The 72,089-nt window shown below is 40.4% G+C and overlaps 6 protein-coding genes and 1 pseudogene across 7 annotated transcripts; 1 reads left to right on the forward strand and 6 right to left on the reverse strand.

Annotated features, from left to right (window-relative positions):
• Positions 1–4,427: 4,427 nt before the first annotated feature.
• On the reverse strand, positions 4,428–9,053 carry LOC132025023 (olfactory receptor 1J4-like). Of its 2 annotated transcripts, none has more exons than XM_059412206.1 (2): positions 8,429–9,053; positions 4,428–4,765 (listed from the first exon to the last, which is right to left on the reverse strand). In XM_059412206.1, the coding sequence occupies exons 1-2, from the start codon at positions 9,051–9,053 to the stop codon at positions 4,428–4,430; spliced, it is 963 nt and encodes a 320-aa protein (XP_059268189.1). The 2 variants fall into 2 exon arrangements, with proteins under 2 accessions (XP_059268189.1, XP_059268190.1); XM_059412207.1 differs by having other exon boundaries at positions 4,428–4,688; positions 8,373–9,053.
• Positions 9,054–15,151: 6,098 nt separating this feature from the next.
• Positions 15,152–16,091, reverse strand: LOC132024969 (olfactory receptor 1G1-like; annotated as a pseudogene).
• Positions 16,092–29,872: 13,781 nt separating this feature from the next.
• Positions 29,873–30,868, reverse strand: LOC132024970 (olfactory receptor 1N2). The gene has a single exon (XM_059412158.1). The coding sequence runs from the start codon at positions 30,824–30,826 to the stop codon at positions 29,873–29,875; it is 954 nt and encodes a 317-aa protein (XP_059268141.1). The 5' UTR covers positions 30,827–30,868.
• Positions 30,869–36,292: 5,424 nt separating this feature from the next.
• On the reverse strand, positions 36,293–37,234 carry LOC132025024 (olfactory receptor 1J4). The gene has a single exon (XM_059412208.1). It carries the CDS (start codon positions 37,232–37,234, stop codon positions 36,293–36,295), a length of 942 nt encoding a protein of 313 aa, XP_059268191.1.
• Positions 37,235–42,588: 5,354 nt separating this feature from the next.
• LOC132025025 (olfactory receptor 1J2) lies at positions 42,589–43,530 on the reverse strand. Its single transcript, XM_059412209.1, has one exon. It carries the CDS (start codon positions 43,528–43,530, stop codon positions 42,589–42,591), a length of 942 nt encoding a protein of 313 aa, XP_059268192.1.
• A 10,953-nt stretch (positions 43,531–54,483) lies between these two features.
• Positions 54,484–55,425, forward strand: LOC132024972 (olfactory receptor 1J1-like). The gene has a single exon (XM_059412159.1). It carries the CDS (start codon positions 54,484–54,486, stop codon positions 55,423–55,425), a length of 942 nt encoding a protein of 313 aa, XP_059268142.1.
• A 6,583-nt stretch (positions 55,426–62,008) lies between these two features.
• Positions 62,009–62,944, reverse strand: LOC132024977 (olfactory receptor 1J21-like). Its single transcript, XM_059412164.1, has one exon. It carries the CDS (start codon positions 62,942–62,944, stop codon positions 62,009–62,011), a length of 936 nt encoding a protein of 311 aa, XP_059268147.1.
• Positions 62,945–72,089: the final 9,145 nt, after the last annotated feature.

Below are 72,089 nucleotides of genomic sequence, written 5' to 3' on the forward strand. Positions count from 1 at the left end.
GGGGTTGTGGGGTTGGCTCCCAAGATTCTCCCTCTCCCTTTACCCCTCCTCCCCACTCTAAAAAAAAAAAAAACAGAACAACAACTGCTATTTCTCTCATTATGCTATTTCTCTCATAATCCTTCAATAACCAGCTACAGAACTGCCTACACTGTAAAGCTTTTGGTGATATCCAGTCAGCATTAACAATATCCTCCCTGTGTTACTGCCATTTATTACATTTAGGTCATTTTCTCTAAGCCCATTTCCCTCAATTGGAAAATGCAGATAATAATGCACATGCTTCATAGGATTATTATGAGCGTTAAAAGAGGTAACGTTTTTTATAATGCCCAGCACAGTAATCATGAACAATAAGCACAATTATTAGTAGTAGTATTATATTAAAGCACTTTTTAATACTCCTGTATATTTTTAGTTTACCTATCTCGATGCTATTAAAAAGTTCCCTTCTTTCATATGGAGACTGTGTCTTTATCCACCTCTATATGACCAGGTCTAGACACAAAACTGACTTAGAAAAGGTAACTTTCTAAATAGCTAATGAATGACAGAATCTATGTGATAAGGAAAGTCTCACTATTTTTCTACTTTTTACTCTAATTATTCTTAATGACAAAGAAATTAAAATTCATATATATCTGAGTCCCCTCCTGATTTCATTTATAACTTCTTTCTCAAAGAAACTTTCTTGGATTCAAAGACAATAATCAATGCAGCTCTTGTGTTTTTTTCCTTTGAAAGCTAAGTGATTCTAAGTCTTTTATAAAATTTTTATTTTTTTATTTGACAGACTGAGAACATAACCAGGGGAGGTGGGAGAGGGAGAAGCAAGCTCCCTGCTAAAGGCAGACACTTAACCAACTGAATCACACAGGCACCCCTGTTCTAGTTCTGTAGTAGATCTTCTCATACAATTTCCATCTATAACAAAATACATGTAAGTCATATATGTATAATGTACACATAAAAATAAATTATATACATACAATTTCAACTCAGATATGTAAATTTTAAGAGGAAAATCCTATTTTGACATATATATGATATCAATATATATGATACCCACATCATATATATCAATGTATTTGTATATTATATATAGCATATATATCGATATATATATGTGTGTGTGTGTATATAAAATACGTGTGTGTGTGTGTGATGATGAACATGGAGAAGGGAAGGAAAAAATAAAATAAGATGAAAACAGAGATGGAGGCAAACCATAAGAGACTCTTAACTATAGGGAACAAACAGGGTTGTCGCTGGAGGGGAGGTGGGTGGAGGGATGGGGTAATCAGGTGATAGGCATTAAGGAGGGCATTTGGTATGAGGAGCACCAGGTGTCATATGCAACTGATGAATCACTGAACTTTACCTCTGAAGCTAAGAATATACTACATGTTAATTACATTTCAATTTAAAAAAGAATTAATGGTAACTTTAAGTTTTGAGAAGGACATAAATCAGCCAATTGAAATGTCAATAATTACTAACTTCTAGAAGTATTTGTAAACCTGTGATTACTTCACACACTCACATTTAAAAAAAAAATGTAGCAAACCTTTGCTCTAAACTTTGTTCTAAACCTAAGGGGATGCTTTATTGGGGAAAATCATGAGACAGCCCAGATATGGCTGAGGGGAAAGGACATACCTCAAAAGTGATTTCCAGGAGTTCTGTATACATAACCAAATCAATATGGCACATACCAGTTTGCTTTGGGCTGTCCACAACCAAGGAAAACCAATCTAGCAGGACAGGTATTGCTAGAACACTTCCCAGCAGGCAAGTGGACTTGACATTTCTTGAGAAAAGTCTGTTTAGAGCAATGTCACCAGCCATGGCTAAAAATATGAACGATAGCATTACTTTTTGGAAGATGGGCCTGACAGGGCAAGGCAGATGGTCAGAGATCCAAACAAAGAACTGCAGTGTAAACAGAAAAACTGAATCAAGTAATCAAGGGTGTGTCTTGGCCAAGCAAGGCAAACTTTCTCTAGACCAGCAAGAATAGTTCTTCTTCAGGTTTTGTTTTGGCCCTGCTTGAGTCTGAGTCTGCAGACAGGGTGACTCCATGGCTGTAGTTCAATCAGGCAGGGTGGGGCACTCCCTGTCCTTCTACAAGGAAAGCTGGGATGTTAAACAGCAGCTTCATCATCTCCCAGGTCAAGGGCCACTCTTGAAGTGAATATTGAATAAGTAGAAAGTAAGATAACTCTGCTGATCTGTCTTTCTTCATCTACCCACCCACAAACTCACCCATTGCTCCTTAGTCATTTGATTCTAGCCCAAGCCACAGATGTGCTGCTGCATCCTAGGACAGCTCACTGCCTTTGAATAGGGGATATAATCTATATGCTGTACTCTCATAATCACCATAATTCAGGAGTATCTGTGCAAGTTCTGCTCCAAAACTCATCTCTGATGCACAAGTAGGGAAAACTAATATTCATCATTTTTTATTGGCTAAGCCAGATTTCTAGTTTCATTTATTTCAAATAAAAAATGTTAGGTGTTAGAAAGCTGTAGTAATCAGTTTTGTTTTTTTATTCTTAATTTTCTTATTATGTTATACAACACAGAACCATTCTTGTCTTTATGGGATAAATCTCCCTCAGTCATGGGTATATGATACTTTTATGGATTGTTGAATTTGGTTTGCTAATACTTGGAGGATTTTTGCATTTGTGTTCATCGGTATATTGGTGTGTAATTTTCTCCTAAAGTCCTTGTTTCGTTTTGATATGAAGGTAATGCTGGCCTTATAAAATAAGATTGGAGATATTCTCTCCTGTTTTTTTAGAGTTTGAGAAGGATGGGCATTAATCTTTTAAGTATTTAATAAAATAATCCAGTGAAGCCAAAAAAAAAATGTTAGGTGTTTTACAATTTTTACATTTACACAGAAGAAGAAATTGAGGTTCAGAGGAAATAAGTCAATTGCCTGAGGCCACACACTTTGGTAGCTACAACTGAGTTCTGTCTTTCCCAAATACTCTTCTCTTTTAATTGCATGGTGCTGAATCTCACAAGAATTTGTAATCCTGTTTATCCTTAACTAAGTATAGACTGAAGAAAGAGAACCCTGTGGTTCTTCACTGTATGCTGAAGAAATTTGATCACTTGGGCTCATAATACAAACCTGGAGTCACTGAACTGAGTAGAAATGACTTCCAGGGAGATAAATAAGAACTTGAATGAGAAAGTCACAAAATTCAGTGGGGGCAACAGAAGGCTCTGGGCTATGGATGCCTTCTTGTCTACTCATTCTCCATCTGGATTGAGGTTGTCTGTTGATTGAAAATCACACATGCATTCAGAAAGCTTCATAGATAACTGGTCTGAGAGTGAACTGCTGACTGAAGGTCACTGTAGTCTGTTAAGAGGGAGCACTGGGTATAGTGAATAAAAAGTGAACTTTGAAACACCGAAAAAAAGTTAAATTAAATTAAAAAAAAAGAGTGATCAGTATTCTTAAAATCCAGAAGCCTCAAGTTCCTAAGTGGAGCACCTGAACTGATAACAATGGATAGTTTCCTGGAATTATATAGGGCAGCATACACTTTCTTCTTCTAGTCCACCAGCAGCACCACCACCAACAACAAATAGAAGAGCACAGAATAGGAGGTGAGGAAAGGAAAAGAGATACTTTTCACATTCCCAATTCTGCACACTTTCTTGCCAAAAGAGCCCTGTATCTTCTAAGGTTCTTAAAAACTGATAACTTCCCAATATCACCTCATTTCACCCTCCCCCTAGCTCCTGGCAGCCACCATCCTATTATCTACTTCTATGAATTTGACTATTTTTATGTTCAACATAGAAGTGAGATCATGCAGGATTTGTCTTTCTGAATCTGGCTTATTTCACCTAGCATATTGTATTGAGTTTTAGCTACTCAAGACGAACAAGTTTTTGAGATCTAATGTATACCAAGATGACTATAGATAACAATACTATGTTGTGTATTGGGTCTTATATCTCCTCACCACACACACAATGATAAAATGATATGATAGCTATGTAGAGGTGTTAGATATATTAATTAGCTTGATTGTGGTGATCATTTCACAACATGTACATATCAAAACATCAAGTTGTATACTTTAAATACATATAACATTTATATGTCAATTATACTTCAGTAAAGCCATTTAAGAAAAGAACTAATAAATTCCAAGGAAATAAGAGGAGAGACATAAGTTCTATTAACTATGTGATATCACAATCTAATAGAAAAGAGAATAATCAGTACTTTCAACTCAGAATTCACAGTTTGGAAAAGAGACAATAGCTGTAACAGTATGTAATTGAAGTTACCAAATATTTACTGAGCACTTATTCCATACTAGCCTCAAGATTAGGGGTCTAACATCTGAAGATACATGAATACATACGTCTGTTATAAAGATGAGCAGCTATCACTGACATAAGACTGTTGCCCTGTTGAAGAGTTTCTCCAGGGCCCCCTTCATGTCTCTGTTCCTTAGGCTATAAATGAAAGGGTTAAGCAATGGAGTGACCACTGTGTACATCACAGAGGCAATTATGTTCTTTTCACTGGAACTGCTGGATGAGGGGAAAAAATAAAGCCCAATAATTGTCCCATAATACAAAGATACCACAGAGAGGTGGGAGCCACATGTGGACATGGCTTTGAAGATCCCTCTGGCAGATGGAACCTTCAGAATGGTGGCTCCAATGTGTCCAAAGGAGATCAAAATGCATATTAGTGGGAGGGTAATGATTTCCACTCCTGCTGTGAAGGAGAGAGGGGTGGGGGGATGGGTTGGCCCAGTGATGGGTATTAAGGAGGGCATGTATCGCATGGAGCACTGGGTGTTATACGTAAACAATGAATCTTGAAATACTACATCTAAAACTAATGATGTACTGTATAGTGACTAACATAACAACAAGAAAAGAAACAATTCTACTTACAATAGGATAAAAAAGAATAGCATATTTAAGAATAAATTCATCAAAATAAGTGGAAAGTGCATGATCTAAATACAACAAAATATATTGTTGAAAGAAATTAAACATGTAAATGAATGGAAATACATCCCATGTTCATGGCTTGGGACACTTCATATTGTCAAGATGATAATATTTTCCAAAATGATCTATATAGTCAACATAATTACCAAAATCTCAGTTGTCTTCTTTATAGAAATTGACAAGCTGATTTTAAACTATATATGGAAATTAAAGGGATCCCAACTAACAAAAACAATCTCAGAGAAATAGAACAAAGTGTCAGGATCCATATGTCCTGATTTCAAATCTTAATACAAAAGTAGAGTAATCAGGATAGTATGATATAGGCATTAAAATAGATTTAGACCAATGGAACAGAGTTGAAAATCCAGAAGTAATCCCTCATATTTATATCCAGCAGGAATTTTAAAAGGTGCCACGACAAATCAGTAGGGGAAAGAAATATTTTTTTAAATAAATGGCCCTGGGAACACTGAATACCTACATGCCAAGAATGAAGTTGAATCTTTTTTTGTGTGTTCAAAATTAACTCTATATAGACCATAAAAAGCAAGCTACATAATAAAAAATCCTCAATACATATATTTAGCAAAGGACTCCTATCTACAATATATAAATAATTTTTACAAATTAATGTTTAAAAAGCAGAATACCTAATTAAACAGTAGCAAAAGAATGGGAACAGGTTTGTTACAAGAGAAAATAGGCAAAACCAATAAGCACAGGCACAAGAGATAAACTACATGTAGAGTTCTCAGACAAATGCACATAAAAACCACAACACATGATTTCTACAAACCCAGAAGAATGTGTCCACTGGAGATGGACACTGTAAGTGTGGCTGAGGAAGTGGACCACACTTTAAAAAAAATACTAGGATCTCTTCTCTAGAGAGTTCTAAAGCTCCAGAAAACACTAATCTAAAGCTAGAATTCAAAAGCACTGACAATGACAGATAGCTACAAGGAACAGAATTGGCCAACAGAACTGGGAACGAAAACCTGAGACCTGTATTTAGAGAGACCACTACAAAACACTTCCAAGGTTGGGCTGACATGGCTCCAACAACCCGCATGCCCCCCACTGTAAACAGCCTGTCACTGTGGAATCCTCACTTTTCTTTCCTCACAAGTTCCAGTGAGCTGACAAAATGTCACATCATGGGTAAAACTATGCCTGACCATGGTTACACAGGTTCCTTTTTGTCATGACAACTATCACCATCTGACTTGACTGGTCACCATCTGATTAAATTGGACACATGTCTGTCTCTACCATGTATAGGTATCAACAATATCTCATTCATTTTTTAAATTTATTTTTAATTTATTTTCAGCATAACAGTATTCATTATTTTTTCACCACACCCAGTGCTCCATGCAATCTGTGCCCTCTATAATACCCACCACGGGTACCCCGACCTCCCACCCTCCGCCCCTTCAAAACCCTCAGATTGTTTTTCAGAGTCAGTAGTATCTCACGGTTTACCTCCCCTTCCAATTTCCCCCAACTCCCTTCTCCTCTCTATCTCCCCATGTCCTCCATGCTATTTGTTATGCTCCACAAATAAGTGAAACCGTATGATAATTGACTCTCTCTGCTTGACTTATTTCACTCAGCATAATCTCTTCCAGTCCCATCCATGTTGCTACAAAAGTTGGGTATTCATCCTTTCGGATGGAGGCATAATACTCCATAGTGTATATGGACCACATCTTCCTTATCCATTCGTCTGTTGGTTCTTTACACAGTTTGACAACCGTGGCCATTGCTGCTATAAACATTGGGGTACAGATGGCCCTTCTTTTCACTCTATCTGTATCTTTGGGGTAAATACCCAGGAGTGCAATGGCAAGGTCATAGGGAAGTTCTATTTTTAATTTCTTGAGGAATCTCCACACTGTTCTCCAAGGAGGCTGCACCAACATGCATTCCCACCAACAGTGTAAGAGGGTTCCCCTTTCTCCACATCCTCTCCAACACATGTTGTTTCCTTCTAGCTAATTTTGGCCATTCTAACTGGTGTAAGGTGATATCTCAATGTAGTTTTAATTTGAATCTCCCTGATGGCTAGCGATGGTGAACATTTTTTCATGTGTCTGATAGCCATTTGTATGTCCTCATTGGAGAAGTGCCATTTTTACATTTTTTTAAAAGATTTTATTTATTTATTTGACAGGCAGAGATTACAAGTAAGCAGAGAGGCAGGCAGAGAGAGAGAGGAGAAAGAAGGCTTCCCGCTGAGCAGAGAGCCTGATGTAGGGCTTGATCCCAGGACTCTGGGACCATGACCTGAGCCGAAGGCAGAGGCTTTAACCCACTGAGCCACCCAGGTGCCCCATTTTTACATTTTACCAATAATGCATAGCACAGTGTCTGATATATGGTCGGCGTCAGTGTACATACTAGCTTAAAATGAATATGTCTCTTTCCACAAACATTAGCACCAAGAAGCAGGACAGTAAAGCAGAAGTTTGAATACCAGAGTCAGACTAAGACTAAATTTAATACTTCTTTCCCCACTTATTAGCTTTGGTATCCATCTGTAAAATATAATAATCATAGCATTTAACCCAAGATCATTATAATTGGAAAAATAAATGGCATAATACATGTAGAGAGTTAAGAATATGGAATAAAAGTGATAATAAGCTTTATGGAGAAGTCATGATTATTGGACTCGTATTTAGTTAATTGAATGTATGTGCAGCTGCATGCCATTTTTAATTCTATCAGGGAATTCCATAAAGGCATGGAATCAGTGCCTCCTCCACCAGATATAGTATCTGGAGACTAATTAGTTCTGGTTGAATCATAGATTAAAAAATATACATGCATTAGGATAACAGCAAACAGAAGTTCTAATTGACCTTAGCCCCATGTAGCTTAGATCACCCTACACAACACCAGGGAAATAACACATTTATAACAAGGCACAAGTCCTTTATGAAATACACCCACCATACACTGCTAGGTTTGAAGTTTAAAAGAAGATTCTGCATCACTTCTTTTGAAACCTAAGCAAATGTGATAGGTGATGGTGATGCTTCACAAACACATGGGTTCTCCGGAGCACAATGTCAAAATACACATGTAGGATCAAAGTTCCTGAGAAGACAATGTATGAATTCCAAAAAGGTTTCTCAGTGCAGCCTTCATATCGCTGTTCCTGAGGCTATAAATGAAGGGGTTCAGCATAGGAGTCACGACGGTGTAAAATACAGCTGCAACCCTGTCCTTACCCCAGAGTGAGATGAAGGGGGAAACAGATAGACACCAATTGCTGTCCCATAAAACAGGAAGACAACAGTGAGGTGGGACCCACAGGTAGAGAAGGCCTTCTGCCTCCCAGAGGCAGATGGGACCCTGAGGATGGTGGAGATGATGTGTGCATATGACAAAATGATCAGAGAGAGAGGACCAGTGAGGATCATGCAGCTCACAGTGAATAGGGCTACCTGGTTGGTGCTGGTGTCTGAGCAAGACAGTTGCAGCAGAGGGACCACATCACAGAAGAAGTGATGGATGCTGTTGCCTGCACAGAAAGAAAGCCTAGCCATAAGCAGAGTGTGCAGGAGAGCAGCAAGGTTGGTGAGAAGCCAGCATGCCACCAGAAGGAGCATGCACACCAGGGGCCTCATGAGCGTGGAGTAGTGAAGAGGCCTGCAGATGGCCATATAGCGGTCATAGGCCATCACCCCCAAGAGGAAGTCATCCAACGCTCCAAATGTCATGAAGAAGTACATCTGGGCCAAACACCCTCCGTATGGGATGGTCTGACTTTGTCTCTGGATGTTCACCAGCATCTTGGGGACAGTGGTGGAAGAAAAGCAGGCATCAGCAAAAGAGAGGTTGGCCAGGAAGAAGTACATGGGCGTGTGGAGGTGTGGGTCAAAGCCAATGGCCAGGATGATGAGCAGGTTCCCCATGACAGTGACCAGGTACATGCCCACAAAGATAGCAAATAGGAGAGGCTGCTGCTCTGGCCTCTCAGAAAGACCCAAGAGGAGGAATTCAGTGACACTGGACTGGTTGATTCTGTCCATGCCACTACTCCTTCTGGAAGGAGAGAAAAAACAAGTTAAATAGTGTAAAAAAAAAAAAGTTGGTACTTCTAGCCTTCTCTAAAAGAAACATCCCCCACCCAATTCACATATGTCTCTATTCCAAGTTCCTGGACCTTTCCTCCAAGGTCTGCATTGCTCCCTACTTTTCATCCACCCAAGAAAGGAGATCAAGCTGGCTGAGAGGTTAAAATGCAGAATTAGGGGGGCCTGGGTGGTTCAGTTGGTTAAGCACCTGCCATCTGCTCAAGTCATGATCTCAAGGTCCTTGGATGGAGTCCCACATGGAGTTCTGGGCTCAGTAGAGTCTGCTTCTCCCCCTCCCTCTGCCTCTCTCCCCTGTTCATGCTCTCTCTCTCTCTCTCTGTCTCAAATGAAAACAAAACAAAACAAAAAACTCTAAAATGTGAAAGCAAGGTGATAGGTAGCTGTTGGAGAAGTAAGTCAGGACACCTCCGTCACTTCTATATGTTCACTGAGATCCACATCCCTGACTTCCAGGTCATAAGCCCATCTAAAGTGCGAACAGCAAGAGCCAACACTGAGTTCTAAGCACTACCCAGTGCAGCATCTAATTGAAAACCTACACATTTTATTACATACACTTCACTAATGGGTTACTGAAATTCAGTGAAATTAAGTCATTTGCATAGTATTACAAAGAAGACGTGAATATAGCATGGGGGGGTCTGAAGTCATTTCTCATGCCCCTCAACACCCTGAATCAAGGCCAACTACACTTAACCCCATCCTCTGCCGGGGCAGATGTAGGTGACTTTCTCTCTAAGGAAGTAGTTTTCACTGCCCATCCCAGGATGGGCTGAGAGACAGGAGGCAGAGACTCTGACTGGGATCTTTTGTGGGTATCAGAGGGAACACCCAACCCTGTCTTTTTCTTGGAGCACTCACCATGGGTGTCTGGCCCAGGCAGCATCCACCATCAAAGTCAAACCCCTGCACCTGTTCTCGGTTTGGTCTCACAGGACCTTGCTTTGGGCCTGCAGGTTCTTCTTAGCCTACAGCAAATGAGAGAGCAGAGGCCCCAGGACCATGGGCTACACCAGGCCAGCCAGGGAGCAGCAGCCCAGACTACAGAGGAGGAGGTTGGATGTGCTTCCCACATTGTCACAGAAGTATTTCTAGGTTCTGTGCCCCAGGAGTGTGATTCCCCAAGCTGGTCCTCAGAGACAAATCTGAAGTAATTGCTGCAGCTTCAAGGTTTGGCTTCCTAGGCCAGCACTCACCGAGGAGCATGTGTGGAGGGAACACATGGCACATCGCTGGGTTTCATTTGATAAATTTTGTCCCCGGGGATCTGTGTGCATCTCCATTCTTAGCGTGGTGGCTGCTCTGAGAAATCTGCTGGGAAAGCTGGTAACTGGGGCAGAAGGGGCTCCAAACAGGAGGTGGAAAACAACAAACTTTGATTCCAACCTGGACAGAAGGTGTCCTGGCCTTGCTATCCTGGGGTGGGTTGTTTGAATTCTATGAGCCTTCGGGTTTCAAGTTCCTGCTAAGAGGGTAATTAACTTATTAGACTGCCAGCTCCACCCACCAAAATAATCCTAGACAAACTGAGGTGAGCAAAAAATCCAGACAATCACAAGAATATTAAAAAGTGAGAGTCCCGTGGGACTAAGGAAGATGGCTCTGAGCCGAATGTGGTGTGGGGACAGAAGTCTGGGTAGAGACTCGCCATGGGGAAGAGATCTATCCCTTCCCTGTGAGAGGAAACTGGGAAAAAGTGAATCAAGCCTGCTCTCGCCTGTCTCCGCCCCTACCGGGAGTATTTAGATGACAGAGGTTTGGACTTCTCCACAGAAGACCTTCTGGATATATTTTCTTTTGTTTCCCTTGCCTTTGGAGATGTGTCTTGAGAGAAGTTGCTGTGGCCGATGTTGAAGAGGTTACTGCCAACATGGATGGAACTGGAGATAATGCTGAGTGAAGTAAGTCAAGCAGAGAAAGTCAGTTAACAGATGGTTTCACTTATTTGTGCAACGTAAGGAAGAGCATGGAGGACTTCAGGAGAAGGAAGGGGGAAATGAGAAATCAGAGTGGGAGACAAAGCATGAGAGGCTGTGGACACCGGGAAACAAACTGAGGGTTTTAGAGGTGGGGTGGAGGGATGGGTGAGCCTGGTGGTGGGTATTAGGAGGGCCCAGATTGCATGGAGCCCTGGGTGTTATTTGCAAACAATGAATCATGGAATACTACATCAAAAACTAATGATGTACTGTATGGGGACTAAGAAAAAAAAGTCCCAGGGTGCCTGGGTGGCTCAGTGGGTTAAAACCTCTGCCTTGGCCTCAGGTCATGATCCCAGGGTCCTGGGATCAAGCCCCCACGTCGGGCTCTCTGCTCAGCGGGGAGCCTGCTTCCCCCCTCTCTCTGCCTGCCTCTCTGCCTACTTGTGATCTCTGTCAAATAAATAAATAATTTTTTTAAAAAAAGTTTTCCTGGATAGTGAGTTGAGGAAAGTGGACACTTAGTGACTAGTCTATGAAATTCACTCTCATTTCTTCACACTAAGTACTTGGTGTTGAGGTATTACCATAGGAAGACCGCTTTCTTTTCATTTCTGTTTGATCCTAGCAGTTTGAAGATACAGATGAGACAAAAAACGCTGGGAAATGGAATGCCGAAAGGCAGGAGGAAATGACTGTGGTTGATGATAAGCGCAGGTTTCCTACTTAGTGCTCGTCTTGCCATCTCCTTCAGCTCTCAGGACAGACGGCTTTTTGGCCATGCTGACTGCACAGTTCCTGGAAGATATCCAGTCCCACATGGGGAACATGGATCTACAGGGAGCCCCTGGTTGATGAGGGAGCAGAAGGCTCGCTGAGGACAAGGCAGAAGCTGACCCACTGTAACCTCTCCATACCCCCCAACTCCAGGGTAGGGCATGGGTGACATTCTTCCTGTCTTAATGTTAGTACCTTGCTAGAGGGGAAAAACAGCTTTAACCTGACCATGGCAAGGCCTCAGGTATCTCCTAGGTCCTCTTTAGCATATGAAAAATTCTTTTGAAACCTCCCTTTTCTTTACATTTCCCAATTCGCCATCCCTCACAACCCCAGGGGCAGCAACTCTTTCTGCCCGTGGGTTCTGTCCCGGTGATTTAATAGAACCACCTTTTTCACCAGGGAGGTCTTAAGAATTCTTTCTTGGCCATCCGCTCTGGCCCTCACTTATATTCTAAAACTTTATCATAGTCAACTTCTCAGTGATTCTGTATTTCTCCTCACTAATGTATTCCTTATTGCTTTAGGGAAAGTATCTCAGATGATTTCCGGTCTCGGATGATGAATCCATTCCAACATGGCCCCAGAATCCCTGAGATTCTCACTTCTTCCTCTATACTTTGCAAGGGGTTGCAGCATCTGCATTCTACTGACTGTGAGTGCCATCATGTCCGAGCCCAGCAACAGTCCCAGCGGTGCAGGAGCCCTTGTTCCGGGTGTTCCTGTCTCCTGACTCACAGGAGAGTCCTCCCATGTCAACCAGTTTTACCCTGTCTAGCCTAATATTTCATGATTTCTTTCTCCAGCCATTTACATTCCTTCATTGACTAGTGAAATGTATTAGCTAAGTGCTGCTCCCCTTTGGATGAATCAGGTAAATATTCCTGTTATTTCAGGCCGGGGCTGCGCTGACATCTGTTGCAAGTTACTAGTCTAGAGAAAACGGGTGACGCAGGCATTTTGAGGAAGGCACTGCTGTCTCCAGCTCTCAGAGAAGATCTTATCAATTGTCTAGTGCTGCATAACAAACCACCCCCAAACTTAGAGTTTAGACAACAACCATCACCTTTTACTTAGTTTACATTTCTTTGGGTTAACATTTCAGATTTGGGTCAGCTGGCTCCCGGGTTTTGGGTAGGCTCACTCCTGCTCTGTGGTCTGCGGCCTATCAACTGGGCGAGGCAACAACTTCAGGAAATGGGTGGCTTGTTCTAGTGAATGAATCTCTGATACCAGAACTTTAGCCTCCAGCTTTCAAATGATATCGGGGGTGTGTCTCAGCACTCAGTGGCTCTGGACCACCTCCTCCTTGAATGGTGCCTGCATCTGCAATTCTCTGCTCCTGCCCGTGCTTTCTGGTGATGCCAACCTGGGTTACAACAGCGTTAACAAATCCCTGACTTTTCTTGCTGCCTGAAGTCTAGCCAGATGCTGATTTCATCACCCTTCTTGCTTTCTAGTGTTTGAAGATCAGGTGAATCATAAGCATGCACTGATCAGTGAGTTAATGGCCAGGGACCATTTTAGATGGCAGTACCCAGTCTGTGCACATTGTAAAAACTGACTACATCAGGAAATGATTGGACACTCCAAGATCAGGAACATTACATCCCCATGTCAACACACCTACAGACCAGTAACTTCTCATTTCCTGTCTTGACATAAATTTGTGCTTTTCTGTATTCTTTTCCTCCTGCCTTGAAAAACTTCTCTTTTCTGTTTTGCAATAACATACCCATACTTCAAAACCCATCACAAATGTTACCTCCTTGGTGAAGTCCTCCTGGATAGATGAATCCAGGAGGACAAGAGAAAATTACATGTGATTTGTATTTTAAGCAGAACTTGAAGATTGCAGCATATGTGTTAAAGACAGACTAAGCCCTTTAGATGTGTTATCTTTTTGATTTCTCACAACAGCCTTAGATGGTAGTTACTGTAGTTACTAATACTATTCACTTGTTTATATTTGGAAAAGGGGCATTGGTGCCCATTGGTGCTAGAAGTCATTCAGGAAGTGAATAATGAAACTGATACATAAACTGGGTATTTGTGATTCCAGTGTAAGCCTTAGTTTCCCTTAAAAAATTATTGAAAAAATCTGAGTTGGTCAGTGAGTGAGATTTCAGTGTCATAATTATGCAGGGAAGAAATTGATGGAGCGTAGTGAAGTTTCCAAAGTTTCTCCTGTGGGTTATTGAAAAATCCTCTGCAGGTTGTTAGGTTAGACCCCTCAGGGGGGGATGCAGTAATGAAATCGATGTATTTAAAAATGTATCTGAACATTGGTTGTTGGCATTGTACTCACTGAAGAATGATGGCCTCATTAAAGAGACATGGTGAGAATCCAGGTCATGTGGCTTGATTCAAAAGTCATTTCAGAAAAGCTAGCTACAGATTTATGCTCAAGCAGAGGGCCTGTTCTCTTGGGGAAGTATGAGGATCTGAGGCTGTTTACACTTTTGTCCTAGCTTCTGATTTCCCTTGCCCCATCCTTAAGTCATGTGGTAGTATTGAGAGAGAAGTTGATGATTGGAAATGTGTATGTGAACAATGTGACAAAAGCAAGAAAAGAAAACAAACTAGTAACTGAGAGAAATTTGTGAGGTTCCTGGGAGGCTCAGTCATTAAGCACCTGCCTTTGGCTTGGGTCATGATCCCAGAGTCCTGGGATCGAGCCCCACATCAGGCTCCCTGCTCAGTGGAGAGTCGGCTTCTCCCTCTCCCACTCCCCCTGCTTGTGCTCTATTTCTCTCTCGCTGTCTCTCTCTCTCCCTCTCTCCCTGTCAAATAAATAAATAAAATCTTTTAAAAATTGAGAGAAATTTGTGATTTCATATCCATTTAGGCATAGTGTAACCATTACAGGTGTGCATTTTGGAACCAGATACCTGGGTTCAAATTCTGGCTCTGCCACTTAATAACTGTGTTACTTCCTATAAGTAATTTAACCTTTTTTGAGTCATTGTTTTCTCTTCTGTACAATGCAAATATTTGCCTCAAAGAAATATGTTGAACATTGCTCAAGAGAATGAAGATCTAAGCATAATGCCCAGAAGGAGAAAATTTGAACGTTTTTTCTCCTGATTCTTTCAGAAACACTGCATGATAGAGAATACATTTTTAAATTTTTTAATTTTAATATAGTTGACAGGATAGAGAGTATTTTATTACCTCCTTTTATGAGTAGGGAAATTGTGGCTCACTGAGGTTATTTAATTTAGTGTAGGTTGGAAAGCTGGTAAGAAGCAGATGCAGATTTAGATAGGCACCAAGATAACTCTATTAGTTGATATCCCCTGAATTCTCAGAATGATGTCGTTGGCCTCATGGAGATCACAGTGCCCTTCCACTCAAGAGTCTCCCCAAGGCATTCTTCATGTCTTTGTTTCTCAGGCTATAGATGAACGGATTCAGCATGGGAGTCACCACGCATACATCACTGCTACAATCCTGTCCTTGCTGGCTGAATCAGCAGAGGAGGGAATGAAGTAGACCCCAATAGCAGACACGTAGAACAAGCAAACAGCTGAGAGGTGGGAGCTGCATGTGGAGAAGGCCTTCCACTTCCCACTCGTTGATGGGACTCTCACAATGGCAGCCATGATGCGGACATAGGAAATGATAATTAGCAAGGGGATCAAGATGATTAAGGCCTCTCCCCAGTATATTAACACACACTGGTTGACATAAGTATTGGAACAAGAGAGCTTCAACAGGGGGAAAAGTTCACAAGAGAAGTGGGGGATAATGTTGTCAGTGCAGAAGGATAACTGAGCCAGGAGAATGGTGTGGGTCAGAGAATATGACTCAGTGAGTATTAGGGACATGACCAACAGCAGAGTACAGCTTCTGGGAGTTAAGACCAAGGCATAGTGAAGGGGATGGCAGATAGCCACAAGCCAGTCATATGCCATCACTGCCAGGAGGAAGACATCTAGACCAATGAACCATAGGAAGAAGTAGATCTGAGACAGGCATCCACTGTAAGTGATGGTTTTCCTATCAGCCTGGATGTTCGCCAGCATCCCGGGAACTGTGGTAGATGCGAAACACAAATAAGTGAGGGAGAAGTTTGCCAGGAAGAAGAACATGGGGGGGGGGGGGTGGAGGTGTGAATCAGAGACAATGGCCAGGATGATGACAATGATCCCTAGCACATGATCAGGTACATGCTCAGGAAGATGCTGAATAGGAGGGGTTGCTGTTCCTGCTGCTCAGACAGGCCCAGGTGGAAGAATTCAGAGACATTCATTGTGTGGTTTCCTGGTTTCATGTCGCGGGTGTAACTAAGGAACAAAATGGAGGATGACACTTCAAAAATGTTTCCAGCCCTGGTATTGCCTAGATGGAAACGAATACATAAAATAAAGATGGATTGTCTCCTTGGCATCTATCTGAAAGAACGCTATGAGGTAGTCTTTGCTATGCTGATATTATTGATGAAAGAACTGAGTCACCTAGAAAGTGGTGGAGGTAAAGTTTACATCTGGCAATTCTGACTTTAGAGTCTGTGATCATAACCTCTTTATCGATCTGCCTCTGATCAGGCACCCAGAACTAATTCATTTATTCATTCCACATTCAACCAGTACTTTCTGTGTGTCAGTCTCTGCTCTCAAGGACCAGAGAGACAATGGTAACAAATACAGCAGGGCCCCTGCCCTCATGTAGATAGTATTCTAGCTGGAGGAGCAAACAAACACTTAAATAAACAATAATGGGTTGCTCAACTGAAAACAAAATGTAGCAGTGACTAGCAGATTAGTCTAAATGTTGTGGTCAGCAAAGGACTATGGAGGAATGGGTAGGATGGGGCCAGCCAAGTAAAGAATTTCATAGAAGAATTTTAGTTGCAAGAAACCATAAGTGCAAACATAGGAAGGAGCACATACATTTGGAGAAGCAAGAAGAAGGGAAGTGGGGTCAAGTGTGGTGGGTATAGGCCAGGAGCAGCAGACGTGTGGGTGAGGAGGCGGGCAGGTTAGAGAATGGCATGGAGTGCAGATTCTCAGAACCATCAGAGAGGCCTGGCCGTGGGGGCTGTTTAAGCGGCAGACAGCCATGATCTGACCTCAGGTATGGAAAGAGCATCCTGCTGCTGTGAAGAGAAGTGCTGTAGGGACGAGAAAGCAGACAGGATAATAAGAAAGAACATGTGGGCCCCAGCAACGCCGCTGGGGAGATAGAGTGAAATGGATGGATTTGGGCTTGGTTTCAGAGAGTTTAGGGGCCTTACCCAAGGAAACACAAGTGGTGGATCTGGGCCCTAGTAAATGGCCTTTGACTTCCCCAGCTGTACCTGCACCTTTGAGGTACAAATAGTAAAGCTGTGTGAAGTGAACAGGAAAGAATTAAGGTGATTTCTTTTATCCACAGGGGTTGTTTAAAAACTGTACAGCTACAAGAAGCACAGAAATGATCTCTAGATTATTTCTTAATTGGCAGAAGCCGTGGAATGTCCTGGAAATGTAAAAAGACCAGGAGGAGAAGTGCCAGAGACATGAATAACTCTTGTTATCCCCAGCAGGGGAGAGAATGTAGGGGAAAAGGTGTTTAGGGCCCATTTGCTAAAAGGTATAAATAAAAGCCATTTATGATGTGTCTACAGTATTCCAATGACTAGTGTCATTTAATCCACACCACCCCTGTGCTAAGTATTTCCCTCACACTTTTCAGATCAAGAAACAGGGCTCAGAGAGGCTAACCGACCAGCCTGAGATCACACAGCTAATAAGATCTCTTTTCTGCCAAACCGGGAAGTCAGTCTACTATGCAATTCTACTTCCTAAGACAGGCAGATCTTTGTTTTCTCATGGATACTATAGATACTTGTCAACTTTGGGCATACTTCTGGTATTTCTCAATACTTTGGGAATGTAACCATGTGGAGTTGATCCATTCTTTAGAATGCCTCTACAGTGTCTACAGGGTCTAGGGAGCTGTGTTTGCAATTTTTCATCTATGCCAATATCTGCTGCTCGCCTACCTTATGGCAGAAATGCCTGTGCGCACTGGATATTTAAGACTAATCAGAACAGGCACAGTCCCTGGGCTTTCAGGCTAATTGAAGGGACTGACAATGAACAACTTAACAAGTGAACATATAGTCAGAAACTCTGATTAGTACCGAAAAGCAGAGGTATGGTAGTATCACCAAGAAAGTATAATTGGAGGACCTAATTTAGATCAGAGGCCAGGGGACAATTCTTTGAGAAACTTAGATCAAACTGAGGGTCTGAGGTACTAATTAGCTCTGACAGTAGGATGGTAAACTACCCAGCACCTGCGACAGTCGTCAGGTGGTAAAGGGCCTGGCAGGCAGGGGAGGACCATGGGCCCAGAGAACAGTGAGCAAGAAGAGTTGCATAATTTAGGAGCTAGGATCTCTGGCCACAGGTGACTGAACCATGGGGTCTACTGAATCAACCTGAGTCAGTGGGGTTGTCTTTTCGAAACTTGGAGTTAGTGATACAGAGAGCTTAGTCAGTTAGTTTTGGGACCTGAAGACCTAAGTACAGTAGAAATTGAAGTTCCTGTAGAATAAAGAAAAGTAGCAGCATCCCAGCCCACCAGGCCTCATGTGAACCTTTGTTACAGATGGACAGAAACTGAGATGCATCTACAGTGGGGACATTGAAAGAGACTCGGAGAAAAGAGCAGTTGGGGGCATGGCATTGCAGAAAGATGCAGAGTAGCTGCCTCCTGATTTTCCAGCATAATCTCATTTTCTAGTCTGTTCCCCCCAGAACAGGGGACAGGAATGACTTAGTCCTCAGCAGTACGGACGTGGGTGTTGAAGGCCAGCTATTAGCTGTGGGTTTATTACGAAATGACTCAGTGATCACAACATGGAGTGTGAATGAGTATTGACTGTTACCTGCCAGGTGCACTGTGCTGCAATGGCTTTACTTACCTGGTTGTATTTTCACTGTCTTATTAGGTGAACTCTCTGTTTTTCAGATAAGGAAAATGAGGTGAAGGAATTTGTCCCAAATGAAGCAGCTGGTAAGTAGTGAAGTCCAGACTTGAACTCTGATGTGAACTCTGATTCAGCACTGTCTCAACCGTTCTCAACCAATCTCACATGTTTTTGAGCAGTGGGCTTCTGTGGCCCAAACACTTTGTCCTTGGACAATGCAAATTCCCATCACAGCTCCATCTGGAGGCTCAGGCTGTGCCCCTTATGTGATGGAAATGAAATCGAGTGTGGTAGGCAACTGTGGGGTGGATTTTTGGAGTCATAGTAAATGGAACTGAGAGGGCCTATGGGGACCCACGCTGGGAATACTTACCAGAAAGCTGCAGTGTTCTCCTTAGTGGGAACAGAGAACTAATTGTCTCTGAATCCCTAAGGAGAGGAGGGCACCACTGTTTTCCAGTGTGGCCCTGTTCTACATGCACACTCCAGAGAGTGTTCCCTTTGTCCTTCACCTTGGGGGTTACTTCTCTGTGAAGGAGCAGGAGGCTGACTGAGGACAAAGCAAAGGCTGGCGCCTCGCACCCCCCCCCTTCACCCACTCCCCTCCATATGTGTGGCATTCCTCAGGCACCCCTGACTGCCATAAAATGATAAATGGTTAACTTGCTGAGATCACAATCCTGCAAGACAGGAGTCTCCCTTGGTTTGCAAATGTCCTTGAGATTTACAAACAAAGAAGTTACCTTATCAATAGCCCAATTTCCAGGGACACAGAACTCAGTTCCTCAAGCCCTAATGTCACCCTCCCCTCCATGAAAAACGGAAGGAGGCGGAGGTAGAAGGAAAAGTAAATAAAGTTAAATTTCTTTTAAACCTAAATCTCATTAACAAGGATGCTTGATAGCAGGAGTGTAACATTCCACCAGGAGACTCCCAATTGTCTTTACTTGATAGTAACCAGGCCTTCAATATCCTGATAGTGCTTTTTTCAGCATGCGTGGGCTAACCGGCCAGTTCTGCTTCTGTAAGATTGCTTTGTCTGCTTTTGCGCGGGGTCCCCTGACCCAATTCACTGACGCCAAGTATGCCTGTTCAAACTGTCAATCAATCAGCTCAGCCCCACCCGAAACTTGTTTGTACCTGTCTATAAAAACCCTGCACCAACCCAGCTCTGGACCTCTCGGCGTTATCGGCAACGAGCGGCGCAGAGGTCCAGGTTCGAACCTGCAATAAACGACCCTTGCTGATTGGCTTTGACTCACGTCTCTGGTGGTCTTTTAAGGTGGGGGGTAATATTCAATTGGCATTTCATCTGGCCTTGATACTGTCACTCTAGTCACGGCAGTCAGTAACTCAGAAGGAAGTTAAATATAACTTCCTGGGTAAAATGTCCAGGCATCTGTTTTTTCATCTGAACTTGAGATTGTCTTGGCCCAAGTATGTTGTCCCATATTCTAACCCTTCTGTGTGTTATGGTCCTCATAATGTTAGGGTCCTCCTGTTCATCCCTGTCGTAGATGGGATAGCAGAAAAGGAATTTGTCCCAAATGAAGCAGCTGGTAAACACCTTTTCTGCTATTCCCACTAACTCAGTCAGATTCTTCCCTTCAAATCCTTCAATTTTCTGAACTTTCCTCCTTATATCTGGGGCTGACTGACTGGCAAAAGCAAGATTCACTGCCCTCTGATTTTTGGGTGCCTCAGGGTTGATCAGGCTATACATTTTATAGGTTTCAATAGGCCTTTCTAGGAAAGCTCCTGGAGATTCATTCTTACCTTGAGTCACCGTCCTAATTCTGGTTTAGTCTGAGTGCAGCTTTTACTTCTGGAAATTCTTACCCATTTCAGTTCCAGGATTTCAACATATCAAAGACCTGTATTTGTTCTGAAAGTCTCCCATATGTATTTCCTTTAAGGCGGAATTCTTCTTACAAGAGAATTAAAACAATTACAAATGACAAAAACTCAGAATAGATATGGTTAAATATCAAGTGATGACCCCTATCAAAACATTAAAACTTTAGGAAATGTATAGAACCTCTGGAGTAGTTACAGCATTTACCCAAATGTAACCCAAATCATTGATTTAGCAGTACTTCCTGAGTAACTTAGCATATCAAGGAAAAGTCTTATGAGTCAAAGAGATCTCATTTACAATTCTAGGCAGGCAAAGAGAAAACCATTTACATTTTCTTAGAAACATCTCAATCTCTAGTGAAGACTAAATATTAACCAATTGTGAACTGTTGCAATAGCAATTAAGCACAAAACATGTTTATCAACAGATTTCAAAAGCACAAACCCAGTTCCAGCAACCAGCGCCCTAGCATTTTATCCCATTTGTCATTCAAGCAAAACTTCAAAGCTTCAGGTTACCAAAGACTCTGAAAGCCACTTTAACAATTACCCACTAAATCCCTGAGACAGACAATCAACCATCAGTTCAGTCATCTCTTTGCTAAAAGATTTCACGTTCCACCTGGGCCCACTCCACTTCAGATACCATGCTTTCCCACCAGCAAGGGGGAGGGGTTAGGCAGTCCACATCATGCCACAGAAGGCAAGGAATTCCCCGAAACAAAGGGAGTTTCAGCAGCTGCTTGGGAATATTCCTTAAAGTCTCTGTCTCAAGTTAGACTAACCCCAGTTGGCTCCAGTTATAGCCCTTAACACAGGAAATGAGTGAGGGAGAAGCTCCACATATATTATGAGGAGCAGAGAGATGAAAGTCAGAGTCCCCTTACTCTCTGCTTGCCCCTTTCCTTCAAACACAACAAACAACACAACAGACAACAAAAAGACAACACAAAGACAACCACAGACCTAGCAGTCCTTACCCAGAACCTGCCACCATTGGGGACTTTCTGGTGACCGCCTAGGGGGACTCAAACCTCCCGACTGCCTAGGGGGACTCGAACCCCTGGAGACCTAGACTGAGTCCCTAGGGGACTCAAATGCCCCCACCACCCAGGGGGACTCAAACCCCTGGAGACTGCCCAGGGGGACTCGAACCCCCAGAGACCACTAGGGGGACTCAAACCCCCAGAGACTGCCTAGGGGGACTCGAACCCCCTGGCAGGCCCCTGACTGCCCAGGGGGACTCAAACCCCCTGGTAGGCCCCTGACTGCCCAGGGGGACCCCAACCCCCTGGCAATCCTCTGGCTGCCTAGGGGGACTCGAACCCCCCAGCAGGTCCCTGACTGCCCAGGGGGATTCGAACCCCCAGTGACCACCTAGGGGGACTCAAACCCCCTGACCATCAAGGGGGATTCGAAACCCCTGTTGATCTACCAGTAGAGGGAAGGGGCATCCCTGCATCCACTCCAGCTGGGGAACATGGCTGCGTCCAGCTTCTCCCCAGTGGGACATACCCTGGAGCTCCGTAACCAGACAGATAGGATCCCGTGATCTTACCTCCAGAGGCTTTTCCCTAGAAATTCTGATGCTAGCTCAGTTCTTGTTGTTTGATCCCGGATGAGCCCCCATTGTTAGGGTCCCTCAATAATGGGTCCGTGAACAAAGGAACTAGGCTGATACAAAGCGAAGGTCAAGCAAAGCTTTATTTCATGCCAAGCATCAAGAATCAAACCGACCGGCTGGGGCCACCTCTTACAAAGAGGCAATGACCCTTCCCAGCATCACAGACTAATTATAGAGGTGGTTGAGCTTGGCTATACACAGGTGGTCAATGAAATTGCAATACACAGGGAAAACTGCACAGTCATGCTAGGTCGGCAATACGGGTGGCCAATTGAATTTCAATTTACCATAGTAAATATATGCGTGCCCTACTGATTGGATGTCTCCACCCAGCCTGGCCCACCCTTGTATCAGGTCTTTGCAAGTAAGTTCCTCTGGGAGGGGCAGGGTCAATCCAAGTTCACTACAAATGGCTCCCTCTGGCTAATCAGGCCCTTACAATAAAATGTAATGAGCGAGGGGCACCTGGGTGGCTCAGTGGGTTAAGCCTCTGCCTTCAGTCTAGGTCATGATCTCAGGGTCCTGGGATTGAGCTCCACATTGGGCTCTCTGCTTGGCAGGGAGCCTGCTTCTCTCTCTCTCTCCCTGCTTCTCTGCCTACTTGTGATCTCTCTCTCTCTCTCTGTGTCAAATAAAATAAATAAAATCTTAAAAAAAATGTAACGAGAGTCTTATCAAACAGAAATTCTGAATTTTAATGTAAACCAATTTATCAGTTTTGGGTGATTTATTTGTGACATTCACCAAACATTTAATATATATTTGGTTTATTTTATTTTGGTTCTGTTTAGAATTCCATTATGTGATTATACCTCGATTTCTAGCCCATTATAATGGGGGTGAGCATTTAGGTTTTTTCCAATTTGGGACTATTATGAATAAGGCTGATGTGCATATTCTTGTAAATATCTTTTGAGAGGCATATATATGTAGTTCTCTTGATTACATGACAAGGAATGCAAATGCTGTGGCATGGGGAGTATATTTGAGGGTACTGCCCAGTGGCACTCCAGAGGGTTTATAGCAATGCATACCCCCATTTGTAGCCTAAGGAGGTTTTAGTTCTACATCTTCTGTAAGACTCAGATTGTTAATCTTTTAAATGTTCACAATGCTGGTGGGTGTGTAATAGTATCTTATTGTGGTTTTCAATTTGGGTTTCTTTTATATCATCTGAATTTGAACACCATTTAATATGTACATTTTTCATTTGGAAATCTTCTTGTGTGAAGTAGCTATTCAAATCACGTGCTTATTTTTCTATTGCATTTTCTTTCTTTTCTCTTGTTGATTTGAAGGATCTTTCCTGTATTCTGAATTTGATTTATTTGTTAAAGATAGATGGATAGATAAGGAGAGAGGAAAAGCAAAAAGGAGGGAGTGAGAGAGAGAATCTTCTACTCTGTGTGTTGCCCTTCCACTGTCTAAATGGAATAAATGATATATTTTGATGAATAACAAATCATAAATGTAATATACTTTAGCTATCTGTTTGTTCCTTGATGATGAGTAATCTTTGTATTTTGTGTTAATCTGGCCAAATATATAAAAATATTCTATGTTATTTCCAAAATGCTCTTGTCTTTTACCTTATATATAGTTAGATCTATTATTATCCCTCTGGAAGTAATTTTTTTAATACTGAGAGTTATAATTCATCTTTCTTCCATAAAGACACACAGTTCCTTTAGTGTCATTTGTTGGAAAGGCCATCCTTTCTTCACTGCATATCACTTTCACTCACTGTAAGGTCACCTTTGCTCCCTCTGTGTGTGTATATGAATAGCCACACATACAAGTCTTTGTGTGACATTTTTGTTTGTCTTGGCTAAGTACTTAGGAGTGGAATTGTTGGGTCAAGTGTATCTTTAACTTTATGATAAACTGCCAAACTGTTGCCCAGAATGGCTCAACAGTTGCATTACTACCAGCATGTATGAGAATTCCACTCTCCAACGTCCTCACCAGCTGTTGTTGGAACTTAAGGCATTCTAGTGGGTTCATCACCATATGTTCTAGTGGCTTTCATTTCCATTTGTCTAATGACCAATGATGTGGAGTGTCTTTACACATGCTGATTTGCTATGTATCTTCTTTCATGAAATACCTGTTTAATTCTTTTACATGTACTTTTATAAATAATTAGGTTGCTTGTCCTCTGTATATATTCTGGATTCTAGTCTTTATAAGAAATACAAATTCTATAAAGAACTTATCAAACTCAACACGCAAAGAACAAATAATCCAATCAAGCATTCAGCAGAAGACATGAACAGATATTTCTGCAAAGAAGATATCTAGATGCCCAACAGACACATGAAAAAGTGCTCAGCATCACTTGGCATCAGGGAAATACAAATCAAAACCACAATAGGATACCATCTCACACCAATCAGAATGGCTGAAAATTGGCTAAAATGAGTCAAGAAATGACAGATGTTGGTGAGGATGCAGAGAAAGGGGAACCCTCTTACACTGTTGATGGAAATGCAGACTTAGAGCATGATCTTTAGTTTGACTATCGAAATATTTACCCTTTTCCTGGGAATTCCTTTTCCATATTTTTTGTGAGTGCTCTTGGCATGTTATGGTCTTTAGCACCAATCCATATGCCCTGAAAACTCTAATATCTAAATATTAAATATCTCAGTACTAAATATCAGTACTCAGTACTAAATATCTCAGAACTTTGTTCCTCTGCCTTGACAATAGAAGAATGTAAATTACTGCAGATCAGACATATCAATTTAGGGGAAGAGAAAAGTTGTTCTTCAATATTTTAATTTTTTTCTTTTCTTTTTAAATTTATTTTTTATTTATTTTCAGCATAACAGTATTCATTATTTTTGCACCACACCCAGTGCTCCATGCAATCTGTGCCCTCTCTAATACCCACCACCTGGTTCCCCCAACCTCCCACCCCCCTGCCACTTCAAACCCCTCAGATTGTTTTTCAGAGTCCATTTTTTTATTAATAAATATTTGAGAAATAATCAGCTGGCACTCTCCATCCAATCTGACCTTGTTCTGCTCTACCTTCCTATATTTCAAAAGCTGGAAAGAAGAAAGGAATACTTTTCCCAGACTCCTTTGCAGGTCAGGTCCTAGATATGAATTTAGTTCTATTGAATAGATGCACTTATGTGAAATTTGGAATATTGAAATGAGATGAAGGGCATTTGTTTGTTGTTGTTGTTTGTTTTTGTTTTTGCCTTTTCTACTGACAGATGCATTAATGGAGCATTTTTTCAATAGCAGAATTTCAGTGTCCAATCAGTAGTTACATAATGCTGAGAGGCAGTTACATTGAGAATAGTAACTGGATCCCACTTTTCTGGGTCCAGCCATCAAGTTAGTTGATATCAAGAGGTAGTTTTGATGTTGATTCCCATTATTTGGGTCACAGCTGCACTGATATTCTCTTGAATTCAATAGTTCCAGTGGCAACCTTCTGATTCCCCACCTTCTTGATTACATAAGAGATGGTAGTACTTCACATTGGTCACATTATTAGTTCTTTTTTTTTTTAAGATTTTATTTATTTATTTGATGGACAGAGATCACAAGTAGGCAGAGAGGCAGGTAGAGAGGGAAGGGGAAGCAGACTCCCTGCTGAGCAGAGAGCACGATGTGGGGCTCAATCCCAGGACCACGGGGTCATGACCTGATCCAAAGGCAGAAGCTTTAACCCACTGAGCCGCCCAGGCGCCCCTAATTACTGTTCTTAAGATTATTCCTGAAGACATCCTAGAGACATTCTATAAAACTGAATGACTTTGTAAGGACCCAATTTCCTAAATTAACTTAATTTCTGCTTAAAATACCAAAGTGGTTTCTTATTGCTACCCTGAACCTTGATTAATAAAATAGATAATGAAATGTAGACTTAATGCTGGAATAATTATGATGTCAGGCCCCTTATGCTTGTGTAGTTAGACAGGAAACTTTTCAGTGCCAAATGAAAACATCACAACTGATTTCTAATACAGATGGAATAATTACTTTTATTTTTTTAAGTACTTCATTTTCTTTAAAAAGCACCCTACTTTCCCTTGTAGCAGAATACAGATGGTTGGTGGTTCAACTTCATGATTTTTTCACAGTACATGGTGCAAAAGTGATATGCATTCAGTACAAACAGTACTTTGAATTTTGATCTTTTCCTGGGCTAGCAATATGTGGCACATATCATGATGCTCTCTTGGGATGCCAGCAGCAGCATCTCCCAGTCAGCCATGTGATCAACAGGGGAAACAGCCCATACACTTGGAACCATTCCATCCCATAGCACCATCCTCCTTTTCATTTTCAGTATACTATTCAATAAAGTACATAAGATATTTAACACTTTGTCATAAAATAAACTTTGTGTTAGATGATTTGCCCAACTGTAGACTAAGCTAAGTGTTCTGAGCATGTTTAAGGTAGGCTGGGCTGAGCTATGATGCTCAGTAGGTGAGGTGAGGTGTATTAAATGAATTTTCCACTTAGGATATTTTCAACTTACAACGGTCTTATCAGGACACAGCCCCAGTGTATGTCATGGAAAACCTGTTTACATTATTCTATGTTAAAAATGTGTTATCAAATAACTGGAAAGTCCACACACTATCCATTGTACTGACATAGTATAATTTAATTAACCAAGCTGCAGTTGTTGAAATTTGGGTGGTTTCTGTTTCTCTTATGACTAACATCATTATTTATAAATTCTTAACAATACTGTTGTACTATTTCCTTGAAAAGAGTAGGTCATAAGGTACAAATATTTTTGTGCTCATAATATTTATTATGAACTTATTTCCTGGAAATCTATGCCAATTTATACTTTCAGTAGCACTTGAGAATATCTCCTTTATCTGCTTTTATACACCATCAATTATTGTCATTTAAAAACCCAATTATTTTAAACCCAGTATTTTAAAGTATAAATGTGGCATGGTGTTATTTCCAAAAGTCTTTCCATTATTATTCTGTACTATATGAAGGACTATTTCCATTCTTAGAATTTTATTAGTTGTAATTAGCTATCTATATCCCAGAAGATATAGTGGAATTCTTGGATATGTCATTAAAGTCTCTAAATTTTTGTATACAAAAGAAACACTTTTACTAGTTAACACATATTAAAGTTTGATTAAAATGACAGGTGACACATATGTAACTTCTAGGAAAAAAGTAAAGCACCAGTGACTATTTAAATTTATGGGGTCTCGATTTACAGTATGTATGCAGGCTTCCTTTCCAATTCATTCACTTTGCCTGAACAGTATCCCTCTTTATCTTCTGAGTCAGTTGTATTTGAAAATGGGGAAAGGAGAAACCGGTAGGGTGTACCCACCCTATATTTAGCTATGCTCCTGCATCTAAAATTTCTGGACTCAGAAATACCTTCAGAAATATCCTATCCATTTGAGATCCATTTGTTTTAAAAAGATCACCTTCCAAAATGTGAATGGTCCTCTGAAAGAATGAACCTTACTTACAAATTGAGTGCCTGTCTTTTAAGGGATATAATCATATTTGGCTCAGTGCTTCAGGAATGGGAGTTTGATCTGGGGTAGTCTATTAATGCAGGGCAGGAAGCAGACTGAATAGATGGTGAACAGCATGGTGAACCTGGATGACAGGAGGACGGAGGTGGGAATATTCCAGGGAGGAAATTGGTCCAGAAAAAGGGGGCTTACTGACAAACACAAAACTTGCTCTTTTAAGCTTTGCTTTCTTACTGGAAATTGCGGTAGTAGATTGCTGTAGTCAGAGCCAAGTAACCTACTTCAAGGCCAGGAGGCTCTAGTCTGGTTTGCCTGGCTGTCATGTTCTTCCTACCTCTTCTATCCAAGAAGAAAGGACAGAGGGGAGAAGGGATGATGGTCAAAGGGAAACATACAAAGGTGCAGTCTTCTTCCTTCATGATCTTCCTTTCAAAGCAAGATCTATTGTACGAGACATCAAAAAGTCACACCCTCCCTTTTTAAAAAGAATTATTTATTTATTTTAGAGAGAGAAAGTGGGGTGGAGGGGCAGAGGGAGAGGGAGAGAATATTAAGCAGCCCCCACACTGAGCATGGAACCTGACATGGGGCTCAAACTCATGACCCTGAGATCATCACCCCAGCCAAAACCAAGAATTGGATGCTCAAAAGTCTGGGCTACTCAGGCAATTCATACACCCTCCTTTTTAAAAAAAAAAAAAAAAAAAAAAAAAGCAAGCTTGATCCAGGCAGCATTGGGCCCCAGGCTCAGTGGGGAGTTTGCTTGAGATTCTATCTCACCCTCTGCCCCTCCCCCACCTCACTCTCTCTTCCTAAAATAAATAAATAAGTCTTTTGGAAAAAAAATAAAAATAAAAACTTGATCCAGGATGAACTTGACCTTGAAACTTTGGAGAGCTCTGTTTGGGGGTACTTCTTTATCTCTCTGGAGTGACTTGCTAGTCATTAGAATATTTTTGTGCCAGCCCTCAAATTTCATTTCCTGCCTCCAAAAACATCTATATTGGGAACATTTTTATCTAGAATTTTCAAAACATTTAAATATTTAAAAAATAGTAAACTGATGGAGAGGAGAAGGGAGTTGAGGGAAATTGGAAGGGGAGGTGAACCATGAGAGACTATGGACTCTGAAAAACAACCTGAGGGTTTTGAAGGGGCGGGGGTTGGGAGGTTGGGGGAACCAGGTGGTGGGTATTATAGAGGGTATGGTTTGCATGGAGCACTCGATGTGGTGCAAAAATAATGAATACTGTTATGATGAAAAATAAATAAATAAATAAATAAATAAATAAATAAATAAAATAGTAACCTGTAATCCGACTGCAAAAAAATAATCTTTGTTAAGCTTGTGGCTTCTTGGAACACCCATTTCTACCAGACTAACTTTCTTCAAATTATTGCTCTAAAATTTCTAGCACACTTGATTTATGGTTTTGTATTTGTATTTTGATTTTTTTATGAAAAAATTCAGAGGATAAATCATGTACTTAGTAGAAAATTGGCACACAGTAGGCACACATAAATATCGACTCTGTTTCCTCTAGAATAAGAGAAAGGAGTGTTCTTAAGTTAAAGAAATAAAATATTATGGAAATTATATATTAATTTAATTCTTTACTTCTTATCATGATCATTCAGTATTTGTCATGATCTCCACAATGTGGTGTGGTAAAAAGAGGATGGGTATTGGAATCAAGCTTACCTGGTTTGGGGAAGCTGTTTACATTCTGACTCACACTTTTCACAATCCTACTTCAAAGAACTGTTATGAAGAACAGTAAGGAACCTGATAGATACTCAGTACATGTTTGTATTCTTATCCCTTTACCTTGTGCCATAGAACACAAGGGGAGGGTTACTTGGCTCTAGAACATGAATCATATCCCTTAGTCCACTCTGGCTAATAATCTGGTTTTAGAGGTGAGGAAGGGGGAATGGTGTCCTGCCCTTAGTGATGGATGCTTCACTGGGATCAAGAGAGAGAGAGCGAGACAGAAGTTCTCATTCTAGAGTCAAGTAAAGGAGTGGAACTCTCCTTTTCATTACATCCCTAACCCTGAGTTAGTGATAATCTTCCCCTAAAAATCAGTCAGAATGGTGGAATCACTGAAATAATGAAGGGCAGGGATTGATTGGAATACCAGGATGAGGCATCCCTGTCATGGTAAGAGGGACATTTTTCCATTACCAAATAGTTTACCCAAGGCCTCCTTCATGTCTCTGTTCCTCAAGCTGTAGATGAATGGGTTTAACATGGGGATAATCACCATGTAGAGAATGGCAGCCCTACTTTCACTCTCCGCCGAGTGAGTTGATGGAGGAAGTAAATAAACACCCATCAGAGACCCATAGAAGAGCAGGACCACTGTGAGGTGGGAACCACAGGTAGAGAAGGCTTTCCATCGCCCTCCAGGAGTTGAGATGCCAAACACAGCCCAGGAAATGCGGCCATAGGAGAGGACAATCAACATGAGGGGAGCAGTGAGGAACATTAGGCCCATGGTGATGATCATCAGCTCATTAATGCGAGTGTCTGAGCAGGCAAGCTTCAGCAGAGCACTGGGATCACAGTAAAAGTGAGGAATGGCCTTGTGGGCACAGAAGGCCACACGGGTCAGCAGCAGTGTGTGCATCAGTGCAGGGCAGTTGGTTAGCATCCAGCACATGACCAGCATTAGTACACAGAGTTGGGGACTCATAGCTGTGCTGTAATGGAGTGGCTGGCAGATGGCCACATAGCGGTCGTATGCCATCACAGCCAGCAGGCAGTTGTCAAGGCCACCAAACATAAGGAGGAAATACAGCTGTGCAAGGCACCCAGAATAAGAGATGGTCCGACTCTGGGTATGAATGTTGGCCAGCATTTTGGGGACTGAAGCAGAAGTGAAACAGGCATCAGTTAATGATAGATTGGCTAGGAAAAAGTACATGGGAGTATGAAGGTGTGGGCTAGAGCTTATGGCCAGGATGATAAGCAGGTTCCCTGTCATGGTGACCAGGTACATGCCCAGGAAGATGCCAAATAGGAGTCGTTGCTCCTCTGGCTTCTCAGAGAGTCCCAGAAGGAGGAAGTCTGAAGCAGCTGTTTGGTTCACTTGGCTTGGTTTTCCCATCCTTTGTAGTTCTTCTTATCTGTTCAGATAAAGCCCTTCCATATGTTAGTATTTAATTACTAGATCAGTCACAGATGTGTATCTGTGTAGCCAGAACTATATGGGAAGGGGGGGGGGAATACATGGACCTTGCCAATGAGAATTGGGATGAAAGAAAACACCCATGGAACACTGGAAGGCAAGACAATACCCATACCCATACAAATGCAAATTTTGCTTTTTGTGTTACAGTAGGGTCCAGAGAAGAGATTAGTTTGGCCAGAGAAGTCAGTATGGGCTATAGCAGGAGGTAAGAATTGAGCATAATCTTGAAGGCAAGATTGGAAAAGTCATTTATGTTTACCAGTTGGAAAGGAAATAGATGATCTCCCTTGCTGCCTCTCCCCCAACACACACACACACACACACACACACACACACACACACATAGACAAAACAGCCTCCTCTCTACTTGCCTTCCCCAATCTCTAGAAATTGACCACACCATTCAGCTCCCATCCCTGTGCCCTTCCTTAAATGGTGGCACGGGGTATATAAGCTGGGGGCAGTGAGCGTCTGTGATATCCCATCCTCCCCATCCATCACTAGGACCTTCCCCTCCCTAAACAGGGAGGAGGCTGCATCTGCCTCCATCACTCTCTCTCTTTTGTCCTCTTCCCCTTCTGCTCTTCAGCACCTATTATTTGCTCTAGGAGCTTATACTTCAGTTGTCCTGGCCTCTTGTCATGACCCCTATTTGTTGAGACTGGTTAAATACCAGACACCTTCATGGTTTTGTCTTTACTCTTCACAAGGCTACAAAGTAGGTATCCTTGACAACCTTGTAAATGGTAAAACTGAGCTTCAGAGATATTTGGTGTGCTCAGATAACTAGTAAATGATATTCAAACACAGGTGTGTCTCTAGATCCTGTGCCTTCACCCCTGCAATTGTACCACATCTCCCTGATATTTCCTCAGGGGAAGGAAGGTGAAAGGAGCGAAGCTCTGGTTCCTTGGGTTTGAAAGTAGCTACTCTGTTCTTCTGCTCTCCTAGGGTTTGGAGGGAGCTGGTGTGAGAGGGCATTTGATAGTGGCCTTGTCGAAACTGGGACCTTAGAAGCTTCTGTGAACATTTAATCCTCTGTTCTTTGGTTCATAGAAAAGCTTGTGATCCTAGGCAGAGACTTAGCTCATATCTACCCAGGAAACTTGTGCTTAGCTGTTGGGTTATGAACAGAGGGTGGTGTGTGTGTGTGTGTGTGTGTGTGTGTGTGTGTGTGTGTGTGGTCCCTTCCAGATTCTCACCTGTGAGACCTTGAGTCAGTGTCAGGCATCTTCAGATTTTCCATTTCTCTCTCTTGGTTTGATAATTCACAATGAGGAAGTGCTGGGACCTTTCAGACTCAGTCAGTGAAGATGGGGTCTGTTGAGTCTGGGGTTCACTAGGAACACGGAGTGTATGATTAATTTTGACTCCCCTAGGCCTGAAAAGACAAGAATCTTTGTCAAGGTTTTAAAGGCTCCTGGAACACCATTTCCCAAAGTGCTCATTAGAGCCAACCTCAGTGTCATCGTGCAGCCTGTCCTCCAGCCAACTCTGGCTAGGTCTTGGGGGAACAGAAAGAGGGCATCTCTTTCCCAGGGGTTAAGCTCATATGTGGATCTCAGGAGAGTGATTCTGAGACCTCTTTCTGGGATACAGTGCACTTCAGCCTGAGCGGCAGGCCTCCTAGGAACTCATGCTTATGTACTAGACAGTTTAATGCCTGTTCCATACCCTAGGTAGAACTGGATTGAGGGAGATGTCAGGAGTATAAATTATAATGTGACTATTTCTGCTGGTGATTTTCCTAAACAGAGTAATCCTAGCATGAAACAAACTCCTTAAGTCCTAAACTCTCAGTGAAATGAGGCAGCCTATATAGAGTAAGACAGCCATAATGCCTGATACAGAGCAATTGCTAAAAATGTTACATCTGCTGGATTTTTATGAATACTATTGAATTAATCCTGTTATTAATATTATTGAACACTTTCATTACACAATCTCAGTGATACTCACAGCAAGCTTAGGACACAGAAACTATTCTTATTCCCATTTTATAGGTGAGAAAACTGAGGTCCAGGGAGAACAATGACTTGACCAAGGTCATACAACTACTAAATGCAGGGGACAGAATTCCACCCTAGATTTGCATGACCCCTAGAGTCTATGCTCTTAACCATCACACATTATCTTAGTGTCATTGCTGGTTTTAATCACTAACAATTTCTTATGTATAAAATAATGTTGTTCTACTTGCATGTCTTTGGTTACTAGTGAGATTGAATATTTGTTTCTCTGATTTTTAACCATGGCAATTATTCCTCAAATTATCCTGCTATTATAGGATATATTATATTAAAGGACATATTATATTATATGTCCTTTCATCTACTTGGATGCTTGTGCTTTTTGAAATGAATGTTAAAGACCAAACAAATGAAAAAATTTTATTCTGGGTGTTTTTTTCTTTGCTTACCATTCCAACATGTATACAACTTTTAAAAATTATTTTTGCAGTAAAAATCAACAGATATCAAGATAAAAATCTTCTGCACAACAAAGAAAACAGTCAGCAAAACTAAGAGGCAACCCACAGAATGGAAGAAGATATTTGCAAATGACATTACAGATGAAGGACTGGTGTCCAAGATCTAGAAAGAATTTCTCAAACTCAACACCCCAAAAAACAAATAATCCTGTTGAGAAATGGTTTCACCTATTTTTGGAACATAAGGAAGAGCATGGAGGACATTAAGAGAAGGAAGGGAAAAATGAAGTAGGGGGGCAATGATGAATCATGAGAGACTGTGGACTCCAAGAAACAAACCGAGGGTTTTAGAAGGGAGGAGAGTGGGGAGCTGAGTTAGGCTGGTGATGGGTATTAAGGAGGGCACAGATTGCATAGAGAATTGGGTTTTATACACAAACAATGAATCTTGGAACACTACATCAAAAATTAATGACATTCTGTATGGTGACTAACATAACATAATTCAAAAAAAGAGAGAAAGAAATGGGCAGAAGACATGAACTGACACTTCTCCAAAGAAGACATACAAATGGCTAACAGACACATGAAGAATTATTCAACATCACTAGCCACCAGGAAAATACAAATCAAAACCACAATGAGATACCACCTTATACCAGTTAGGTGGCAAAAATTAACAAGGCAGGAAACAACAAATGTTGGTGAGCATGTCGAGAAAGGGGAACCCTCTTACACTGTTGGTGGGAATTCATGCTGGTACAGCCACTCTGGAAAACAGTATGGAGTTTCCTCAATACATAAGGAATAGAGCTGCCCTACAACCTAACAATTGCACTACTAGGTATTTTCCCCAAAGATACAGATGTAGTGAAAAGAAAGGGCACCTGCACCCTAATGTTTATAGCAGCAATGTCCACAATAGTCAAACTGTGGAAGGAGCCAAGATGTCTTTCAATAGATGAATGGATAAAGAAGATGTGGTTCATATATACAATGCAATCCATTACTCAGCCATCAGAATGGATGAACACCTACCATTTGCATCAACATGGATGGAACTGGAGGAGATTACGCTGAGTAAAATAAGTCAAACAGAGAAGGACAATTACCATAGTTTCACTCATATTTGGAACATAAGAAATAGTGTGGAGGATGATAGGGGAAGGGAGGGAGAACTGAATGGGAAGATATCAGAGAGGGAGACAAACCATGAGAGACTCTGGGAAACAAATAGGGTTACAGAAGGGAAGGTTGGGAAGGATGGAGTAACCACATGATGGGTATTAAGAAGGGTATGTGCTGTTATGAGCACTGGGTGTTATATGCAACTAATAAATCACTGAACACTACATCTAAAACTAATAATGTACTATACAGTGGCTAATTGAACATAATAATATATACATGCATTAATATGTATACTATAAAAATATATAAAACTATATTGTTAAAAAAATAAAAACCCCAAGAGCCATCAATATGCTGCTTATAAGAGACTCATTTTAGACCCCAAAATACCTCCAGATTAAAAGCAAGAGGGTAGGAATCATTTATTGTGCTATTGGACATCAAAAGAAAGCTGAAGTATCCATCCTTATATCAGACAAACTAGATTTTAAATCAACTGATGTAACAAGAGAGGAAGAAGGGCACTATATCGCAGCTTTGAAGTAAAGCTTGAAATCCGGTAACGTGATGCCGCCAGTTTTATTTTTGTTTTTCAACATTTCCTTACTGATTTGGGGTCTCTTCTGATTCCATACAAATTTTTGGATTATTTGCTCCAGCTCTTTGAAGAATACCAGTGGAATTTTGATTGGAATGGCTTTAAAAATATAGATTGCTCTATTTTTAATTTCTTGAGGAATCTCCACACTGTTCTCCAAAGTGGCTGCACCAGCTTGCATTCCCACCAACAGTGTAAGAGGATTCCCCTTTCTCCACATCCCCTCCAACACATCCACTTATTTGTGGAGCATAACAAATAGCACGGAGGACAAGGGGAGTTACAGAGGAGAAGGGAGTTGAGGGAAATTGGTAGGGGAGGTGAACCATGAGAGACTATGCACTCTGAAAAAGAATCTGAGGGTTTTGAAGGGGCAGAGGGTGGGAGTTTGGGGGAACCAGGTGGTGGGTATTGGAGAGGGCACGGATTGCATGGAGCACTGGGTGTGTGCAAAAACAATGAATACTGTTACGTTGAAAATAAATTTTTAAAAAAGATGACTATAGATAACAATACTGTGTTGTGTACTTGATGTTTGCTATGAGAATAGGTCTTATATCTCCTCACCACACACACAATGATAAAATAAAATGATAACTATGTAGATGTGTTAGATATATTAATTAGCTTGATTGCAGTGATCATTTCACAACATGTACATATCAAAACATCAAGTTGTATACTTTAAATACATATAACATTTATACATAAACTATACTTAAATAAAGCCATTTAAGGGGGTGCCTGGGTGGCTCAGTGGGTTAAACCTCTGCCTTCAGCATGATCTCAGGGTCCTGGGATCGAGCCCCACATCAGGCTCTCTGCTCAGCGGGGAGCCTGCTTCCTCCTCTATCTCTGCCTGCCTCTGTCTACTTGTGATCTCTGTCTGTCAAATAAATAAATAAAATCTTTACAAAAAGCCATTTTTTAAAAAAGCCATTTAAGAAAAGAACTAGTAAATTCCCAGAGGAGAGGAGAGACATAAATTCTATTAGCTATGTGATATCACAATCTAATAGAAAAGAGCAATAATCAGTACTGTCAACTCAGGATTCACAGTTCATACTAAAGGACTGGTAGGAAAAGAGACAATAACTGTAACAGAATGTAATTGAAGTTATCAAATATTTACTGAGCACTTATTCTATACTGGCCTCAGGATTAGGAGTCTAACATCTGAAGATACATGAATACATACGTCTGTTATAAAGATGAGGAGATATCACTGACATAAGACTTTTGCCCTGTTGAAGAGTTTCTCCAGGGCCCCCTTCATGTCTCTGTTCCTTAGGCTATAAATGAAAGGATTAAGCAATGGAGTTACCACTGTGTACATCACAGAGGCAATTATGTTCTTTTCACTGGAACTGCTGGATGAGGGGAAAAAATAAAGCCCAATAATTGTCCCATAATATAAAGATACCACAGAGAGGTGGGAGCCACATGTGGACAAGGCTTTGAAGACCCCTCTGGCAGATGGAACCTTCAGAATGGTGGCTCCAATGTGGCCATAAGAGATCAAAATGCATATTAGTGGGAGGGTAATGACTGCCACTCCCACTGTGAAAATGACCAGCTCATTAAGTGATGTGTCTGAGCAGGAGAGCTTGAGCAGGACACCAAGGTCACAGAAGAAATGGGGGATGCTGTTGTCAGCACAAAAGGACAGTTGGGCTAAGAGAAGGGTGTGAGACAGGGCACTGGCACAGGAGAGGATCCAGGATACAGCTACTAGCAAGATACATACCCCTCCTCTCATGATGGTGGCATAATGGAGGGGGTGACAGATAGCCACATACCGATCATACGCCATTGAGGTGAGAAGGAAATTGTCCAGATCAGTAAAAAATATGAAAAAATACATCTGTGTTACACACCCTGCATAGAGGATGGATTGATCCTGGGTATGCATGTTTATCAACATCTTAGGGACAGTGACAGATGAGAAAGAGACATCCGTGAAGGCTAAGTGGCTGAGGAAGTAGTACATGGGTGTGTGGAGGCGAGAGTCCAGCCTGATGAGCAGGATGATGAGCAGGTTCCCCAGCACCGTGGTCAGATACATTCCCAGGAACAGGGTGAAGAACACACCCTGCTGCTCTGGACGGATGGGGAGTCCCAGGAGGAAGAACTCGGACACGCTGCTCTGATTCTCCAGCCTCATGCTTCTCTTGTTAAGGGTGGAGCTTCATGTCTGAGTGCCATGTGGTATATTAGAAAAATAATCCAATTAGAAATAGATTCACATTCTGACAATACCACCTCATGTTTGTGAGTTCTGGGTAAGTGACCCACTTTGAGTCTCAATTTTCTTATCTCCAAATCTGAGACATGACTATGAGCCTCAGTCATGAGAAAATAGCGAATATCAAGAAGATAACATTAGTGAAGCACCACCTGCAGATAGTTGGCTCAAATCAGTGTCAGTTTCCTGCCCTCTATTTCATGAGACTTCTTTATTTCTCCCTTTGGGCTGCTCACTCCCCTCAACAGGCCAATACTGAGTAGGGTTCATGTGCCACAAAGCCACTTCCTTGTGGGATTAAGATCTGATATAAGCAAAGGTCATATACATCAATGATGAAGTTGGGAATACAGATGAAGTCCAACCACATCCTGCCTGGTAGAGAATGACACCTCTGATAGCCCACTGTTTTGGACTTCTCCCATTTTCTCTCCATTCTGCCTGGTTTCCCTCATGCTTTATAATTAGGATTATTTCTTCCTAAACTAGTAAACTAACCTAGTCTATGGGATTTGAGATTTTAATAAAAATCCCATGGATACAACTTTATCATGTCTCTCTCTCTCTCTCTCTGCATAAACCTTTTATAAAGATCACATATGAACACTCCACAACATCCAGCCTTCTGGCCAATAGTACTTCAACCACAGCTTACCAATAACTGATATTTCTTTGACACTCAGGATGTGTGCTGTAGAGGGCAAAGCATGGGCTTTGTAATGAGACAGAATGGGTTAAAATCACCTTTCTGCTATTTGTCAGATCATGTCTTTGGGCAAGGCATTGCACCTCTTGGAGCCTCAAGTTTTCCTCTCTAAAACAAGGATACTAGTCCCTGAATCAAAAAGAGTTAAATAAGGTAATGCATGTAAAACACCTCACTCCTAGGAGGCATCCTACAAGAAGTGATATTGCTCCTATTAAGTATAAAATGCAAAGAACTCTAGTGAAAAAACTCAGGGTCTTATCTTCAGTGGAACCCAGAAAAATGTAACTGGGGCTAGTATCCAAGATCTATAAAGAACTTCTCAAACTCAACACCCAAAAAACTAGTAATCCAGTCAAGTAATAGGCAGAAGACATGAACAGACATTTCTCCAAAGAAGACATGTAAATGGCCATTGTAAATGGCCAACAGACACATGAAAAAAATGCTCCACATCACTTGGCATCAGGGAAATTCAAATCAAACCATATTGAGATACCACCATATACCAGTTAGAATGGCTAAAATTAACAAGACAGGAAACAAGAAATGTTGTATGGATGCAGAGAAAGGGGAACCCTCACTGTTGGTGGGAATGCAAGCTGGTATGGCCACTCTGGAAAACAGTATGGAGTTTCCTCAAGAAGTTAAAAATAGAGCTACCCTATGACCCAGAAACTGCATTACTAGGTATTTACCCCAAAGATAAAAATGTAGTGCAAAGAAGGGTCACCTACACCCCAGTGTTTATGACAACAATCTCCACAATAGCCAAATTGTGCAAAGAGCTAAGAAGTCCCTCACTGGATGAATGGATAAAGAAGATATTGTGTGTGTGGTAATAATATTCCACACACTAGACTATCACTCAGCCATCAGAAAGGATGAATACTTACCATTTACATCGATGTGGATGGAACTGGAGGTTATTATGCTGAGCAAAATAAGTCAATCAGAGAAAGACAATTATCATAATGTTTTCACTCATGTGGAATAGAGAACAGGGTCTGCAAAGGACCATAGGGAAAGGAGGGGAAAACAGAATGGCAAGTTGTCAGAGAGGGAGAAAAATCATGAGAAACTCTTAAGTATAGTGAACAAACTGAAGGTTGCCGGAGGGGCAGTAGGTGGGAGGATGGGGTAATTGGGTGATGAGCATTAAGGGGGGCACATGATGTGATGAGCACTGGGTGTTATACGCAACTGATAGATTATTGAACACTACCTCTGAAACTAATGATGTACTATTGGTTGGCAATTGAATTTAAAGTAGAAAAAATATACCTTCAGGGCACCTGGATGGCTCAGTGGGTTAAAGCCTCCACCTTTGGCTCAGGTCATGATTTCAGGGTCCTGGGATCCAGCCCTACATCGGGCTCTCTGCTCAGTGGGGAGCCTGCTTCCTCCTCTCTCTCTGCCTACTTGTGATCTCTGTCTGTCAAATAAATAAATAAAATCTTTTTAAAAATACCTTCAAGATAAAAATAAAAGAAAGAATAATCTTCCCTGGGCCCAAGGCTTGATGCTTTCTATGAAGGTATGAGACTATATTAGGGAATTCAGGCAGGAAATCATAAAACAGAATCTAAAAGACCTGTAATATAGGTACTTTGTAAAGCAAAAAAAGGAACCAAAGCTCTCTAAGTAGAAGTTGTCTTTCAAATATACTTTCAGGTGGAATCAACGATGCTGTCTAAAGGGGAGGGAGTGATCAGGGACTTTGAAGAGGAGCATTGGAAAGGTCTGGTTGACAGTGCCTGCAGTAAGAGCAGCTAGGAACCAAGCCACACTAACACTAACCAACTGAGAACTAGGATTCTGACTTCTAAGACTTGAATAATGAGATGGGGCCCCCAGCCTGGATCTGGTGATATGCCTACTAATTGTATGCCGCCAGCTGGCTCTCTTCCTCATCTCCCCAAGGTTTAGCGTTTAAGGTCTGAGAGTCAGTGGCCAGTGGTGAGTGTGGTATCCTTCTGTTTATGAACTAGTAATAAGAAGTGACTTCAGGGAGAGCATAGAGAAGTGATGAACGTGCACACACACACACACACACACACACACACACGCCTGCTCCTAATGAAGGATACTCAGTCCTGCTCTGAACTTCATGCACAAGTCATCTAGCTCCTGATAGTATGGATTTGGTTTCTCAGCTTCTTTCAGCACACCCAGGGGCCAGATTCAGCCTACAACTTCCGTGATCCTAAACCTCTCACTGACACAGAGAAAAGTCATGAGCCTGGAGCTTATGACTTCTTATCCTTCTTAAATCACCTGCTTCAGAAATGGAGATAGGAAGACTCCATTGACCCACCAGGGAAAGAGCCCCAGGAGACAGGACACCAAGCTCTAGGTTAGAGACCTGCATTGAACTAGGATTAATTGCTCAGTTCTCTTCTCTCTCCCTCCAGTACAGATGCCCTAGGGCAATGTCCCTAAACTTCAATGTTCAGCAGAACCTCCTGGGAGTTCGTTAAAGATGCACATCCCAGCCCCACCTCCAGAGATACTCATGCATGAGATCTGGAGACAGCTAATTTCGAGGCAGGTGGTTCTAAGGGAAGACTTTGAGAAACACCATCCTTAGGAAGAATATTAGAGTGTGAGGCCAAAATGAGATGCTGAAAGGTCCCTTTACTGGCCCTTGCTTGCCAGATTTCTGTTTCTCCTAGTTAGGATATCGTGGGATCCTACAGCTTCCATGATTTAAGTCTTCACAACAGTGCTCTTCAAATTGTAGTTCACAGATCTGCAGCATCAACGTCATGTGGAAACTTGTTAGAAATGCAAAATTGGGGGTCCCATCCCAGAACTACTGAATCAGAGCTCGTGGTAGTAGATTCCAGGAGCCTGTGTTTAAATAACCTCTCCAGGATTTTTTTTTTAATTTGAGTAATTTAAGTCGACAAACGATGTTAAATTAGTTCCAAGTGTACAACAGCGATTCAACTTCCCTATACATTATGCCATGTTCACCACAAGCATAGCTACCACCTGTCACCATACAACATTCTTGTTAACTATATTCCCTATGCTGTGCCTTTTATTCCTGTGACAGAAATGCACACTGAAGTTTGAGAAGCTTCGCTTTTACTCTTCACTTGGGAAGGTGGGGTATCTGTGGATAGTCAGTGCTGAACCTGGAGTGGCATTTGTAGGAAAGTAGTGATGTTTTCAGAGAGATGCACTATAATTTGGTTATATTTACAAAGAAGGCCAGCATGAAGCATGCTTTCACTTGTGATTGCATATGGGGGCTAAGCAGCAACAACCACACAGTGTTGGCAAAAGAGGGTTGGTGAGTCTTGATTTCCTACTGGGCCCTGTGTCTTCAGAGCTGCTGTTGTAACATTTTATATCATGGGCAGAGGGTAATACATTTCCTCTTATTCAGGTGACCAGCAGTTTGGATACTTTGATTTCAAAAGATCTAACAGATGTAAAGTGGCATCTCATTGTGGTTTTGATTTGTATTTCCCTGACAGCAAAATATCCATAAAGATGGAAAGAAAATCTGTTTAAGATACATAAGATTTACAAAAATGAGGCTTTTAAGTTTCTTTGACCCTTACCTTGCACATTTTTTCCCCTGGCAAGCATATAGGCATTTCACAGAAAGCCCCTGCGGTCTTGGAGACCGAACAATTACCACCATTAGTGTGGTTCTAGGGAAACAGGAAACAGTGGAAAGAACCTGTGCTCTCCAGGGGACACCCAGAGACCACTGCTCCATGAACAGGCACCCCTCTCCTGGGCCTTAATTCCCTTACGTGTACAGTGGGGACACTCAGCTGTTAGCTTCCCCCTTCCTCATCCTCCCACCATCTGCCTATGGTAGTTTCTATCTTCCTGGGCAGGTCATACAAGTCAAGAGATGTGACAGTGGGGTTTATTTATTTATTTAAAACAAATTACCCAGGGTATAGTGCATTGTTTTGATGTGATTTTCAGTGGTTCATTGTTTGCATATAGCACCCAGTGCTCATCGTGTCATGCACCTTCCTTAATGCTCATCATCGAGTTATCCCATTACAGTGGGGTACAAATGCTGGTGACCTTTGCAGACCTTACCCTGACTATACACATTTGTTTGGTCCATATAGTATTTTAAAACTGGGAAGCTCACATAAAAAGCCAATTGGGAGCTTTTATTAAAAATTGTAGGATTTACAAAAAAAAATACATAAGAGAGTGTAATGAAATGAAATAGCTAATTCTTTAGAGTCTGGGGCATGTTAAAGCCTGAGATTATGGGCCCAAAATATAAGGGTTTCCAAAAATCTCAAATAAGGGATAACCAAAACCAAATCATTGTATTATTCATGCCCCCAAGTTGCAGAAATAAGTAATAAAGTTAAGTTAGCATTTGCTGATCAAAAGGTATTTATAAAAGAGAGCATTGTTAATATGGGAATGAAATTCTGGACAACAAATATTTACCATGCACATCCAACATGCCACCATTTGCCTTAGAGTGGGAACATTAAAGTTTTAAAAATATTCAAATGGAAAATCAAATACACGCATCAACCAAAATGAGGTTTTGATTTAAATAAACGTTATATCACCGTGAGGAAAAAGTTGCTCCACTGAGGAGTTTCCCCAGGGCCTCTTTCATGTCCCTGTTCCTAAGGCTGTAGATAAAAGGGTTCAACATGGGTGTGACCACAGTGTACATGAGAGCCACAATGATGTCCTTGTTAACTAAATTGCTTATTTTGGGGAAAAGATATTGCCCAAATATTGCCCCATAATACAGAGACACTACAGACAGGTGGGAGCCACATGTGGATAATGCTTTGCAGATCCCTTTGGTGGAAGGAACTTTCAAGATGGTGGCCCCAATGTAGCCATAAGATACCAGAATACATATGAATGGCAGGGTAATGACCACCACTCCTACTGTGAACATGACCAACTCATTGAGGAAGATATCTGAGCAGGACAGTTTGAGCAGAGCACCAAGGTCACAGAAAAAATGGGAGATGGTGTTAGCAGCACAGAAGGATAATTGGGTGAGGAGAAGGGTATGGGAAAGGGAGCTGGCACAAGACAGGATCCAAGATATAGCCACTAGTAAGGCACATAGCTCTTCCTTCATGATGGTGGTATAATGAAGAGGGTGACATATAGCCACATAGCGGTCATATGCCATTGATGTAATAAGGAAGCTGTCCAGGTCAGTAAAAAATATAAAAAAATACATTTGTGAAATGCACCCTGCATAGGGAATGTATTTGTACTTAGCATGCATGTCCATCAACATTTTGGGGACAGTGACAGATGAGAAAGAGACATCTGTGAAGGCCAAGTGGCTGAGGAAGAAGTACATGGGGGTGTGGAGGCGAGGGTCCAGTCTGATGAGCAGGATGATGAGCAGGTTCCCCAGCACCGTGGTCAGGTACATGCCCAGGAATAGGGCGAGGAACACTCCCTGCTGCTCTGGCCAGATGGGGAGCCCCAGGAGGAGGAACTCGGACACGCTGCTCTGGTTCTCCTTCCTCATGAGACTCTTTCCTCTGCTGGGAATGAAGAATAGTTGAAAATATTAAGGACTCTAAAATAATCATTTTTAGTAGTCATATGAAAAATATATGTTTTATTTTAGAAAGTGGGAAACAACCTATTTCTCATATTTTTTTATATGTTGGCACATAACAGAATTAGAAAAATTGTTGATGAAGGACTGTTAATGAGAGCCAGCTTTTCCTGGGTTAGTGACAAACCAGAATTCTGACACTGATGACCAGACTGTGGAATATGATGTCTCAGCCATGTTACTACCCCAAGAATGCTCTGTGCTGAGTATTCTAAATCATCAACCACAGCACAGCAACCTCAAGAAGCTTTGACTTCAGCAATTTGAATTCAGTTGTTCAATTTCAGATGGGAGGTGGATTTTTCAAATAAAAGGATACAAATAGTATTTATTGGCTGAAGAGCACTCATCAATATACAAACATTTTTATTTTAATTCAGTAGAGGGTTCTCCCAATTCAGTAGAGGGTTTTTAACGAAACACTGAATTATGTTATCCATTCTCCCTACAGCAGCCAAAGAGATTTTTTTCTTTAAAACCTATATTTCTTTCTAAAAATCTAAATTAAAAAAAAAAAAACTTTCCCTGTTTGAAAACCCTCAAAGTTTTCCTATTGATCTTAAGATGAAGTGTAACAACCTTAATATGGCTTAAAGACCCTGAAAAATCTGTCTCTCCTGCATTTCCAACTCTTCTCCCTTACCTCCACCTCTCTCACTCTTGGCTGACTTCTCTGTTCCAACTTCTTAGAAACACACATTTTCATTTGACATCACTTAGACTCCTTCCCTTTGGTGGTTTTGGGTTTCCTGGATCTCATGTTGAGAAAGCAAAGATCAGGCCAATTTCCAGCAAGTATTTCATGCAGATTTATTTGTAGTTTATTTTCTACTGACAACATTTAGAAGGTTGTGATGATGCAACAGCATTTCAAATTACATACCAAGTATGTCTTTTGGAATACGTTTCCTTTCCTCCCTATGCAACATAATAGCATCCCATAATGAAAAATTAGGAGTACAATCAAAAGATGCCAATAGAAGTGAGTTTTTAGCTTGTATCCCAAATTTTCATCGCTCTCTTTGCTGTTCTTCTCATCTTACAACACCTGCTAGTCAGTTGAGATAAGCAGAAATAATAACCCTCAAAGATGTCCCCATCCTAATGCCCAGAACCTAGGGATCTGGTATGGCATATGATAAGGGAGAATTAAGGTGCACATGGAATTAAGGTTGCTAATCGGCTGCCTTTAAAATGAGATTAGCTTGGATTATCTGGGAGAGCCCAATATAATCACAAGTATCCTTAAATGTAAAAGAGGGAAGCAGAAGAATCAGTCAGGGAGAGACTTTAAAATGTTTTACTGCTGGTGTAGAAAATGGGGAAAGGGCCATGAGCCAAGGAATTCAAGTGGCCTCTAAAAACTGCATGGTGACTAACATAACATAACATAATACATACATACATACATACCTACATACATAAAAAACCAAATTCTCCCTTAGAGCCTTCACTGAGGAGTGCTGACATTTCAGAATTCTGACCTCAAGAACTATAGGATAATAAATGCTTTGGTTTTTGAAGCCACTATCATCGTGGTAACTTGTTAGAGCATTAATGGGAAATGAATACACCTCTATTGGAAAGATCTCAGGAATATCCAGAGACTCTGGTTATCTGGGTACCAGTATACAACAAAACTCATGTGTCCTTCCCAACGTCCATGTGGTATTCAACAAAACGAAACAATTGCTTTGTAAAGCTAATTCCTACCTAAAATGTTAAGGCCATGAGGTTACTGTCTCATTAGAGACATTTGCCACTAGTCACAACGGTGACTATAACACACCCTCTCCCACTCTAGGAAACAAACCGAAGTTTGCTGGAAGGGAGGTGGGGGGATGGGGTAACTGGGAGACAGGCTTTAAGGAGGGCCCTTGATGTAGTGAGCACTGGGTGTTCTATGCCACTAAGGAATCACTAAGTTCTACCTCTGAAACTAAATGATACAGTATAGGTTTACAGTGAATTTAAATAATTTTTTAAAAAATATTTTAAAAAGAAGAAAATATTATTGAGAATCTAAAGATATAATTATTTTTAAAAAATAAAACACCCTCGCCCACATTCAGCAACTGTACTAGGAGCTAAAGCAAGTGGAAACGCCTCTGAGGACCACTTCCCAGTACCTCATTATCTCTCGGCTCACTTTTGTCTTTTTTATTTTCTTTCTCTTCTTGTCCATCCTTTCAGTTTATCTTTGTCGTTTTCTCCTTCCTTCTCCCTCATTCTCGTTCTCTCTGCCTCTGTCTCTGTTTTTCTGCCCCTCCATGTCTCTACTCCTTCTCCCTTCCTCTCTGCCCTCTCTCATTCTCTCTTTTTTATTCTGTTTTTTTTTTAAGATTTTATTTATTTATTTGAGAGAGAAAGAGAGGACGAGAGAAAGAAAGCATGAGAGGAGAGAGGTCAGCAGGGGAAGCAGACTCCCCGCTGAGCAGGGAGCCGGATGTGGGACTCAGATTCGGGGACTCCAGGATCATGTCCCAAGCCTAAGGCAGTTGCTTAACCAACTGAGCCACCTAGGTGCCTCCCCCACCTTTTTTTTTTTTTTTTTAAGATTTATTTATTTATTTATTTGAGAGACAGAGAGAGAGAGAGAGAGCATGAGAGGAGAGAGGTCAGCAGGAGAAGCAGACTCCCTGCAGACCAGGGAGCCTCTTTTTTATTCTCTCTTCTCCTCCATGTCAGAATCAGCTTTCTCATTCTTTCTCTTCCATCCCCGTGTATAAACCCATATGCGCTGAGGAGACAGACCCATTCCATCCCAAATACTGACCTTGCCTGAATTTATGGTCCAGTGTTTGGTAAGTAAATATGTCCTGAGATTCTCTTTAGGGGACCTAAATATCAGCCTCCAAGGTCCTAGATATTTCTTGGACATCAACAAGAAAAGTTAAACATTCAGACTCTCACCCCTATGAACCAGCTCCAGATCTATGAAGTGAGGAGTTTAACTAGCCAAGGAGAGACCCCCTAGGGGGTAGGAAGCAGATGTTATAATTTCCAGTTCTAAACATCCTTGAGACTTAGGTTACAGGCCTGATTTTCCCCTTAATTCCCATAGGAAAGATATCCTGTGGTAGGTACGTAAGTGCTGAGAAACTTGGAGAATGAGCCCACAGGGAAAGGATCTCAAGGTATCTTCAGTCTCCTTTCTGTTCTAGGCTCTACTTTAATCACATTTTGACATAAAGTGAACTTCAGAGAGGTTAAAAAAAAAAAAGGAGAGAAATTACTGGACCCAACCAGATCCAAACAGAAAGCCAAATGACTAGATGGCCTCTGAGAATTTAGGTAGAACTATCTCCTATACAAAGGGTTCTTGTTGGGCTCTACCCACCAGGTAGCCCAAAGGAAATGACTTTCTTCTCTCTGGTGATGATTATGATATGCAACATGGGAAGAGATAGGAATAAACCACCTTTTGGGGGGGAAGTTTTAGTATTTTCTTGACAAACTTAGGTTTGGTTATATCAAATAAAAATAATTTTCAAGGAAGAAAGAAAAGAAGGGAGGGAAGGAGGTAAAAAATAACCCACAAAGAAGACAAACTTGGCAAAAAGGAAAAAATGTTGACACACACACAATCCAGAAAAACTGACTCAAAGTTTAAAAGCTTTAAGTTCTTTGAAACTGACCTTTGAAGAAAATGCTCATTTACTGTGGCATTAGTCATTCTCTGGAATGAGACATATATGATAAAGAAAGAAGTATTTATACCTTGAGTTAATAATCTTTGAAAGTTTATTTTGGCCTTTTTGATATCTGGATTTAGGGGGTGGGAGGTATAAGCAAAGCTTATAGCTGAGCAAGCTGTTCTCTAGCTCTGATGACCCTGTATTAATGCCACAACTTCATGTACCCCAGAACAAAGGGACTCAGGATACTGTGAGCTCAGAATCGTTGAAGACCAACAGCATTCTAGGCAAAAGCCAGAGAAAAAAATGACTGGAATATTAGCAAGTAGCAGCTTAGCAAACTCAAAGTGGGCTTTGCAAGCTAGCATGGCTATAAACACCAGACTCGTTGGAAGGGACACAGCAGACACTTGGTGCAGTGAGGAGGGAAAATCTATGGTGAGGCAAGTCAGTAGATGGACCAGATAGCAATACTTGGATACAGAATGTAAGGAGCTCAAACACTGATACAGGAACGTATATAGGCATCGGTATCAACAGGAGCAGACAGCAATGCACAGGCAAAGCTATGTAAGGTGGGTCTGGGAAGACTGAAATGCAGTGAGTCAAAATGGAGACCCCTTAGACTGAAGTCTGATATGCTACAGACAGAAGAAAGACCTGTGGCAAGTAGCATGGCATAGAAGGCAACAGAGGAGCTCATACTTGGGCGGATGAAAGACGAAATTCTAGTTGGAAAGCAAAGGGCAAATTATTGCATGTTTCACAGCACTTTGTAGGACTCGTTTGGAGAGAGCACATACCACACCTAGAAGACTGTTTTAATTAATTTGTCAAATGACTTGATAGACTGCCAGTTTTGAATGGGATCTCAACAGAGGGCTCTGCAGCTGATTCAGGCTATGTACAAGGCACCCTACTAACTGAATCATCTAAGTTGGCAGAACCTGCCAACTTAGCCCTTGTTGGAGCTATCTATGGTAGATAATGGCACCCTTAGGAAGCATTTTTAAAGTGGATCTCTGTGCTCCCAGTACTAAGGAATAAAAAGTCAGGGATAAATTCAACAAAGATCATGCTTTCTTCTCTCTCTGCACATGTATTTAGAAAGGTGGAAGCCCCATAAAGTATTGGGATATAGACTATTTGGCAGTGGCAGTAAACATTTGCTTGCTGGCTGCAGGTTATTTTTAGGAGAGGGACTATTCCCTGAGGCTGCAGGAACTTGTCCTTTGAAGGTTTTATGCCTTGATTTTCAGGATCCTGTGTAATGAATGGGAGTGGGGAAAAGAGCAATCAGACAGAGCAATGATGCCTATTAGGGGCAACTGCCTTCCTCTTTTTTTTTTTTTTTAATTTTTTATTTCTATGAATAAAATAAAATTTAAATTTTTTAAAAAAATTTTATTTCAATGAATAACAGTATTCATTGTTTTTGCACCACACCCAGTGCTCCATGTAATCCGTGCCCTCTCTAATACCCATCACCTGGTTCCCCCAACCTCCCACCCCCGGCCCCTTCAAAACCCTTAGATTGTTTTTCAAAGTCCATAGTCTGGGAAATTGGAAGGGGAGGTGAACCATGAGAGACTATGGACTCTGCCTTCCTCTTCTTATGCCTTTCTTCCTGGAACATGAAATTCAACAACGGTTTATAAGACTCTAATATTTTCATTGCTTATAAAATAAATGTATGAGTATATAAATATTATGGCAGAGAAATATTTTTAAAATATATAAATGCCTCTATTTCCTATAAAATGTAGCTTCTGTTAACATTTCAGAGCACATCCTTCCAGGTTTTAAAAATATGGTAATCTGGGGGCACCTGGGTGGTTTAGTCAGCTAAGCATCTGACTTGATTTTGGCTCAGGTCATGATCTCAGGGTCATGAAATCGAGCAGCACAAATGTCTCCATGCTCAGGAAGGAGCCTGCTTCAGATTCTCTGTCCTCCTCTCTCTGCCCTTCTGCTTGTGTGTGGGGGGGGGCTCTCTTTCTCAAAAAAATAAAATTAAAAACTTGGATTTTCATAGAGTTGTAAACATGCTTATATACAGTTTTCCATTATGTTCTTTGAAAGATCATATTATAAGTTTTTCATAAACATCATTGGAGTATCTATATAATATTACTTCCAGTGAGTGTGTATCATAATTGCCTTAACCCTTTCCTTTAGGAAACTGGGCTGTAACTACTTATCTTTTTATATTATGCTGTGATTAGATATCTTTCTAATCTAATTCTAAAGAAAGATTTTTCAAAGTACTTGAAAAAGTATTGGGCAAAGAGTAGAAATTGTTATGTGTCAAAGCCTACACAACCAACTACCAAACTCACCCACCCTAACTACAGCATTTAACACACACTGTTTGCTCTGGCCTGCCTCCTAAATTGTGAGCTATTTCAGAGAAACAACAACAACAACAACAACTGTGTTTTCACAAATCTTTACTCACCATACCTCATAAAATTTTGCCACACAGAAGTTACACAACATTTTGAGTAAATGGATGAGTAAATTAATAAATTATTGAAGAAAATAATGAATGAAAATTCTATCTCCTCCACTTGATTCTGTGTTTCTTCTCTAATTTTTCCAATCTGAATGGAGTAGGTTTCTGAAGTCTTCTCATACTCATAGTTAAAGAATATATTTTGAGCCCTGAGTGTGTGCCAACTATCATTGTGTCATGACTGACCAAATAAATAAATAAATAGATAAATAAATAAAAATCCTGGGTGCATTCAGGTGTTTCTAAAGGAAGAGAAAGAACCCTTCTATTTTTGAGAAACAGAAGTTCAACTATTCCTTGAAAAATGTATTTATTTCCCAGGGACTATTAACAACTCTCTTCCCAGTTTCAGATTAATTATGAGAAGGAAGAAGTCCATATGATATAGAGCCTGCCATTATGAGAGAGGCATCATGGTGCCATGGAATTAGGCTTTAGGTTTGAAGTTACCATGTTTGGGTTACAATCCTCATTGGGCTTTTTTTTTTTTTTAAGCACTTTCAAAGGCAATAAAATGGGAAAAATGCTATCTACCTCAAGAATTATTGGGAGGGTTAAGTGAGCTTAATGATGTGAAAGCTCTTTACGAATAAATGAATCTGCAAACTAGTCCTCATTTATATTCCTAAAGGAGTTGACTATCTTTCATATCTGGTAAAGGCACATCTCCACCGGGAATGGTTAAGGGAAACTCAGTAATTATTTCTAAATTGTCCTACACCAGAAATTTGTAGCCCTGGTCCCCTGGTCCCCAAGATAGCTGATAAAAATTGATACCTTTGTTGTTGCCTTGGACCTGGAAAAAAAGAGAGTGTACTTCCTCCTCATTTGAGGGTTGAGCTTGTGACTTTTTTGAAATGAAAAATTATTTCCCATCCTGGAGCTGACAGTCCTTGAGTTTATCCTTGAGTTTACTGAGTTCGGTAAGGGCAGTGCTTATAGACTTCACTTAGCAATGTGTGTGTGTGTGTGTGTCTGTGTGTGTGTCAGAAAGAGAGAGAGAGAGAGAGAATGATCAGCTACAGAATTATTGCAGATTATTATACTTTTACCAAACATTTTTATAATTTCATCATATCACTTCAAATAACTTAGGTGAACATAATGATTATAATTCCTTGAAGGTTGGTACTTTCCTTGTAGAAAAATGTCTCTTTTACAGTTCTGCTGAATATATGGCATGCATTCAAACCATGAGAAAAACTTCCCAGGTTAAAAAACAATATAATCTGCCTTGTTTTGCAAATGGTTGTAAATATGCCTACCTACCTACAATTCGCTGTTATGTTCCTTCAAAAATTGTATCATAAGCTTTTTAGAAACTCATTTTATTAGCTATGTGGCATTGTTTCCAGTGGATACATACCATAGTTACCTTCACTTTTTTCACTTATTGATAGAAATTAGGTAGTCTATCAAAAAATATTGACCAATATCTGACCTGCTTTTGTCCTGGAGCTCTGAAAAATTCACTCTATGAGCAGCTATCTTTGTAGATCCTGTAGCTTGTGTCCTAGTCTCTCTATTTATTTTTGATCATCTGAATAAGGACTGAGGCCATACATCCACCCAAAGGCTTGGGGGAAATTACAGGTCCCTTCTTCTTCTCCTTAATGAGGAGCATATACCCAGAGGTCTCTTCTCCATCAAACCGTGCTCTCCTAGAGACAATATAGGATGATGGTTAGGAACATGGATTTGAAATCATGGATATCTGGATTGAGTGACTTGTCCTTAATTTTCTTGCTGAATGATTTTAGGCAAACTACTCATACTCTCCAAGCCCTAGTTTCCAACAGGTTAAATGAAAAAAATGACTTTTTTGTTGTTCTGTTAGGTTGAGATAATATAAAGTACATGTCACAGCAGCTAGCCTATATTACTCACATGATAAATATGTGATTAATGAATTATTATTATTATAATGTTACTGTTATCATGATTATTAATATTACCATCTAGGCATATCTTGACTTCCTGATTTACTTCCTAAAATTCTTTTATTTTTTCTAATTTAAATTTGATTAGCCTACACATAGTATACTTCCTAAATTTCTTGAGTGCTCTCATGCAACAAGTTCTATCTTACTTGAGGGTATCATTAATAAGTCATGTAATATAGTGGAGTCAAAATAGTCTTTGAGGACAGATAGACCTGGGATCAAATCCCAAATATATCAGATACTAGTGCTATCTAACAATGGGCAAGTTTCATCACTGAGTTCCAGCATTCTTCTCTCTTAAATGAGGATCTGGATGTCTATGTCAAAAGGTTGGGGAAGAAAGGGCATCTTGGTGGCTCAGTTGTTAAGCACCTGCCTTTGGCTCAGGTTATGATCCCAGGGTGCTGGGATCAAGCCCCACATTGGGCTCCCTGCTCAGCGGGAAGCCTGCTTCTCCTCCTCCCTCTCCCACTCCCCCTGTTTGTATTCCCTCTCTTGCTGTCTGTCTCTCTCTTTCTCAAATAAATAAAATCTTTAAAAAAAAAATAGCTGGGGAAGGAAATGAACAGTACTTGAAAAGCACCTGGCACAAATTAGGTGTTAAGTCAGATCTCATTAACAGTGTGACTACTTTTAGCCTTAGAGCAGCCCAGTTGCAAAAATGGTGAATTTGTTCTTTATCTTCAATTTCTACTTTCATTCTGTGTGTAATCCCCAATCCTCTCCTTTCCTCAGTTTGTCTGAGGAGGTCAGTGCTCTTGTTCTACCATCCAAACCTGGTCCCTAAATATTATAAATGGCTCCCAGTCATCCCATCAGTGAAGGGATTGGCCATAGGAAATCCTCATCCAGGAATATTTACTTTAGTTGGGAACTTAAAACCTTTTTTCTCTTGCTGAATGAATTTCAAGTACCAACAGTCTATTGAGTGTGGTATTTGGGGAGGAGATATGGAAGATTCGATATTGTTCTGGAAATCATACTACAAAGGTATCGTTCTGTGTGTCCCCCCAAGAAAACTGACCCAGAAAATTAGAAGAATCTCAAATAAGTTAGAGGGAGTGTTCTGTCATTCATTTTCCACAATCCATGAAGACATTGGGGTCAATGTTGGGTCCAAAGTACTGGAATCCGTGCAGAAAGCCTAGAGGCTTTTGCCTCTAGGACTAAGTGGCAAACAACCTTTCACCTATTTCTGGGAGACCTAATAGAAAATCATTCATAAATATTCTGATTTGATATCTGGTTCCAGTCATTACAGGGAGTGAGCTGGCTCCCTTTGCCATTGATATTTATCTCCCAACATGAATTTTCACCTACTAAATTAAAATGGTTCATGATTACACAATTCCTTTCACTTGTTGGTGGATAGGGGAACCAGGACTGATGGTACATGGGTGCCTTCTAAATCCAGTTGACAAAGCGATGGTGAGACTAAGTCCTCATCATAAACACATCTGTTTCTAGGTTCTCTATTTTCCTCTACTGTTTTATTAGTTTATCTTTGTAAAAATACATTTTTTGTTGTACTCAATATGCCTTTACAATAAGCTTTGATATGTTATAATGAATGCCTGCCTTCTCTTTAAAAAAAAAGAACATAGATATTTTGATATTGATTTGGGTTAGGAAATATATCTCTTGTAGACTGCTTTAGACACACTGGAAAGATTAGAATTCCTTTTAAAAACTACATTTGGCTTTTAGATCACAGTTCTTTGAATATTACACCATGCTTGGGACTCAGGATTATTAGGGTAAAACCTAGGTCTTCAACAGGCCTGAGGTAAGTTTCTTAAGAGGCTGCCATGTTGAATTTAACTGAATTTAACTGAAAATTCATGTTGAGAGATAAATATCAATGGCAAAGGGAGCCAGCTCACTCCCTGTAAATTCAACACATTTTCTACCTTTTGGTAGAAAAACAAATTTATATTGTGTATTCATTAATTGTCTATGATAGATTCTGGATCTACAGCCAATGAACAAATCAGCAATAATCATGGAATGTGTCAAGAAACAGAGGATGAAGAATTAAACAGATCACTACACACAAAATAAAGAAGGGCAGTGAGATTTCTTTTTTTTTAAGATTTTATTTACTTATTTTAGAGGGAATAGAGAGCTTGAGTGGGGAGAGGGGGAGTGGAGGAGAGAGAGAACCTCAAGGAGACTCCACACTGACTATGGCTCAACTCACTACCCTAGATCATGATCTGAGTCAGAATCAAGAGTCAGATGTTTAACTGAGCTGAGCTGCCCAGGTGCCCCATGGGCAATGAGATTTTTGATGTCAAGTAATTTATTCTGCTTCCAGAGAACAAACTCTGGAGTCCCAATTCTAGCCAATCCTTTTCTTACCTCAGTGACTCTGAGACTGTCTTCCTCTGCCAGCCCATCTGAAAAGTGGAAATAACAAGGTACCTCCCTCATTTATATACTTAAGATGGTAGAAGCAGTTACTGTACATGAGCTATTTGAACAGTGCATGAGGGCCACATTCAATAAATGTTAACTGTTAGTATTGTCATTTGCAGAGCCTGGCACCGATTGAGAAAGAAAGTGGTTACATATCCTAAATGTACATGTTTTCTATATTTATCTGGCAAAATATGCCTCAAATATAAGAAAATATGAATGAAGACTTTTCTAAATCAAAAAGTCCTGTCTGTTATGCTCTCCACAGTGATCACTTTTTTATCCAGAAACATTCCACCTTTTCCTTTCAACTTACCTCCTGGTCCCCTTCAGCTGATATACCAGCATGAGACTGGAGAACCAGAGCAACGTGTCCGAGTTCCTCCTCCTGGGGCTCCCCATCCGGCCAGAGCAGCAGGGAGTGTTCTTTGTCCTGTTCCTGGGCATGTACCTGACCACGGTGCTGGGGAACCTGCTCATCATCCTGCTCATCAGGCTGGACTCTCGCCTCCACACCCCCATGTACTTCTTCCTCAGCCACTTGGCTTTCACTGATATTGCATTCTCATCTGTCACTGTCCCAAAGATGCTGATGAACATGCATACAAAGTACAAATCCATTCCTTATGCAGGGTGCATTTCACAGACATATTTTTTTATATTCTTTGCTGATTTAGACAGTTTCCTAATCACTTCAATGGCCTATGACAGGTATGTGGCCATCTGTCACCCTCTGCATTATACCATCATCATGAGTCAGAGCATTTGTGTCATGCTGGTGGCTGGGTCCTGGGTCATTACTTGTGCTTGTGCTCTTTTGCATACTCTCCTCCTAGCTCGGCTGTCCTTCTGTGCTGACCACACCATCCCCCACTTCTTCTGTGACCTTGCTGCCCTGCTCGAAATGTCCTGCTCAGACACCTCCCTCAACCAACTGGTAATCTTTACTGCAGGATTGACAGCTATTATGCTACCATTTTTATGCATTATGGTTTCTTATGGCCATATTGGGGCCACCATCCTCAAGGTTCCTTCTACCAAGGGCATCTGCAAAGCCTTGTCCACTTGTGGATCACATCTCTCAGTGGTGACTCTCTATTATGGGGCAATTATTGGTCTCTATTTTCTTCCCTCATCCAACAACACCAACGACAAGAACATAATTGCTTCATTGATGTACACAGTGGTCACTCCCATGTTGAACCCCTTCATTTATAGCCTGAGAAATAAAGACATGAAAGGGGCCTTGAGAAAACTCTTGAGTAAGAAAACATATTCTTTCAACTGATATTTCTATTTTAAAACATCCATATGATCTTATTTCCTCAATTACATGTAAATACAAATTATCATAAAAATAGCTCATTTGTCTTCCTTCCACAATGTCACTCAGAAAAACTTTGCAGACATTATTCTTTCACCTGTTAGGGAGAATAGTAAAATGGAATGTGGTTTATAGGACTTAATTTGCTCTTTTCTTGGATGATGGGATCACAAAATACTTTGAAGATGCTGTATCACTTTGGCTGGTATCATCAAATGGAAGCCATTGATATCAAGTAATTTATTCTGTTTCCAGAGAACAAACTCTGGAGTCCCAATCTTGGACTTTAGAGTCCCAAATTTGGCCTTCTGCCAAATTTCCAGTTTGTTACAAAATGTATTTGGTCTTTCAAACATACATATATATTTGGAATCTCTAAATTCTTACTCTGAAACTTGTAACACACTCTATGTTAATTAAAATGAATTCAAATTTAAAAAATTTTTAAAATTATATTGATCATAAGAAATGGTCTATAAGATACTTTATTTTTTTAATTAAATTTATTTATTTTCAGCATAACAGTATTCATTAATTTTTTCACCACACCCTGTGCTTCATGCAATCCATGCCCTCTATAATACCCACCACCTGGCAACCCAACCTCCCACCCCCCCGCCACTTCAAACCCTTCAGATTGTTTTTCAGAGTCCATAGTCTATCATGATTCACCTCCCCTTCCAATTTCCCCCAACTCCCTTCTCCTCACTAACTCCCCATGTCCTCCATGCTATTTGTTATGCTCCACAAATAAGTGAAACCATATGATAATTGACTCTCTCTGCTTGACTTATTTCACTCAGCATAATCTCTTCCAGTCCCGTCCATGTTGCTACAAAAGTTGGGTATTCATCCTTTCTGATGGAGGCATAATACTCCATAGTGTATATGGACCACATCTTCCTTATCCATTTGTCCATTGAAGAGCATCTTGGTTCTTTCCATAGTTTGGCGACCGTGGTCATTGCTGCTATAAACATTGGGGTACAAATGGCCCTTCTTTTCACTACATCTGTATCTTTGGGGTAAATACCCAGGAGTGCAATTGCAGGGTCATAGGGAAATTCTATTTTAATTTCTTGAGGAATCTCCACACTGTTCTCCAAAGAGGCTGCACCAACCTGCATTCCCACCAACAGTATAAGAGGGTTCCCCTTCCTCCACATCCCTTCCAACACATGTTGTTTCCTGTCTTGTTAATTTGGAGCATTCTAACTGTTGTAAGGTGATATCTCAATGTGGTTTTAATTTGAATCTCCCTGAGGGCTAGTGATGATGAATATTTTTTCATGTGTCTGATAGCCATTTGTATGTCTTCATTGGAGAAGTGTCTGTTCACATCTTCTGCCCATTATTTGATATGTTTGCCTGTTTCATGTGTGTTGAGTTTGAGGAGTTCATTATCGATCCTGGATATCAACCTTTTGTCTGTACTGTCACTTACAAATATCTTCTCCCATTCCGTGGGTTGCCTCTTTGTTTTCTTGACTTGTTTCCTTGGCTGTGCAGAAGCTTTTGATTTTGATGAAGTCCCAAAAGTTTATTTTCACTTGTTTCCTTTGCCTTTGGAGACATTTCTTGAAAGAAGTTGCTGTGGCTGATATAGAAGAGATTACTGCCTATGTTCTCCTTTAGGATTCTGATGGATTCCTGTCTCACATTGAGGTCTTTTTATCAATTTTGAGTTTATCTTTGTGTACGGTGTAAGAGAATGGTCGAGTTTCATTCTTCTACATATAGCTGTCCAGTTTTCCCAGCACCATTTATTGAGGAGACTGTTTTTTTTCCACTGTATATTTTTTCCTGTTTTATTGAAGATTAATTGACCATAGAGTTGAGGGTCCATATCTGGGCTCTCTACTCTGTTCCACTGGTCTATGTGTCTGTTTTTATGCCAGTACCATGCTGTCTTGATGACCACAGCTTTGTAATAAAGCTTGAAATCAGGTAACGTGATGCCCCCAGTTTTATTTTTGTTTTTCAACATTTCCTTAGCGATTCGGGGTCTCTTCTGATTCCATACAAATTTCGGGATTATTTGCTCCAGCTCTTTGAAGAATACTGGTTTAATTTATTTTTTATTTATTTTCAGCATAACAGTATTCATTGTTTTTGTAACACACCCAGTGCTTCATGTAATCTGTGCCCTCTCTAATACCCACCACCAGGTTCCCCCAACCTCCCACCCCCCCACCACTTAAAACCCCTCATATTGTTTTTCAGAGTCCATAGTCTCTCATGGTTCACCTCCCCTTCCAATTTCCCCCAACTCCCTTCTCCTAACTCCCCATGTCTACCATGCTATTTGTTATGCTCCACAAAAAGTGAAACCATATAATAATTGACTCTCTCTGCTTGACTTATTTCATGTACATCATGTTTTTGTTGTAGTGTTCAACAATTCATTAGTTGCATATAACTAAGGAATTTAACATTTTGGTGATGATAAGTCTCCTTCACTCAGACATCAGGGACTTTGAGCCCTTCTAGAACTTCCAGAAGAACATAGTAAAACTCACTTTCCTTACATAATAATTAACACACTACTTTCTTGTTCTTCAGGAATACAACCTACGTGTCCTTTCTTCCCAAACACACACAGATATTCAGCAACAAAATAAATGCCACCTCAGTTGTCTCAGGTACTGGTCTAAGAGCCCAAGATACATTAAAATAGAGTCAATTATCATATGGTTTCACTTACTTGTGGAGCATAAGGAATAACACAGAGGAGATGGGGAGATGAAGAGGAGAAGGAGTTGAGGGAAATTGGAGGAGGAGATGAACCATGAGAGACTGTGGACTCTGAAAAACAATCTGAGGGTTTTGAAGGGGCGGGGGGTGGGAGGTTGGGTGAACCTGGTGGTAGCTATTATGGAGGGCATGTATTGCATGGAGCACTGAGTGTGGTGTATAAACAATGAATTCTGGAACACTGAAAAGAAATTTTAAAAATAAATAAAAATTAAAATAAATAAAAAATTAAAAATAATAAAATTTTTTAAAAATCACCTAATTTAATTCTGACAACAACCCTAAGAGATATTTTGAGAAAACCCATGCTCAAAAAAATATTTTGGCAAAACTCATGCTCAAAAAAAAGTCTTAACATCAGAGTTAGTGAAGGAAGATTTGAATCTTAACTGTCTGACTCCAGAGTGATTGAGCATGGCACAAACTATAATTGTTTATATGAAACACTGTGTCCAGGAGAGGAATAATTAGCTCGGCCTAGTGGCAGAGTACATGAAAGACTTCCCAGAGAAGATGTTGCTTTATCTTAAACTTAACAAATCAGAATTAATCAGACACATGAAGTTCTATCTTGTCCTGGTGATCACAGGAAGAAGGAACAGCATGCTCAGGATATTAAACTGGAAGTTTCAACTGAGGTACCAAGATTTGATAGACACAAGATACCAAAGTGAGTTGTAAGATTTAAAATGTAGATGTTTATAGGAAATGCCCAATGCTCAATTTCATAACTCATGAGCCTCTCAACATAGACATGGGTCTAAAAAAATGCTAAGAGCTAAATATGAGAGGTTCTCATAAAGTAGTGGGGGAGTTTTTTTGAGAAAGCTGCACAGTGAACCCCAAATCCTCTCAATGGACAAGGAGATGCTTTCTTCCTCACTTCAAGCTTAGTGGGAGAAACTTCAAAAAACCATTTAGAGAATTTGATATGTATCTTTTACTTTGATGAGAGCAAAAACAATAGGAAAGATGGCATGGGGAGGGCGGGGAGAGGGGGAATTGGAATTAGGAAATAGAACTATGTTTGAGAAATTCCTTCACTTCTTTTCATGGTGGGGCAATAAAAGCAAAAATGTTTCCTATGTGTGGAATCACTATGCTGTACACCTGAAACTAATGTAACATAATGTGTTAACAACATTTCAGTTTTTAAAAAAAAATAGTTTCCTATGGATTATAGGTGGGTTATGTCAGAAAGAGACCTGGTGGGAAGCCATGTTTACTTCTCCCCAATAAGACCATGAGGAAGTCTAGGGAACTCAGAGAGAGAATAAGATATCTGTGGGGAATGCACGACCACAAAACCAGGGACTCTGGGGAGAAGCAATCCCAGGAAGAAATATACTTTAGTTATATCCCAGAGGATGTGGGGGAAGGCAATCTGGGAGTCTCTAAGACAGGGAAGTTCTTTTTTTTTTTTTTTAATCCAGACATATTTCATTTAAACCACCCCAAAATCACATGATTTACTAGCCAGTGCCAGTATAAAGCCCCAATGGGGGATAGAAATCTCCAAAGTGCTGTAAAAACTGGATCCTGCTGAACTGTTATCAAAGCAGATACTATAGATATTCTGCTTTTCTGTTCTGATGACATTTAGCTCAGCTTCTTTTTACACAATATTAATTGTGTATTAAATTAATTAGGTCAAGGGTATGGGTTTCCCTCTAGAAACTCAACTGGCTTCTCCCCCCCCGCCAAGGTCACAAACCTCCCTCATACTTTGAACAATGCCTTACATATTAGCTGTCAGTCATAAAGTTGTGTGTGTGTAATGATGATAATCTATTTGAGTTTGAAGGACTTTTACTCTGACACCGATACTATAGAACCATTATCAGTCTTGTAGTTTATTTTGTTAAACAGCTCTATGTATCCTTTGAACAAGAGTAAGGGTCAACCCACCTAACACTGAATTATCTGCAGTAAATGGTTCTAGAGGGGATTCGTACACTGGGGTATTCTTACTATTTATGTAAATTCAAGATGTTCCCTTTGACAAGAAATCTGAATCTACCATTCCACAGCCTCTGAACTTTTCCTGATGCCAAATCCCTTTCTAATTGTCTATAAAACAGATTGATTGCCATTTTCAAGGTGATTTTCTCCAGGAAACACTTAAAGTCAAGGACATAAATCATAAAATAAGGCATTAATGACTTCAATCACATTAAAATTAAGACATTGATAGGTCATTTAAAAAGCTAACAAGCTTCCAATAATGGAAGACATTTGCAACATATACAACTGAAAAAGGGTTAATTTCCAGATTATTCCAGACAATGCAATAAATAGAAGAGAAAAAATCAAATAGAAAAGCAGGGAAAATACATAATTATGTATTTCATAAAAGAAATGTTGTACCAATAAGGATAATGATGGCTGCTCTAATGGTCCAATGCGGGTCTTCTAAAGGGTTGATGACATTTCACTATGCAATAATTTGAGAATCAGGTTCAATTATCTATCAGGGAAGCAATTATTTTTTTCTCAGACAATAGAGGAGAAAGTACAGACATTTCTCTAAAATTTTGGCCAGGGAAGTATAGACATTTTCTTCTTCTGGGGAGAATGTGCCACATAGCAACACTTAGATTACTAGGAAATGTGGCAGCTCTCTCCCATTGAAAACTTCACACTTAAGAAGAAGGTCATGAATTTTTGGTGGATAGCCAGCCATCTCTGTCACAAATGTCCAATAAGTAGGTTAAGATGCTCTACCTCATAAATAGAGAACCTGGAAGTAAAACCACAATGAGATGTCATTTTCTACTCACCAGAGTCACAAAAATTAAGAAATCTCTAAGTACCAAGGGTTCATCAATATTGTTAGTTTTCTACTACTTAAGCCTAGAGATTGTTAAATGAATATTTCTTTTAATATTATTCTCTAAAATGTGATTATATATGTCACATGTGTAAAACACATACACACATATTCACATGTACAACATACCATAAATTTAAGACATATGTATGCCATATATGCTTTTATGTATGCTACTTCAATATTTTTTAAAGTTTAAATAAAATTTTCAGTAAAATGGGTAAAAATACTATTCCAGATTGAAAAATATTCAAGTGATTTAAAGAACTCGAGATTTGACCTCATACATACAGCATTGTAAGTACCACCTCTACTAAACATTCCTAGTTTGTGTCACTGGGCTATCTACTAAGTGTCTCTTAATATGAATTTCCTCCTTTGTATCGATTACTAGGATTAAATTAAATAATGAATATGGAAATATTTGTCACAGTTATCAGTTTATAGCAGTGAAATTTCTTAGTTATATCTGCCTTGAATAGAGGTAGTTTCTCAAGGACTGAAAGCAAAATGAGAATTTCAGATGAAAAATAGGACACTCTATTTATGAACGTGGGACAGGGATGTGCTTTTTTTAGAATTAATGAATATTTTATTTTTTTAAGACAAAAGAAACAATTTAATAATAGTGTTCCTAGAATTATAGTTGTGTGTGTTTTTTTTTAAATCAGATATATTTGGATTAAACTAGACTGAAGTGCTGCCTAAGTTCACTTCAGGTCTAGGTTCTTCCTGATGTTCTTCCTTCAAGAAAAGGTGATCGTACAGTTATGTTTTTTCCTTATGACTCTAAAACTAACAAGGAAACTAAATAGAGAAGAAACCTAAGCCCAAGCTAAAACAGAGACTGAAGAACACCACATCAAATTTATTAAAAAGGAGCTATTCAAAGAGGAAACGATGCTCACATTGCATGTGCAGAATGGAACAGGTCTTGTATCTAATTAGTAGGGAAAACAGTGTTCAATATGGTGAAAATATTCCTCTTCTGAGTAGGTGTCCCAGAGCTCCTTTCATATCCCGATTCCTCAGACTGTAGATAAAGGGATTTAGCATGGGGGTAACCAGAGTGTACAATACGGCCACAATGACATCCTTGTCATTGGAGTTTTTGGATGAGGGGAAGAAGTACAGTCCAATAATTGCCCCATAGTACAGAGACACAACAGAGAGGTGAGAGCCACAAGTAGACAAAGCTTTGCAGATTCCTTTGGTTGAGGGAACCCTCAGGATAGTGGCCCCAATGCGGCCATAAGAGACCAGGATGCATATGAATGGCAGGGTAATGACCACTCCCCCTACAGTGATGATAACCAGATCATTGACTGTGGTATCTGAGCTGGAGAGCTTAAGCAAGGCAGAAAGGTCACAGAAGAAGTGGGGGAGAGTGTTGTCTCCACAGAAAGAGAGACGAGCCAGAAGGAGGGTATGCAAAAGGGCACTAGCACAAGATAGGACGCAGGACACAATTACTAGCCGGAAACACAGGCTCTGACTCATGATGGCGGTATAGAGGAGGGGGTGACAGATGGCCACGTACCTGTCATAGGCCATTGATGTGAGAAGGAAGCTGTCAAGATCCCCCCAAAATAAGAAGAAATACACCTGGGAAATGCATCCACCATATGAGATGGATTGAGTCTGTGTCTGCATGTTTATGAGCATCTTTGGAGCTGTGACTGATGAGAAAGAGATGTCGGTGAAGGCCAAGTGGCTGAGGAAGAAGTACATGGGGGTGTGGAGGCGAGGGTCCAGCCTGATGAGCAGGATGATGAGCAGGTTCCCCAGCACCGTGGTCATGTATATGATCAGGAAAAGAGTGTAGTATATGCCCTGCTGCTCTGGCCGGATGGGGAGCCCCAGGAGGAGAAACTCAGACACACTGCTCTGATTATCCATCTTCATGCTCTTCTCTTTTGCTGGAAATGGAGGTGGGGAGATGGATATGTGAAAGAATAAGAAATCATTGTGATTGTCACATTATGGAAATATGGTTTTGAATTAACCAGTACATGAATTTTAACCTGAATAGCTCCTGCTTTTCTCCTCACTAATGGGCTAGTGATGGTCTGACTTCAGGCTATTATATGTCCACCAAGAAACCAACACAGTTTCTTTTGGAGGAAACTTCAACATCCAAATGGTAATCGGACCAGATCAGGCTCAAACTTGAGGATTCCAGTTCATGATAGAAATTTGAGATTAAGAAATTAGGGTGAAGGGAGTTGAGGGAAATTGGAAGGGGAGGTGAACCACGAGAGACTATGGACTCTGAAAAACAATCTGAGGGTTTTGAAGGGATGGTGGGTAGGAGTTTGGGGGAGCCTGGTGGTGGGTATTAGGGAAGGCATGTATTGCATGGAGCACTGGGTGTGGTGCATAAACAATGAATTCTGTTACACTGAAAAGAAATTAAATTAAAAAAAAAAGAAATTAGGGTGCAAGTCTAGGTCAGTAGCCAGTTATTGGAAAGGCAAGTAGAGGCTCTCCTACTGGTCTCTTGGCCTTTCTTAACCATCCTCATGCCTCTCATATGTGCTTTGGCTAATATTTTATCTCCATGGGTTGGATCAAGACAAGACAACCCTATGGGCTGCTCTGGATCTCCTGATACCAAGATCTGGAGGCTTAGTGGAAACATAACCTCTTCAAGGCAAGGACATTGAGGACAAGAATCTTTGTCAATAACATAGAAGATCTATGACATATCTTATAATATAGCCATTAGTCCTTTCTTTAAAAAAAATATTCCTTCTTGTTCCTCAACATTTTCTGTCTACCATCTCTTTTGCTAAAGAAATGTTCATGCAGCAATGTCCACAATAGCCAAACTGTGGAAGGAGCTTTCAGCAGATGAATGGGTAAAGAAGATGTGGTCCACTTACACAATGGAATATTACTCAGCCATCAGAATGGGTGAATACCCACTATTTGCATCGACATGGATAGAACTGGATGGGATTAGACTAATTGAAATAAATAAAGCAGAGAAAGACAATTATCATATGGTTTTACTCGTATGTGGAACATAAGCAATAACACAGAGGACCATAAGGGAAGGGAGAGAAATCTAAAGGGGGAGAAATCAGAGAGTGAGATGAATCATGAGAGGCTATGTATGGGAAATGAACTGAGGGTCTCGTAAAGAGAGGCATGAGGGGAGGGGGTAAAAGGGTGATGGGTATTAAGGAGGGCTCGTGTTGTGATATGCACTGGGTGTTACACCTAACTAATAAATCATGAAACACTAAATCAAAAGCGAATGATATATACAGTGGCTAACTGAACGTAATAAAAAAATTAACAAAAAAAATTTTTTTTTCATGCAATGTGAAGGGTTAGGAGTCCATTTCTCTTCCAAAGTCTCACCTATTCCCTGAGTTCTAACCAGATCGCTTTTATGCCAGTTCTCAGAATGCCAGGAAATACTTTGGCTTTTCCAATCATATCCTGGATCTGCCAAAGAATAAGCTTTTTGTAAGTGTTTGTCCAACAGAGGTTTTTGTAAGTGTTTGTCCAACAGAGGTTACCAAATAACCTTCTTTTTCACAGTTCCTAACCTAGGTTTTAGGCCAGTGATTCCTTACCAATTTTTTCTTGTCATGTTCTAGCATGACAAGTGTTCTAGCACTTCTTACCCTTTGCTAACACTGTCATTTCTCCCTCTTTTTTCTTCAGGCCAGTCTTAGACCTGCCCATGTGAACATTCACAAAATGAAAGGGGAAAGGAAAATGATGGTCTGTCTACTAAAATAGAACTCACATACTACATAAAGACTTATTCAATTTAAAGTTCTTTTTTTCTGAGAGCTAAGAAAGTGACTCAATATAGGACCCACATTCATCCTAGGGCTTAACTTAAGTTTACATTATGTACCAATTCTCCCAGTGTGACTGAAATTATCTCAAAAACTTCTACATTCTTCAGTCCACTACATTAAAAGTCCTGTTAATTTAATATGTTGCCTGAGATGAAGCACACATTCAGTATAGTCATTACCATGTTAATAATAAATCAGTTTATCACAATGAAAGTGCTAACTAGTTGTCTGCTGGGCATTTTGGTTGTTTCTAACATTTTTCTATTTCCATCAATGTTTTAATAATAACATTGTTCATATGTCATTTTTCACATTATTTTCACATTTCACATACATATCTAAAACAGAAATGGATTTGGAGGACATATATTTTTCACCATTTTTTAATTATTTTGTTCAGTTAGCCAACTATAGTACATCATTCGTTTTTTCACCATTTTGATAGATGCCATTGAGTTACAAGAGGCTAAATTGGTGAGGAAGCCTGTTTTCATGGGTTCTTTGAAGGGATCCCTGAATTATAAGAGCTTGCCATGGGGACATTACCAAAATGGACATTCTGTTTAAATATTTGGCAAATAAATAAATAAACAATCTTTAAATATTTGGAGAGGACAGGGCTATGGTATTTGAGGAACAGAGAAAATTCAGGAGCATGGTCAGCACGGGAAAATTAAGAGGTAGGAGAATTATCTAGGAACCAGATTATATAAGTCCTTTTCTGTATAATGGAAAGTTTTGATTCTTTCCTCAGAGCAACAGAACACCCATGGAAAAGTTAAAGTAAGGAAGTGAAAGAAAAATTTAAAATAGTATGCTGGCTATTACATAGAGAACAGATTATGGCAAGGTAGTATTGTCAGCAAAAATTTAACAGGAGGCTATTGGCATAGTTCAGGTACAAAATAACACCTACTTACACCTGAATCATGGCAGAGGAGATGAAGTTAATTGGGATAAAATTTGGAGGAAAACCCAGTAAGACTTAATGGGGAAATAAAGTATAAGCAGGAGGAGGTATGTATTTCACTATCCTCTCAAAATTGGGTAGAGGATCATCAGAGATAAATTATTATACATGGGCTGTCTGTTACACTCTGGTGTGAGGGGGTAGGGCCATGTTGGGGATCAGTAGCACACACTGAACACACACACACACACACACACACAATTGTGCAACTGAATATAAATTATACTCCTGCTCTGACATTGCCCCTTAATTGGTGAGCACATATACCTTCAGTCAGAAGGTCTGGGAAGGTTCTTTCTTTTCTCTCATAAGACACCGAATACAATGAAGCAGGTGGAGTCTCTGAGGGTCTCAAAGATGCATTGCAATGTGGAGAAGAATTATCAGTTCAAAACCAAATCAAATATATATAGTGATATACACTTGTTCACAATCCCTGAGCAATGGGAATGGGTTATAGCTTTACAAATCACAGAGAGGACCCAGGGAGTATGGGAGGGGGTAACTCCCCACTCCCAGCTCCAAGTTAGAGACAAACAGGATATAATTGCTTCATTGCTTTTGATTCCCAGGAGGGAAGAACTGTTGCTAGCAGGGAATAGGAGAGTTCACATTGGAGGAATGATGATAATAAACACAAAGCAGCTACTAGGAACTTGGTGACTCACAAAGCTTTTTGCCTTCTCCAGTTATATTGGGAAAAATGTAATCCCAAGTCCATAATAAGCCAAACTGGTGCTTGAGTGTATTAATCAAAGTCTCTTGTTTCTGATTTCCATGTTATTCTAAGAACACTGGAAACACTAATACTTTCACTCTCGGAACAAAAGATCAAGGGACTTTGTATCCTATTGCCAAAACTGGACCCTGAGGAATGGAATGCAGTTTCTATAAATCTTGATGTGACCAAAAGCTGTGGAGTCAGCCTTCTCTTGGTGCAAGTTTCTTATAGTATCATAGAATAAATCATTCAAGAAATTGTTTCCATTAACTCTCTTACAAAACTGATTCCAATTGTATTTCACACATCTCTAACCCCGCTTATTTGAAGCCAGATAGGAGGTGAACCATGAGAGACTATGGACTCTGAAAAACAATCTGAGGGTTTTGAAGGGGCGGGGGGTGGGAGGTCAGGGTACCAGGTGGTGAGTATTATAGAGGGCACGGATTGCATGGAGCACTGGGAGTGGTGCAAAAATAATGAATACTGTTATGCTGAAAATAAAAAATAAACTAAAAAAAAGAAAATGAATATCATATGCTTGTTATCTGAGGTGAAGATATGTGAGTAATTTTAAGTGTTATTATTTGTTCTGTTTTGCATTAAAAATCAATCTGTACTTGGGATAGCTATTTGAATGAAGAAGTCTTGTTAGACTTCAGAATGGTTTCTAGGTCCTATAGATCATGGTTGATAATATTGCATGGGCACCTCCTTGTTTCCTTATGTGCATGGAGTTAAAAATAAAATCAATGACTCTGCTTCATTCTTCTACATATAGCTGTCCACTTTTCCCAGCACCATTTATTGAAGAGACTGTCTTTTTTCCACTGTATATTTTTTCCTGTTTTGTCGAAGATTAATTGACCATAGAGTTGAGGGTCCACATCTGGGTTCTCTACTCTGTTCCACTGGTCTATGTGTCTGTTTTTATGCCAGTACCATGCTGTCTTGGTGAACACAGCTTTGTAATAAAGCTTAAAATCAGGTAACGTGATGCCCCCGTTTTATTTTTGTTTTTCAACATTTCCTTAGCAATTCGGGGTCTCTTCTGATTCCATACAAATTTCTGGATTATTTGCTCCAGATCTTTGAAGAATACTGGTGGAATTTTGATCAGAATGTCATTAAAAGTATAGATTAAAATACTGGTGGAATTTTGATCAGAATGGCATTAAAAGTACTGCCTAGAGTATAGACGTTTTAAGAATGTTTATTCTTCTGATCCAAGAGCATGGAATGGTCTTCCATCTTTTTGTGTCTTCTTCAATTTCCTTCATGAGTGTTCTATAGTTCTGCAAGTACAGATCCTTTACCTCTTCGGTTAAGTATATTCCCAAGTATCTTATGGTTCTTGGTGCTATAGTGAATGGAATCGATTCTCTAATTTCCCTTTCTGTATTTTCATTGTTAGTGTATAAGAAAGCCACTGATTTCTGCACATTGACTTTGTATCCTGCCACATTGCTGAATTGCTGTATGAGTTCTAGTAGTTTGGGGGTGGAGTCTTTTGGGTTTTCCACATAAAGAATCATGTCATCAAAAGAGAGAGAGTTTGACTTCTTCCTTGCCAATTTGGATACCTTTTATTTCTCTTTGTTGTCTGATTGCTGTTGCTAGGACTTCTAATACTATGTTGAACAAGAATGAAACTCGACCATTCTCTTACGTCGTACACAAAGATAAACTCAAAATGGATAAAAGACCTCAACGTGAGACAGGAATCCATCAGACTCCTAGAGGAGAACATAGGCAGTAATCTCTTCTATATCAGCCACAGCAACTTCTTTCAAGATATGTCTCCAAAGGCAAAGGAAACAAAAGTGAAAATAAACTTTTGGGACTTCACCAAAATCAAAAGCCTCTGCACAGCAAAGGAAACAGTCAAAAAAACAAAGAGGCAACCCATGGAATGGGAGAAGATATTTGCAAATGACAGTACAGACAAAAGGTTGATATCCAGGATCTATAATGAACTCCTCAAACTCAACACACACAAGACAGACAATCATATAAAAAAATGGGCAGAAGATATGAACAGAGACTTCTCCAATGAAGACATACAAATGGCTACCAGACACATGAAAAAATGTTCATCATCACTAGCCCTCAGGGAGATTCAAATTAAAACCACATTGAGATGTCACCTTATACTAGTTAGAATGGCCAAAATTAACAAGACAGGAAACAACATGTGTTGGAGGGGATGTGGAGAAAGGGGAACCCTCTTATACTGTTGGTGGGAATGCAGGTTGGTGCAGCCACTTTGGAGAACAGTGCTACAAAAGTTGGGTATCTGTCCTTTCTGATGGAGGCATAATGGTCCATAGTTTATATGGACCACAAATTCCTTATCCATTCATCCGTTGAAGGGCATCTTGGTTCTTTCCACAGTTTGGCGACCGTGGCCATTGCTGCTATAAACATTGGGGTACAGATGGCCCTTCTTTTCACTACATCTGTATATTTGGGCTAAATACCTGGTAGTGCAATGACAGGGTCATAGGGAAGTTCTATTTTTAATTTCTTGAGGAATCTCCACACCATTCTCCAAAGAGACTGCACCAACTTGCATTCCCACCAACAGTGGAAGAGGGTTCCCCTTTCTCCACATCCCCTCCAACACATGTTGTTTCCTGTCTTGCTAATTTTGGCCATTCTAACTGGTGTAAGGTGATATCTCAATGTGGTCATCATTACTTTTTGATGTAGTGTTCAGTGATTCATTAGTTGTGTATAACACCCAGTGCTCCTTACAACATGTGCCCTCCTTAATACCTGTCACTGGGCCAACCCTTCCCCTCACCCTCAGTTTGTTTCTTGGAGTCCATAGTCTCTCATGGTTTGTCTCTCTCTCTGATTTCTTCCCCTTCAGTTTTCCCTTCCTTCCCCTAATGTTCTCCATGCTATTGCTTATGTCCCACATCTTAGTGAAACCATATGACAATTGTCTTTCTCTGATTGACTTATTTCACTGAGCATAATCCCCTCCAGTTCCATCTATGCTGGTGCAAATGATGGGTATTCATCCTTTATGATGGATGAATAATATTCCACTGTATAGTGGAACTATACTATAAAGTATAAACTATACTATAAAGAAGAACCACATCTTCTTTATCTGTTCATCTGTTGAAGGGCATCTTGGCTCTTTCCACAGTTTGGCTTTTGTGGACATTGCTGCTATTAACATTGAAGTGCGTGTGCCCCACCCTTTTCACTAAATCTGTATCTTTGGTGTTTTTAAAAAAGATTTTATTTATTTTTTTTTCATTTATTTATTTTCAGCATAACAGTATCATTATTTTTTCACCACACCCAGTGCTCCATGCAATCCGTGCCCTTATAATACCCACCACCTGGTTCCCCCAACCTCCCACACCCCCGCCACTTCAAACCCCTCAGATTGTTTTTCAGAGTCCGTAGTCTCTCATGATTCACCTCCCCTTCCAATTTACCCCAATTCCCTTCTCCTCTCTAATTCCCCATGTCCTCCATGCTATTTGTTATGCTCCACAAATAAGTGAAACCATATGATAATTGACTCTCTCTGCTTGACTTGTTTCACTCAGCATAATCTCTTCCAGTCCCGTCCATGTTGCTACAAAAGTTGGGTATTCATCCTTTCTGATGGAGGCATAATACTCCATAGTGTATATGGCCCACATCTTCCTTATCCATTCGTCCATTGAAGGGCATCTTGGTTCTTTCCACAGTTTGGTGACCGTGGCCATTGCTGCTATAAACATTGCGGTACAGATGGCCCTTCTTTTCACTACATCTGTATCTTTGGGGTAAATACCCAGTAGTGCAATGGCAGGGTCATAGGGAAGTTCTGTTTTTAATTTCTTGAGGAATCTCCACACTGTTCTCCAAAGAGGCTGCACCAACTTGCATTCCCACCAACAGTGGAAGAGGGTTCCCCTTTCTCCACATCCTCTCCAACACATGTTGTTTCCTGTCTTGCTAATTTTGGCCATTCTAATATAGTTTCACTTTTTATTTCCTCTTCAATTTATGTATTATTTTTAACTGTGTTACTGAGTCTCCAAATATATGGAGAATTTCCAGACATCTTTTTTTTTTTTAATTTTTTATTTTTTATAAACATATATTTTTATCCCCAGGGGTACAGGTCTGTGAATCACCAGGTTTGCACACTTCACAGCACTCACCAAAGCACATACCCTCCCCACTATGCAGCCATCAAAAGAAATGAAATCTTGCCATTTGCAACAACATGGATGGAACTAGAGCGTATCATGCTTAGCGAAATAAGTCAAGCAGAGAAAGACAACTATCATATGATCTCCTTGATATGAGGAAGTGGTGATGCAACATGGAGGCTTAAGTGGGTAGAAGAAGAATAAATGAAACAAGATGGGATTGGGAGGGAGACAAACCATAAGTGACTCTTAATCTCACAGACATCTTTTTGTTATTGATTTTTAATTTAACTACATTGTGGTCAGAGAACTCTTTGTGTGATTTAAATCCATCTAAATTCATTGAGACTTGTTAGGTTGCTCAGAGTCCATTCATCATGGCCTCTAATGCTACCATGCTGACATGAAAGGACTCAATCTCTTGTCTATATTATTCCAATTACCTTATAACTTCCCTACTTTTACACTTGTCTTCTCCAGGCTAGTCTCAACAAAAGAGCTAGAAGGATGCTTTTCAAACTCAAGACATGATCTTGAAATTGAAACAGATCAAATCACTTCTCTGTTGATGACCTTCTGTTGGCTTCTCAGATCACATACAGTCAAATCAAAGGTCATACTTGCCTATAAGGCCTTACCCAAAGAGATCCTTTGTTACTTCTAACCTTTATCTCCTACCAGTCCCCACCATACTGCTCACTCCCTGATAGTTTAGCTTCCTTTCAGTTTCTCCAACATGCCAACCACTCTCCCATCTCAGACCCTTGGCAGTTTCTACACCTTCTGTATGAAATGTTCTTCCCCTCAGATAAAAACAGTAACTTCTTTTCCTATCCCCCTTAAGCTGTTTATGTAAATTATTCCTTTTTACTGAAGCCTACTCTGACCACGAGACCACTTGTAATTGCATGCAATCCTCAGCACCCTTTGTTCCCATCACCTTGCTTATAATATAAATAGATATTTATGTATAATTTAATATAATTAAATAATATAAAACTAATTATCTTATAATGTACTATATGCTTTACATATTTATTTTTTTAATGACAGTGTCTCCCTTCTATAATGTCCACTCCTCAAAGGGAGAATGTTTGACTCATTTGTATATAAAAGTACCTGGCACATAGTAGTTATAGAACACAAATTTATTTAATGAATGATATCCCATGCATACATTTATCTGTGCTTCAACTAGAAATAGGTTGTCTCAGTCTGGGTAGAGACAATACACATTTTTCCAAACAAGAAGGAAGAGGAATAAAGACAATCCCAATAAGAAAAGTTCTGTAGAGGGAAAAAACTTAGAATGAAGAAATGTGTTAAGATCAATGATTGCCCTATGCATCTCTGTTGGGTTCTTTCT

The sequence above is a fragment of the Mustela nigripes genome, chromosome 9 (assembly GCF_022355385.1).
Source record: "Mustela nigripes isolate SB6536 chromosome 9, MUSNIG.SB6536, whole genome shotgun sequence".
In the NCBI taxonomy this organism is placed as follows: Eukaryota; Metazoa; Chordata; class Mammalia; order Carnivora; family Mustelidae; genus Mustela; species Mustela nigripes.

What these genes read in the sequence shown, in the direction of transcription:
- LOC132024977 (XM_059412164.1), bottom strand. Translation starts at nt 62,944, where the DNA reads ATGGATAATCAGAGCAGTGTGTCTGAGTTTCTCCTCCTGGGGCTCCCC.
- LOC132025025 (XM_059412209.1), bottom strand. Translation starts at nt 43,530, where the DNA reads ATGAGGAAGGAGAACCAGAGCAGCGTGTCCGAGTTCCTCCTCCTGGGG.
- LOC132025023 (XM_059412206.1), bottom strand. Translation starts at nt 9,053, where the DNA reads ATGGACAGAATCAACCAGTCCAGTGTCACTGAATTCCTCCTCTTGGGT. An exon ending in GAGCTGCATGATCCTCACTG is followed by an intron (nt 4,766 to 8,428) that starts GTCCTCTCTCTC and finishes TCTCCTTCACAG; the next exon opens with CAGGAGTGGAAATCATTACC.
- LOC132024972 (XM_059412159.1), top strand. Translation starts at nt 54,484, where the DNA reads ATGAGACTGGAGAACCAGAGCAACGTGTCCGAGTTCCTCCTCCTGGGG.
- LOC132024970 (XM_059412158.1), bottom strand. Translation starts at nt 30,826, where the DNA reads ATGGGAAAACCAAGCCAAGTGAACCAAACAGCTGCTTCAGACTTCCTC.
- LOC132025024 (XM_059412208.1), bottom strand. Translation starts at nt 37,234, where the DNA reads ATGAGGCTGGAGAATCAGAGCAGCGTGTCCGAGTTCTTCCTCCTGGGA.